Raw genomic sequence first — 52,984 nt, 5'->3', positions numbered from 1 at the left:
GGGGGGGGGGGGGGGGGGGGGGGGGAATGCTATTGGCATTTTAGTGGGTGGAGACTAGGAGTGCTGTTAAAACATCTTACAATGCACAAGACAGCCTCTACAACAAAGAATTAATTATCCAGCCCCAAACCTAAGGGCTATGGCTAAGAAACCCTGATCTAATGTCTAAGTGGGATTCAGTGCTCACCAATAGTCCTTTTCACATAGCTTCTCTTTCCTTGTATTCTTTACTGCTTTTCTTTATTAGCTGAATTTAACATCTAGTAGATTTTTTTTTTTTTTCTTCACAAGTGCTTATAATAACTGTGTTCCCTTGCTTAGTTGATAATGCCTGTCTACTGACTTTATATAGAGAATAACTTGGCTGGGTTTGAGTTTCTTATGTTAAATTTTCTTTCCCTGAGAAGATTGTGGACCTTGTTCCACTGTTATTTGGCATTAAATATTACTTTGGGTAAGGCCAAGGTCAACCAAGTTCTTTTCTCCTGGTATGTGTCTGTTGCATAATAAAAAACTTGACTGGGCTTTGTCCTTGGTTCCTGTCACTGGAGACTCTAAATCCTTAGAATTCCTGTGAAAAAGACTGCCTTTGTTATTCATGAAACCCCTTAAATGACACCGAGTTTATGCTAGCAAGGTGACTCAGGAGAGAGGGTCTGGTCACCAGAAAGGTCAACCATGTGATTACAGGGTTGGAACTTTGAATCTAGCCCCATATCTGGGGAGAGAAGGGGAACTGGAGATTGACTTCAGTCACTTGGCTAATGATTGTCTGATAAAAACTCGGTGAAGCTTCCTGTTTGGTGAACAACATCAGATATGCTGGGAGGGTGATATGCCCCGATTCCACAGGGAGGGGGCATGGAAGCTCTACGTTTGGGACCCTCCCAGACTTTGTGGTTTGTTTCTCTTCATTTGGCTGGTCCTGATAAAACTGTAATCCTAAGTATAGCTCTTCTTTGAGTTCTAGTGGCTTAAGGAACATGAAGGAGTTGTGGGACCCCCTGATTTTGTAGCCAGTTGGCCAGAGGTTTGGGTGGCCTGGGGACCCCCGAACTTGCAGTTAACATCTGAAGTAAGGAAAGTCTTGTGGGGACTGTGCCTTTAAACCTATGGGATCTGATGCTAATGTCAGTTCGTGTCAGAAATGGATTCAAACGTAGTATTATAGAGCCTCACTTACTCTGCCTGGGTGCTTATGTGATTTTTTCTTTATTCATAAATTAACTTCAGCCAGAGATGTTTTAATGTTGTTAGTCCTATATCAGGTCTTACCTGGAACAAAATGTGTTCTATTTTCTGCAGATTCTTTCTCTTTAGTGCTAGTTTATGGTCATTCTCAATTATTGGTCATTCTCCGTCATTCTTGTTGGTAATGTTACTGACTTGGGTCCTTGGGCACTCCAAGCACTACAAATTGACTGGGGCCAAATGGGAATTTCCAGGCAAGGCTCTTATTGGGGCTTATGCTTGAGCACAAGGGAGACACCACAAAGGAGAGGGTCTTCCATGCTGGCTCTCAGAACAAAGGCCAGGAAAGTTTTTAAAGAAGCTAAGGCAGGAAAGGAGTGACTTCTAAGTGATGAGGGAGCAGAAGGCAAGCTGAGGACAGAGCACAAGCTAACACCCCACAACCTCCACACACCCCCTCCCCCAGGTGGTATCTGTGTGACATTCCCCACGCACTCCTGGCTGCCCTAAAGCTAAGGGAAGGAAAAACAAATGGTTAACTAATAGAGATTACAGTCCTGCAAGACAAGAGTCTCCCTCAGTTTATAAATGTCTTAGTAATTTACAAGAAAAAAGCATTCTTATCAATAACCTAACTTTCAGAAGGAAAAGTAGATAAAATTAAATGTCCTTATGACCGGGAGCCCATTGACAAATACTTGAGGCGGGCAGAGTATAATGTTCCTCCAGGAAGCTCCCAACTGTCTTAATGTTAATGCCTTGCTAGAGGGAAAAACAATAGCAAGGCCTCCGGTCTCCTATGAGTCTTCTTTAGCAGATGAAAATCCTTCTCAAGCTTCCCTTACCTTTGCTTCCCCCAACTCCAAAGTATATATAATCAATTGCTCCTCACAACCCCAGTGCAGCTCTTTCTGCCCACAGGTCCTGTCCTTGTGCTTTAATAAAACCACCTTTTGGGGCGCCTGGGTGGTTCAGTAGGTTAAGCGTCTGCCTTCAGCTCAGGTCATGATCCCAGGGTCCTGGGATCAAGCTCCATGTGGGCTCCCTGCTCAGTGGGGCGCCTGCTTCTCCTTCTCCCTCTCCCTCTGCCCTCCACTTGTGCTTGTTCTCTCTAGTGCGCACTCTGTCAAACAAATAAATAAAATCTTAAAAAATAAATAAATAAAACCACCTTTTGCACGAAAGACACCTCAAGAATTCTTTCTTGGCTGTTGGCTCCAGACCTCACCTACATTCCCAACTACATAAGCATGTAGGGGTGGGGAGAGACACAGGAAGCTGGGCACACCTGGCACAGGGGACAGAACATGCTTCTTCATGCATCGTGTCTCATTAGCATGTTAAATCTCCACCCTGCTCATTTTTTAGTACTATAATGAGGGCGAAAGTCAGTGAAAGGTCAGCGCTGGGGTCCACCTTGCAGACTGGTTTGATTTGATCTTTGCCAGTCTTTGTAGTCAAGTCCCTCTTTGGTAAGCATCCTGCTTTCACATTCCTGCAAGAGTAGAGTTCTAGCAAGGATTGCTGGATTTTGTGGTGAGGATTGAGGGGACCTGAGTCCAGTCTCTGCTCTGTCTCAGTTAACTTCAGCCCTCATGTGAACAATCCATTTAATACCCTGGTCTTTCATTCCCTTGAGATCCTGTCTCCCAATGACCTCGATCCTACAGTGCCTTAGTCTCCCATTCTTGTGACTGTACCCTATACCTTTTTTTTTTTTAAAGATTTTATTTATTTGGCAGAGAGAGAGAGAGCACAAGCAGGGGGAGCAGCAGGCAGAGGGAGAGGGAGAAGCAGACTCTCCACTGAGCAAGGAGCCCGACGCAGGGCTCGATTCCAGGATCGAGCCTTGGGATCATGACCTAAACCATACCCTATACCTTCTTATTACCACCAATAGTACTACTTCCAAAATGTTTCAACATCCTCCCCCACTTTTTAGGAATTAGTTAATTCCTCCTGTCTTGCCAGTTTGTTTGCCTTTACTATTTTTATCATAGTAATTCCTCGACCCCACTAAAATCTTTAGTCCATTGACTCTGAACACTGTCTTCTTCATGCCCTCACTTACTCTTGCCCATCTTGGATTCTAGGTACTACTCAGCTCCTTTGCACTGCTCTCCCTCCCCATACTCATTTGGCAAAACCCAGCTCTCTGCAAAATTCCAGATTGCTATCTCCCTATTCTGAGACTGCCCATGAGCAGCTTAACATGGTTCTGGAGAAATGGTTCTGCGGAAACATGGTTCTGCACTTAGGATGTTGATGGTACTTGCTAGTAATCTTAAAAATCCAAGCAGGCCCTCCTCACTGCTTGATAACCCCATTACATATCTATAGTTGGAGATAACCATTTCACACCTTCAGTTTCTATAATTTCACCTCTCCTTTCCCCCTTATTTCACTGAGATTGATAAGTAGCCAGAAGAGAATGTCCTCAACCCCATAGCACCTCATCAACCTATACTCCTACAACTCTGCCCATACCCTCTGCGTTCCTTCCTGTGACAGTGAATATTGTCAAGTTCCTACCTTGGGCCACCCTCTCCACTGAGTCCTTGACATGTGCTCTCCCCTACTCAAGAACATCACTCCTCAGTTACCTCTCTCCTGTACCATCCATTTCTTCCTTTTGTTTGGACTAGGAATTGTAGTAAGAGACAGTCAGCGACAAACACATGGTAATATCTCCTTTATTACAGTATCTTGTCCTCTTCCAACTCTTTATTCCTCTTCTCCTTTTTATGGCAAAATTTCTGAAAATAGTTATCCAACTTACAGTCTTTACTTCTTTATTCTCTGTCTCTTTCTCCATCATTGTGGAAAAATTTCAACCATATATACTAATAGCTTAGAATAGTATAACGAATCCCTATGTATCCATCACTCTGCTCCAACAATTGTCAACACATGGCCAATTTTGTTTCATTTATACCCCCACCCACCCCTCCCTCTCCTTGCATTACTTGGAAACAAATCTAAAAATCGTATCATTTAATTCATTTTAGTAATTCAAACGTGTGGCTTAATTTAACCTATCTTTCTGTCCCTGTACTTTCTGTAAACTGATATATCTAGAGGCCAGATCAGTATTTAGCAAAAAGATTGTATAAATAGTATTGTGTAATTACTATTGCATGACATCTGGGGAACATAATGTCTAGTTGGCTCACCTTTTGTGATGTTAAGGTATTAGCCTGATCCATCCATGACAAGGTTCCATCAGCTTTTCACCTAATGCAGCTTTGGGCAATCATTTCCTATATCCATTATTTCATGGAGATCCCTATTTTCTCTGGAATGGAATCAGGTTTTCTTCTCTAGTACTCAACTGAAGTGTAATCCCCTTCAAAAATAAAAACATTTTCAAAAACTGCTCTACAGGAAAAAGGGCAGAGTGTTATAGAACTGTCTCAACTCTTTTGTCAACTATTTACAGACGGAAAAATTTTAATTCTATTTCATATACATTTTGTAAGGAGGGAGCAAGAGGCATTTCATGGTGTCCTGGCAAGAAAACAGAAGCCTGGCCACTGGTCCAGGATTTCCCTCTGAGTCTAAAAGAAAATAACAGAACTGGGCTTTCTAATCAGGTCTTTTTACTTCAAAACCCATATTCTCTTCACTTTGTTGTGAGCTGTCTTATTAATTTATCTGAAGGACAGTGTTCATCATCTCTATGGACAATGAGACTCAACAAGAAGAGTAAGGACATCCTGAACAAACTCTAGATTCCCAGTGTATTGTTCAAAGGGTGGCTAGTTATGCTGTAGAAACAAACTAACCCAAAGCTCAGAGGCTGAAGTCTAATGCAAAAGTTCTGGGTTGACGGGCTTTCCTGGCTAACTCGCCTCCTAAGGGCCCTGTGCTGGATCCTCAGAAATCAGCCAGCTGACAAACAGCACAGCAAGAGCCAGAACAAAGAGCTGAGAGAGACAGTTGTGGAGGATCTCATATGAATTTAGGCCTAGAAGCATGCATCACTTCTGCTCACATTTCAGTGGCTCCATCTTCACTTGCAGGGAGGTGAGAAATTAGCCTAGCTGTGAACCCAGGAGGAAGAGAAATACTTCGGTGAGCATCCACATCAAGAAAGCAACAGTTTAATATATGGATAAAAATAAAATATATAGCATGGATATGGATATGGATAAAAATAAAATATATAGCATATGGATATGGATATGGATAAAAATAAAATATATAGCATGATATAAGATAGAGAATAAAGTAGTTACCAAATGTGTTGCAAAACAAGGGTTGTGTGTAGGGAAGTGGGTGGAATATATATGTAACTAGTCTTTCAAATAAGTCTTAAATCAAAACTTAATTTTTTCTCCCAATTTCTGTTTTCCTCCTGCTGTATCCAATATCCCTTTTCTATCTCTTAGTGACTTCTTGGGATGATCCCACAATTCACAATCACTTTTAGTTATAAAAGTTTGTCCACTTAAAAATTTTAATCACAAACTCAATGTACATTGCACCTGTTCCCTTCTCCCCAACATAGGCTTGCTCTGTGCTTCTGGGGACCAGCAGTGGACAGGAGGACTGGCCACTCTTCTGCACTCCTCCCACTCTATCCCCTCAAATAGAGACAAGTGGCTTGTCTGTCTCCCAGACATCTTTCCCCTTCCCACTTCTAAGCTCTAGATACTCTGTTGTTGGGGGTTAGGAGAAAAGATTAGGGCAGGAGAGTTTACCATGCTGGCTGTGACTTTAATCCTCGGTGGGGTCTACCTGTGCAAGCCCAGGTACCTTCTGGGAGTCTACTTGACATACAAGATACTCACACATCTTTAGAACACCCCGTGTTGGGCTGCAGGCCTCTCCTCTGTTGTCTTTCCACCCTGTCTCACTCTCTGTGCCCTGCCATGTGTCTCATTTCCACACTTGGTCAGGCAGAAGGGGTCATCGTCCCAGGAATGTGATGCCAGGGTCTTCTTCCAGGCACCTCTAACCCTTATGAGGGAGTCCCTTAGTGTCCATCTCAGCAAAGGGTGTGAATGTACTCTCTGCTCTCCCGTCCCCAGGCTTCTGATGTAGGCCCCCAAGGCAGAGCCGTGTCAAAGTAGCAGGACCAGATGAGCCACCTTTTCACAAACCGGAGAGAGTTACCTAACTTAATCTTCTTTGACAGTTCTCTTTGGAATAGAAAGGGCAGTGACTTAATGCCTCTTAATCCTTAGCTTTGGGCTTTAGTTGAGAAATGTGAAGAAACACCTGGAGTCTTACTAAGCATCATTTCTATATACAGGTAGGATTAAAACATATATATGTTAGCATATATGTTATGCATATACTCACATATGTATGCGTGTGTGTATATACACATATAAATATATATACATATATATACACACATATATATTCCCTTTTAAAACATGAATTCGTTTATAATACACATACCTTACTTGTTTCCCCTTCATTTTCCAGTGATCTTTCCATATTAACACACTTACATAGAATAAGGCTTCTCTTGGGTACTGGAAATCAGTAAGGGGTGACACTTCAGAGCCAACTGACCAACACAAAAAGCCTGGGTCTTCACCTCAACTCTTGTTTGATTATAACTTAACCTCACCAAACCTCACAATTAGCAACAGTGACAACAAAACAGCAGTAGCTAACATTTATTGAATATTTCTATGTGTGATTAGTGTGATTATTTTATTCGGTACTCACAATGACCTCTAAGATATATATATTATAGCTATTCCCATTTTACAGATGAGGAATATGAGGTTAGAGCAGTTAATTTGCCCAAGGTCACAGAGCTAGAAAGTAGTAGAGTCAGTATATAAACACAAGACTGTCTGACTCTCTTGGGGCACCTGGGTGGCTCAGTCAGTTAAGCATCTGCCTTCGGCTCAGGTCATGATCCCAGGATCCTGGGATCTGCTTCTCCCTCTCCTCCGTTCTCTCTTGCTCTCTCAAATAAAAAAACAAAACAAAACCCAAAACAACTGTCTGACTCTCAATATATATTCTTAAAATCAGTTTGTCTCTTGTTCATCTGTACATTGAATGCTGTATTCTCATTGACTTCCCTCCAACTTTTAATTTAAATATAATGATTCAACCTGACTACTCATGTAGACTCTTATTTAGGTCTCATCTGTGCTGAATGATCCTCTAAACCTCAGTCACCCTGGACTCTTAAATGTGTACTGTACTTACTCTGAATTTTATATTTCTTGCATTAGTACTTTACCAGTGCTAGTGTTATGCCTTAGTGGAGTGTGCAGTTCATAGATGATTTCAGTTCCAAATGGATGTATTTCTTACGTGTTGAACTGTTTGAGATTCCACCATTAGGGATTCATTCTTAGGAGCACTGACTAAAGTGGAAAGAGGAGCAGGAGGAAAATCTAGAAGTGGTCAAAGAAGTGGAATTAAATAGTAAAACAATTAAATTTAAACATAGATTATTTAACCAAATCTCAGAGAAGTAGAAAGGAAGTACCCATGAATCCTCAGGAAAAGTTTTTAAGGAGAAAGACTCAATGCATGTGTAGAGTATAAAACTGGAGAAGAAAATTGGAGGGAAAGAGATTTATCGACTTTTGCCCTCAAGAACCTATGTCCATAAAATGCCAAGTTTGCCTTAGAGAAGCATACCTGTCAAAACTAGACTCCAGCAGTGGTGGGATGAAGCACACTGAGGGAGGCTGGGATCAGAAAGTCAGGACACCCAGCAGGGCTGAGCCAAGATGCAGGTAGGAACAAAGAGCCAGACCAAATGTGGCTTCCCCAGGTACAGACCCAAGTTCACATGGCTTCAAAGTCAGGCTCCAATCTGGGGCTCAGGCTGTTGGGCATGTTTCCTGTGCAACTTGTGGGAGTGAGGAAAGTGCATGTGTGGCACAAGTGCTGTGGGCACAGAGCCGGTGAAAGGCATAGGGTGTCGTTCAATCCAATGGGAGGCAGGAGTCAGTTGGCAGAGGTAAGGGCATGCAGGTGTTATGTGCTTTATCCTATTTTACTTCACATTGTATTATTTTTAAAATTTATTTCCCTTCTGGCCTCCTTCCTAGAAGGATTAAATTTCACTTTCAATAAGTGACACACTGAGATAAGAGATTGGGGGACAAATAATGCATTCAGGGGACTGGGTTGGAGAATGGATACTAATACCAAAAATACTAGACTTCAGTGAGTCACAACTGAGCCCCAAACCAGCTGTTTTTAAGTCCACACTGACTGAACTGTGACTATGAACTAAGCACTTGTCATGCCTGATCTTAATGAGTTCTCTCAGTAACCCAGAAAATGGATATTTTATTATTAAATCCATTTAAAAAATTTGGGAGGGCACCTGGGTGGCTCTATCAGTTGAGCATCTGACTCTTGGTTTCGGTTCAGGTCATGATCTCAGGCTTGTGAGACTGAGCCCCATGTTGGGCTCTGCAGTCAGCATGGAGTCTGCTGGAGAGTCTCTCCCTCTACCCTTTCTCTCTCTCTCGTAAATAAATAAATTTTTTTTTTTTTTAGCTAATGAGGAAATTTGACTTATAATTGCTTGGAGTCCCTCAGCCAGAACATGGCAGAACTGGGATTTGAACCTGGTTTGGCTTTAGAATTTGATCTCTTGATCATACACATAATACCAACTCTGAAGGTGGCAGGTGTAGAGAAATCAAGTCAGCAGGTGACCAGGGTTACAGGGTCAAGACATCTAACTCCTGAAAATGCTGGGTCACAAGAAAATGAGGTAGGAAATGCTGGATGGATAGTGCAGTCAGAACACGAACAAAATCTATGAGTGTCTGCTATCTGTGTTTGGGACCAGGATGGATTCTGTCCTCAACATACAAGTAGAAATTACATGGCAGTAACTTTTAAGGTTAGGAAGAGAAAGGGAAAGAAAATTTAGAATGTCTTAAACCATTCCTCCATTCCTTCCTTAAACCATCACAAGCCACATCACAGAGCCCTTGGTGCCCAATGATAGACACCAGACCACTGACCATGACTGGTAACCTAAGGAGGTGAAAGTTCACACAAATAGAAACTGTACACAAATGTGTTTCCAGCATTGCCAGGGAAATCTCTCTCTTAATTCCTAGCTTCTTTTCTAGCTCCTCTGGTGGGGCTTAATGGGATCTGGATTTGGTATACTTCCCTTAATAGCATGAGTCTTAACCTTTTTCCTTTATTAACATTTTTTTTGGGTTGAGTTCAAATGTTCAATAGCATTTTTTGAGTACTTACTATGAACTAGGCACTATGCTAGGCACTGAAGATGAAAAGAAAAATAAAAACGAGTTTCACTCGGCAATATGCCTCTAAATACCACCAGCAATGCCAGCATAATGAAGCTGTTCTTCATAATCAACTGAGGACCTCCAGAAATTGATGCTATGCAATCTCCATTCTGAAAAGTAAAGGCCGTGCTGATTATCTAGGTGGAAGCAAAAAACAAGATGATGACAAGATTTTTGGAAATAGTGGTAGGTCCGGGGTTAGAACCAAAGATTAGTGACTAGTATTTCAGTGCCCCTTGTGCAATATCAGATTACCTCTTTTAGGGTTTGTATGAGCTCAAATCTGGCAGCAACTCTGTGTCTGAGGAAGTATGGGAAGAACTCGCTGAAGCTGCTGAAGTTACGGATAAGAAGACCTCAGAGAAAGCAGCGTGAAACACAGAAGCCAACATTCTTGGTTGAAGGAATATTGCAACATATTCTGGCACACTTAGGCTGGAATTATAGGGAAGGCTGAAGGATGGCTGAGGGAGCTAGGAGGCTGGAACTAGATCAATGTTCTAGAAAGTCTGGCACTGCCACCACGTCTGGAGTGGCAGCAGAGCTGCTGATACTGGATTTGGGATGCCGCTGCAATGGGTGGGAGGAATTCTCAACACGCACCGCCTCTTTACACATTTGCTTCCAATTTCTCAGTCCCAGACAGAAGAATCCAACTGATGAAGCTGAGGTGAGGTGCTCACCTTACAGGGTGGGAAGAAGGGATACTTGATATTTCAAGCTTCCATGACACAAGGTGGGCCCTGCTTTCCACTCAGACTCATCCAATGATGGATTCCACCTCCTCCCCAAGGAAGGGGGTTCATTTATTGAGCAAACAAAAACAAAAAATGTCAGCCATAATGTAGACAAAAACTAAAGAGGAAGTAGTGATAGGTGGTCACTGTATGTGTTCTACGCCAGTCTTCTCATTATTTCTCTGCCTTCATGCCCTAGAATAATAGTATTAAATAAAGACATACTGGAAAACACTTCCTCAAGGATTCCATTTCTTATGAAATTGCTTCAATATTTGGCCAGATGGGGCACCCTGAAAGGGTAATGAATGTTTTCCATTTGTCCTACTCTGCAGTGTGGAATAGGGCAGTTAACACCTAGCACTAATCAGGAACACTAGTATTAATATTAGTAATTTAAGGAAAAGAACCTAAGGGAAGATAAGGTTATAGAAAGAATATATACACATATATATACATGTATGTATATATACAACTATACACATACATACACATACATATTTACATATACATATAGTGAAGAAAAAAACCCAGTTAACCATCAAGTTCAACATCAGGCTAATTACTTTTCCTCTTCTTAGTATTTTGTTGTTTCATACATAACAATTAAATCTCTGAATGTGAGATTGAAATATCTAGGTCAGTAAAATGCACAGTACTCCTGCATTTGCTCACAAAGCAATACACTGTCAAAGGTGGAACACCAACACAAGGGATTTATAAAGTTCAAATTGACTTTTAATTGCATGAAGTATAAGGAGTTGGATTCCCGACTTTAGGGTATGGGGAATATTATGATGTTAACTATGAAGGGATTGCTTACCTATCCAGACTAATGAATGCATTCTTAAATATTTTGGGGGACAGATATGAAGAAAAGAAAATAGCAAGATATATTTCATTGGAGAAAAGAAGATGAATACTTTCCCTTACTATTAGTAAAAATTATTTTATATGTGTATGAATTTCTAGACTATTATTTCATATCAGCAAAAGTTTGTCATGGGGGTCACAAGAATGTCAATCTGAGAGATACAGACCTTACAATAACTAAGAGGTTCTTTATTTCTGACTTTCTACTACCATCCACTCCACATTTTTGGGTCACTGGATTAGCTAATTCCTCCTAGGGCAACAAAGGACAAACCCTTTTGGCTCTTCATGATTTTGTTCAGAAGTAAGGATGTGATTTCCTGTCCAAACCAAGTGCACTTGGAACAATAACTCACCAAAATGTCACTTATGACATCAGCATCAAACAAAAGTGTGTGAAGAAATTGATACGGACAATATCTTGGGTATGAATATAAATATATTTTACAAGTTAAAATGTTCCCATAGTGACAATTTAATGCTAAGAAGTTTGTCCAGGTTTCCCTGTATTTTATATTTCTCATTCTGATAATCAAGTCTCTTGACTTAGGAGTTCCTTATACTTTGTGTCCTTTCTTTGTACTTCTGAGGCTCCTTCAACAGGAGTACTAAAGTCTATTGATTGCGCACATTTCACCAGGAGCAAAAAATAAGTAGGATGGTTTGGAAGGCCCCCAGTGACTTCTAAGAAACAGTGGCCTAGGACAAGATGTGTATGAGTGTGTCTTGCTTTGCCAACCTTAATACTTAGGTTCATAACTAGCACATACGTACTTAATAAATATTAGCGGAATCAATCAATGAATATGAATGGTAAATGAAACGGTTCTTTATAAGCACGATCTACATCCAGTTGGAAGCCAGCATGTAAGCTGACAGACCGGCTCCACCCGAAGGCCGCTTTCCCAGGAAGTCCGAACATGGGCTGGTGAGCAGCAGGAACGGCCGGTCAACCCTCGCGACAGGCGGGCCTCGCACCAGCTCTCCACAGCCTGCCACCCACCGGCTCTAGGACCCCGCGCAGCACCGACTGAAACTTGGAGGCGGGACTAGGGGAGGTCGTCGCGCGCACATGACGCAAGCCAGCTCGCGCCAGCAGAGGCGAGGAAGCCGGGAATAGTAGAGAAACACGTTTCTCGCTAGCCTCAGGTCTCACGCGCAATGGCGACCCCCGTCCAGCAGCCTCCTCAGTCTAGCGGCGGAAAGCGCAAAGGCAAAGCTCAATATGTGCAGGCCAAGCGGGCTCGGCGCTGCGACGGCGGCGGGCCCCGGCAGTTGGAACCCGGGCTACAGGGCATTCTCATTACCTGCAACATGAACGAACGCAAGTGCGTGGAGGAGGCCTACAGCCTGCTCAACGAATACGGCGACGACATGTATGGGCCGGAAAAGGTAGGGGCCGCGGAGAGTCCAAGCGGCCCTTCAGTGATGAGGGAATGCTGCAAGGCCGGCTTTTTCATCCGCGTGCGCACGTTTGTGGCCGAGCTGGCGAAGGGGCGTGGCTTCGCCTTATGTGGGTTGCAGACCCCTGCCGGGTCGTGTGCTTAAAAAACTTGCAGGTTTGGGTCCCCCACCCCATTAGTAATTATGGTGGCTCCTGTTTATAGATTGCTTCTGCGGTCCAGGTGTTGTGCTCTCAAAGCTGAAGCTCTCAAACGTTTACAATAGGCTTGTGAAGTAGTGTTCACGAGGATACTGAAGGTTAAGTAAACGGTCCAAGTTAATAAGGGAAACTTAATTTGTCCTCATAGTTTTTGTCATAGCTCACCACGACTTTTACACCATGGTTGTAATAATGTTTGCCCTAAGCAGTGTCTCTGAAATAGTGGGTCTAGTACTAGTGCTAGTTATTTTTCAAATGCGCGTGTAAATGCAATTTAAAAAGTAAAAACTTTCGTACTCACACCACCTAAAACCTAATTTTCCCATCACAGTTTGGAAATCATTATATTCTTGGCTTAGGATCTGGACTAATACATACACAAATACCTCAATGAATTAAAAGGGGGAGGACAATACAGGGGGGATTTGGATTCAAGTTCCATTATTTACTAGTTCTAGGGCTTGGGCATGGGTATATTATTTAATTTTGCTAAGCTAAATAAAAAAGAAAAATGATAGTGTACTTAATGTTGGCTGAAAAGTTGCTTATGTATATAAAATACATCCTGGCCTATAATAAAGGTTCCATAAATGTGTTTAATTATTATTAGTGCCTGTCTGGCAGACTAATAATGGTGGGGCAGAGAAATGGGCAACAAGTGAGTGTCCTGTCTACACTGGTACCTTGAGCAAATTCTTGACTGTTTCTGTTCCCTCTTCCTTGGTAGAATAGAAGCAAGGGGTTTTTTTATGCCATAACTGTTGAGTCTAATTGATGTAGTTTTTGAATGTAGGTGAGGTCCAGAGCTGACGGCCAAGAAAGAATTCTTGAGACATCTTTGGTGCAAAATGGTGTTTTATTAAAGCACGGGGACAGGACCGAGCTGCTGCACCGGGGCTGTGAGGGGTGACTGATTATATACTTGGAAGTTGGGGGAGGTAAAGGAGAAGGGAGGTTTTCAAAAGAACTTTTGTATGCTAAAGGGGATGACCCACAAGATAATAGAGACCTTGCGATTATCAAGTTAGGATTTTTTTTTTTCCCCTCTAGTAAAGCATTCAATAGTAAGAGTTGGGAGTTTCCTTCTGGACGTTAGGTTATTGATAAGAATGCTTTTTTTTTTTTTCCTGGTAAATCCCTAAAACATTTGTAAGCTGAGGGAAATTCCTGTCTTGCAGGACTGTGATCTCTATTAGTTAACCATTTGTTTTTCCTTCCCTTAGCTTTAGGGCAGCCAGGAGTGCCTGAGGAATATTACACATATCCCACCTGGGAGGGAGCTGGGGTTTGCGGGGTGTCAAGTTGGGCTTTTTCCTTTGCCTTCTGCTCCTTCATCATAATCTCACCAAAAGGAGACTGTCTTAGGCACAAAGATATCTAGTGATGGGATTAAGGCCTATCTTGAATTAATTCATCTGGTGAGCACATTACCCTGTGTCCCAGAATGTTAAGATGTTTTTGAAAGCATTTTCAAATTATATGTGCCCCAGTCTGAGGGAACTCCCTTTTTCCTCCACATTTTGTAGGGAGCGATGTGTCAGTTTCTTAATAAAAAGCTTTATTATCAGTATTGATCCATCTGCCACTGGAGATTTAACATAGGTAGTTAACTGTAGCTTTTCACATGAGCTGTTTTTGCGTTTCTGCTCATTTGTTTCATGCAGTTTACGGACAAAGAGCAGCAGCCCTCTGGAAGTGAGGGAGAAGATGATGACATGGAGGCTGCCTTGAAGAAAGAAGTTGGTGACATTAAAGCATCAACAGAGATGAAGCTAAGAAGATTCCAGTCAGTGGAGAGTGGAGCAAATAATGTAGTCTTCATCAGGACACTTGGAATAGGTGTGTCTGACTAATAAACCTTAAGATTATTGAGCCTATAATATCTGGACATCTCCTTGCCTCAGAACACTGCCTACAAAATGGCTTCATGGTTACAGCTCAGTTAATCATTTGATCTTTTCCTCACTGTTCTAGCACTAGGCATATGGAAAGGTAGAATGGGGTGGGGAACATCACATTGGCTTAGGAGTGGAAACCTGGCTTTGCCACTTTCTTTGTATGTAACTTTAGGTGAAACAAGAGTACGTATTCTGTTTAAGAGGAGAAGCTGCTCTTCAGCGCCAGCCAGTTTGGAATGGCTCCAGGCATCTGGAATGTAGTCCTGCAGGGCCAGATCTTCTGGTTTTTCAAAAGAAGTTGGAAATCTGGAGAAGTTCCTAGATTTTTCTTAATGCAGTTAACTAATTTAAAAGCGTTGAAAACACTCAGTAGCCCCAAACAGACTTGTAGGTAGTGAGGATGGCCTAAGGACCATATCATGATCTTGTGTAATTCATAGTTTGGGGGCTTCTCTGAGTTCTGAGATCTAGATTATTGTACAGAATTAACTAATGGATGAATTAAATCTTTTAAAGTGACTTGTAGATTTGTTTGTTTTGTAAAAAAGTGTACTATTTAATAATGTTATGTTTGTAGTTGCTATTGTTATAGGAAAACAGTAAAGTGTTGTTGGACAAATGAGACATCACAAAAATGTTAACTCCAATGTCTTCATGAACAATTGTTTTTAGTGAAAGCAGTAACAATGCTGAAGAGTTAACTTATTAGATATAGTAATAATCATTATAGGCAGTGAAGAAAGTTGGAAGAATGATTAGGCTTATTAACGTTCATTATGATAATTTCTTCTACTATACTGTTGACATACGTCATTGCCAATGAAAATTCATTTTATAGAGAGTTTGAAGAGGTTCTGAAATGTCCGAGAGTTTTTATTCTTTTTTTTTTTTTTTTTTTAAAGATTTTATTTATTTATTTGAGAGAGAGAGAGAATGAGAGAGAGCACATGAGAGGGGGGAGGGTCAGAGGGAGAAGCAGACTCCCTGCCGAGCAGGGAGCCCGATGCGGGACTCGATCCAGGGACTCCAGGATCATGACCTGAGCCGAAGGCAGTCGCTCAACCAACTGAGCCACCCAGGCGCCCCCCGAGAGTTTTTATTCTTAACTTACTTGTTTGCTTTGTGCTTTTTTCTTTTTTCCTTTAGAACCTGAGAAATTGGTACATCATATTCTCCAGGATATGTACAAAACCAAGAAGAAGAAGACTCGGGTTATTCTACGTATGTTACCCATTTCAGGCACATGCAAGGCTTTCTTAGAAGATATGAAAAAATATGCAGAAACATTTTTGGAACCCTGGTTTAAAGCTCCAAACAAAGGGACATTTCAGATTGTATATAAATCTCGAAATAACAGTCACATGAATAGAGAAGAAGTTATCAAAGAATTGGCAGGTATGTTTTTTCTTAGTGACTTTACATTAGTATGCAATACTAAATACTTTTCTTGATTTTGTGAATTTTTTTTTTTTTTTACAACCTAAGGCTTGTATTTTTGGGTATAAAAGAAGTATATTAAAATGTCCTTAGGGGCGCCTGGGTGGCTCAGTTGTTAAGCGTCTGCCTACTGCTCAGGTTGTGATCTCAGGGTCCTGGGATCGAGCCCTGCATAGGGCTCCCTGCTCAGTGGGGAGCCTGCTTCTCCCTCTCCCTCTGCCTGCCGCTCCCCCCTACTTGTGTGCTCTCTCTCTGTGTCAAATAAATAAATAAAATCTTTAAAAAAAAAATAAAATGTCCTTAAAATAGGGGTACCTGGCTGGCTTAGCCAGTAGAGCATGTGACTCTTGGTCCCAGGGTTGTGAGTTCAAGCCTCATGTGGGGGTAAAGATTATTAAAAAAAAAAAAATCCTTAAAATAATATCAAACCTAACAGATTTTGATATGTTGGATATGAGACTTTCTGGTAGGTAGATATGAAATCTTCCAAATCAAGATTGAATTTTCTTTGGAAAAAAAGTACTCTGATTAAATGTCTCAGGATTTCATTTGTATTTATTTATTGAAAGAGTTTACGGAATTTTTTTTTAAGATTTATTTATTAGAGAACATGAGAGAGCAGGAGCTGGGGGTGGGGGGGAGAGGGAGACAAGCAGACTCCCCACTGAGCAGAGAGCCCAATACGGGGCTCGATTCCAGGACCCTGAGATCATGACCTGAGCCACCCAGGGGCCCAGAGTTCAAAGAATTTGATTGAGGTCCATGTAGAAGAGTAGATTAGTATATATATTGGTATAACAAGTCCCAAACAGAAAGATGAAAGATTGTATCTGTCAAGCCTCATGGTATCCTTCTCCCTCTAAATGTTTCCCTCTTCTTTTTGTTACAGGAATAGTAGGCAGCCTCAATTCGGAAAATAAAGTGGATCTTACCAATCCACAGTACACGGTGGTAGTAGAAATAATTAAAGCTGTCTGTTGCCTGAGTGTTGTCAAAGATTATATGTTGTTCAGAAAGTATAATCTCCAGGAGGTGGTGAAGAGTGTTAAGGACCCATCACAACTTAACCCAAAGCAGCCAGTGCAAGCAGGAAATGGGAAAGAAGCTAAATTGGAATCTGGTGACAAATTAAATCGACATGACCCAGCAGAAGGAACAAATAACCAGCAGGGGGTACCAGAAAATAATGAGGGACTGGGGCAGGCAAAACCAAGATCTGAGACACAAGTGGTGAATGAGGGAGGAGCTAAACCTGAACTTGAAAGTCAAGTCACAGAAAGATCTGAGTCAAATGAAAATGATCTGTCATAAGGAGAAAAAATTCATTTGGTGTTGCAGGTGGGTTTCTCAGATGCCGTTGGTAAGATACTGCTAGGATTCCATATAAAATTGTGACTGAAAATATATTGTTTTTGACCTTTGTGCACTGCATAATGCTGAACTCATAATAGGGAACAGTGATTGAGCAGCCCCGTTAACAGTTCTGTTGGAGATCTTTTCAGCCCCCTATGCCAGGGTGCAGTTAGGCCTACATGCATTTGGTTGAGCTAGGAGAAGTATGGATAATGATGAACACTTTCGTGGAGGGGAGGGTGGAAGGAAGATAGTGTTGGCCTCTCCCTCCAGATTACCTTCGCCAGCCGCCCCTTCTGTGTTGCCATCTGACTTATGGGAGCAAACAAACTGTAAAAGAGAAAGTCATAGGGAAATTTCCATTCTAAGGAAGGAATTTTTATGTGTTGCAACTCAGCTGTCCCTTCCCACTTTGTTGTAAACATTGCAAAAACATGGGTCTTATAGGTTTAGAAGTGAATTGTTTTTGTGAAGTTTTTCTGTTTTTTTGTGATTCTGTTACTTAGTTGTTATGCCAGTTTTTACATTTTATTAACATTTGTTACAAATCTGATGGTCCAGTGCTGCAATTTTTGAAGGCATGGTGTGAGATAGAAGAGGACCATTCTAGGCAAAGAACTAGACATTTCTGATAAGGTTAGCGATGAAGAATTAGTGTTCTGAGTTTCTTTAGTATGCCAGTGCAACAAGAGACACAAATTCTTTTAGTGCTCATACTCCCAAGCCATGCGGGTTCCTGTAATTTGAAGTTTTTTCAAGGTTTCCTCCAGGGTAAAACCACTGAAAAGCCTGGAAGAGACGACACCAAAGAGGGCTGCATACTAAGTCCAGACTGAGAATAAATATTAAGAGGCTGTGAAATTCACTTTTGGAGATGGGTTTATTAAGTTTTAAAAAGTTCAGTAGTATTATAACTGTTGAGTCTTCCTGCACCAGTGTCTGTTTATTTAATGGCTAGGGAGTACGGGAATGTATTTTTATCCTCCTAAGCTAGGGGTCCAGACCAGAAGGATTTGGGAGGGGCAAAAGCTATATAGACTGGACCTTGGTAATGCAGATGAGGCTGGAACTTCCTTCTAGATCTTTAGATACTTAAGAGTGTTAACTCTTAATAGGTTGAGGTCATCTTGAAAGGATGATAAGAGCATTTTAAGTTTCATTTGCATGAACACGGAGGATAGGATTTTGGTGCCTTCACTGGACTTGCTCCAAGACAAAGATACTTTTATTTTGATAGTGCAAGACTCTGGGACTGTGGGAATAAAATTGGCCATATGCTTTTAGAACATCTAACTCTGCAGAGCTGGATTCCTTTTACTTTGTGAAAGCTGCTACTCTACAGAAAGATTTCGATTTAGTAGTTTGTTTTTAATCTTCCTGTATTTATTTGTATTTGGTAAGACCTGAGTGCGACAAAAGCTATTCTTCCCCAGCTGTAAAGCACTGTGTTCTGTTGGAATCTGAATTCCTTCATTGATGTTTTCAGGTTTCCCAACTTTATTGTCACTGACATTTGAGCATGTTGTTTTATAAATGATGAGATTCCAGGGTGGGAATTGAGTGGTTTCTTTTTTTTCTTTTAAATTTTTTTTTTTTTTAAGTTATGTCAGTTAAAAAAAACTCCAGTATTGTGGTTTAGTAAACTTGTTTTGCTCTGTGGAGGAAAGAGTGTTAAGCTTAGTATCTTGAAACCTGTTTAAGGTCACACATGATTTCTAAATGTTGTTTTTACTTGTATTTTGCTTTTGGTATGGCCAAATATTTAGCTTGTTTTTATAGTTCCTGATATTTTTCAGAAAAATCAAAATAAATTTGTTCCCTAAAGATTGGTGTTCTTTGCTTTTTCTTTCTTCCTGCCTCTTAGTAAATCTCTTGCTTTATAATAGATACTCATAAAAGGTGCTTGCATGTCAAATTATGTACCAAAAGTCATGTACATTGTCCTAAAAAAGTACAGATATAATACTTTTAGAATAATTGCTCTTGATTAATTACTCGTAAGTAATCCAAACATAAGATATTTTACAGTGAACTTGCTTCAAAAGGAGGTTAGGGGTGCCTGGGTGGCTCAGTCGGTTAAGCGTCCAACTCTTGATTTCAGCTTGGGTCTTGATATCAGGGTTGTGAAATCAAGCCCCATGTCGGGCTCTGCTCAGCAGGGAGTCTGCTTGGGATTCTCTCTCCCTCTGCCCCCCCCCCCGACTCTCTAAATAAATCTTCTAAAAAAAGGTATAGTAATACAGTACTTAATTAAATGCACTTACTGGCTTTTGAATTATTTATATTCCTTTTAATTCACTTTATTTTTTTTTAAGTAGGCTCCACACCTATCATAGAGCCCAACATGGGGCTTGAACCCATGACCCTGAGGTCAAGACCCGAGCAGAGATCAGGAGTCAGATGCTTAGCCAACTGAGCCACCCAGGCACCCCTTTAATTCACTTTAGAGAAGTAGTAATATAAGATGTTAAGCAGAAGAAATTCTGTCTTGAACATTTTTCTTAGAACAGTTCTAATCTTTATTTTGACTTAATCAGGCACAAGATAAATTCATTGTCCACTGTGTTTTTCTAAGTAATTATTTGCTATTTTAAACCCTGCAAGTCATTAAAATCATTGCCTTTGTCAGTTTGGTCATCATAACCGTTTTCTTCCCAAATATTTTTGGATATTCATTTATTTAATTTTTTGCTAAGTACAGAACAAAAAAATTGAGTTTTTCAACCAGGAAAAACCTTCAGCATTGTAAGAGAGTAATCACTAAATTATCAGGAAGCAAGGACTCAATGAAAGCAAGCCTGTAACTACTTAATGCCATAGTTTCTTATCAGGCTATGTTCGACCCCATTCATGGTCTCTCAGAACGTTGCGTTTGATTTTCCCAGTGATTGTCTTCGGGAGTTCTGGAACAAATTCCACCTAATTAACAGAGAAACATACTATGAGACATTTGATTCCATTTTGACAATTCCAGTTGTCAGTACAATAGGGAGAGCTTTCATGTAACTGGCGAGTTTGAGTCTGGGGGATGTCTTAGCCTAAGCTCATTGAAATTCTTGTGTTGATAGTCCATTTGACATTGGAGCTACATCATGAGTTTTTAGTGCAAAGGCTATATGCTTTGTCAGAAGAATATAATGATCCCTTTACTCCACTGCTTCCCTTTCCAGTTCAAACTAGACCTGGGCCTCTACTCCCCAAGGAAATAGAGGCCACACCTAAATGCACAGAGAAACAAGTTAATTCTTGGGTTTTGGGCTTTTAAGAGTTGGGTCCTGCAAATCCTTTCTAAGGAAGACTTTTGAGAGTTAATTTTGAGTACAAAAAATTTTCCCCTTATGCTCATGGTAAAATCCTCTCTGTTTCCCTCTCTCAAGATGTGACTATTTTAAAATATCTTAAACAACATTTCTGAAAATCAACTGGTGACTGATTTAGTAAATTTAATGGAGAAAATGTAGCTAATTCTTAAGCTGAAGTCAACTACCTTTTGGTTGAAATACCAATTGAAATAGAATTCTCATCTTAAGGATCAATATCAACCAACAGTACTCCAGGATGAGAAGGAAGGAAATTGCAATGCCATCTCTCTGTTTTTATATAGAATTATTCTTTTTTTTTTTTTTTTTTTAAAGATTTTATTGAAGAAGGTTTCAGGAAAGATTCCACAGTTTCTTTGGATAACATCTTTTTTTTCTGAGCCTTAAGTTTGGTCACTTGATACTTAAAGGCTTGTGCTTTGAAGAGCATTATGGCTCAAGAGTACTGATAGCTGAATCAGGTGCTGTCTTAAATTTTTTTCCACCATTTTTTTTTCTCATGGAATGGGACTGGTTAGTCTTATAAGGATCCTTAGTAATTATTCAGTATTTCAAAGTTGATCAAAACTAGTTTATCAAAATTTAAGTGTCCTAAAGAAATTTTTTAAAGCAAAATTATTAGGGCTAAACAAGTTGAAATAGGTGTCTTCTACTTATATAATGAGCTACCATAAAGTCAAAAGCTAATAAAATCTGTGTACTTAATAGCTTAGACCCTTGTTTGGTAACACACTCTTGGGCAAAAAATACTTGCCTTTCTTGGATAGCTGTAAGGTGCAGTTGATTTTTTCACATGATCCTGAAGTTCAAGAGTTAATTTCTCTGGGTTGGATGATTTAAAGGGTGCAGATAAGACAACAAAAGCTTTCACTACCTGCAGGAGAAAAGTCAATTTATATTGATGTTTGTTTTTCAGACACATAAGGAGTTTGGAACCAATGCTGAACACAGGTACTTACAATTATTTGTTAACAGCAGCTTAAGTGATGAATGCAAATCCAGAGATCACCTCTGGTGGAGCTTGGATACAAGTGGGGTTTTGAGATCTAATTCCAGATAAATGGTTTGTGAGTGTGAGGAGTGCGGTGTTTCAGTAAAGCTAAAAGTTGAGTTTTATTTACATGTCAGACATGTATTTAACATTTCAGTCAGACTAGTCCTATATATTATACAGGCAGTCCTTGATTTGCAGATGATCACTTACTCCAGACCTACACTGTTAGAAGCATGTAATAGGGAGACAAATGGAGGTTCCAGAGAATATGGTTTGAGAGGGATTTGGGGAGGCTTGGTGAAAGGATTTTGTATGCTGGGAGATGAACTCTTGGGAAGGATCTATCTAGGCAAAAAAATTCTTGCTTCTCTTTGGAATACTATTCAAAACCCACCAATTAGATAATTATTGAGGTTAGTTAATTTTAGTTTAAATTATTAATTATTCGTACATTGATTCCAGTCGGTATTTACTTCTAATGTTCAGATGAAACCAACTATATTGAGAGAATGAGAATATGGTGGCAGGAGAAAAGTACTTTGGAGAATAGAATCCCCTGGGCGTGGAGGTTGTACAGGTTTAAGTATGGAATCCATAGAGTCACTGCAGAGGGTTATTGGTATGTAAAAGGCATCAGAGAGGGCGCCTGGGTGGCTCAGTCAGTTAACCATCTGCCTTTAGCTTGGGTCATGATCCCAGGGTCCCGGGATCAAGCCATACACTGGGCTCCCTGCTCAGTGGGGAGCATGCTTCTCCCTCTCCTTCTGCCCCTCCCCCTGCTTGTGCTCTCCTCTCTGTCAAATAAGTAAATAAAACCTTTTTGGAAAAAAGGCGTCATAGAAAGAGATGTGGGAGGATGCTGATACACAAACTGTTTTTGAAATATGGCTATTTACTGAGTCTAAGAAACTTCCATGAGGAAAGGAAATGTCTCCCTTCCATACTACGTGGCTTCCTCCTAAAACTAAGGCTATTACTGTCATTCCCCAAGTTCCCTTTCATTAGGTCCTAAGTAGGCTTGTGGGACTTGTTTGGGAACCTGGCCACAGTCTCCTGTTTGCATTGTTTCTGTGAGGAAATGTATTCTGAGTTCCATGACAATCATACGTACAGTAAAATCTGCTTTTTCTTATGCAGCATCTGTTCCCCCCTTTTATTTATTTATTTATTTTAAAGATTTTATTTATTTGACAGAGCACAAGCAGAGGGGGAGAGAGGGAGAAGCAGGCTCCCTGTTGAGCAAGGAGCCCGATGTGGGACTCGATCCCAGGACCCTGGGATCACGACCCGGGCCGAAGGCAGCAGCCCAACCGACTGAGCCACCCAGGCGTCCCTTGTTCCCCCCTTTTAGTAATAGTACCCTGATTTTCCTACAGAGCATTACCCTAATTTCTCTCTTTGGTGGTGTTGGCACTAACTTCTACCTCCAGTGACCCACGTATGATCCAGGTCTGGCCGGTGAGCATATACCATTCCCTGGACCACATTGATTAGATATGTGATCTAAGATAGGCAAATGTTATTCTGGGAGTCACTTGGAACTGTTGGAAAAGGAGCCATCTCCTTTACTGGTTGTGAAGCTGTGTGCATTTGCAATCAGTTGCTACCAAGTAGGAAGAACCTGCCTGAATGGAGCCAACCTAAAGGACAACAGCCAGGAAATGAAGAGAGACAAAGTTTTGCTTACTTCACATGAACCCTTGGATGTAGCTGTACTTGAAGATGACCTCACTTATATATGATCCAATAAATTCCTTTTTTAAAAACTTAAGTCAGTTTGAGTTCAGTTTCTTTCACTTACCACTAAATGCCTCCTAATACATCCCCTTTGGGACACAACTCATTTGTAAAGTTGAGTAACCGGGTGATGGGTATTGAGGAGGGCACGTGTTGTGATGACCACTGGGTGTTATACGCAACTGATGAATCGTTGAGCACTGCAACAAAAACTAATGATGTGCTATATGACAGCTAACTGAACATAATGAAGAAAATGAAGAGGAAAAAAAAAGTTGAGTGCCTAGTATATATTTTTGGCACATGGGTGCTTCATCGTGAGAATTACATGACTACTCTTGATTCATTCTCCAGAGGGGTCAAATGGATAGAACTAGAAAATACGAAATTGCTACTTTAATGACGTTCACTCTACCTCTCCTCTGATTGGATCCGGACTACTGACAACAGCTGATTCAGCAACTGCTGGGTGTTCAATTAGCGCACTCTCCACTTCAAACGGCCCAATTCGGTACCTAGAAGAGGAAATGAAGCCCTTGATCACTACATCACCCAAGTAGGAGATCTCCCTGGCAATCTGTTAACTCTCTAATAAGAGTGGCAAATGTACAAACCCAGAGGATATGATGACATCATCAGCTCTGCCGACAAACCAGAAATACCCGTCACTGTCTATCACTCCTCTGTCTCCAGTGACATAAAAATCCCCTCTTACTGTGGCAGCAGTTTTCTCTGGATTGTCCTAGGAATCAAAGATGACTTTGGGGATTAATTTGGTCAGAATGGAAAAAGGGATATGACACCCATGAAGTGACTAGTACCTTGCACATTCTATTTCTAAAAGAAATAAAAAAAAAAAAGGTGGTTCCTACTGTAGAATACAAAAAGTTCAAGAATATAATGAAAAGGAAACCCCTCTTGCACCTCTTCTGCCCCGTATCGCCCCCTCCCTGCCCTCTGCAGCCTGCCTAGTTGTCTTTTCTGAAGACAAGCACGGCTACTGGTTTATTACACATAGAATTTAATCTTTACAAAACTCTTAGGAGATAGGTGATAATCTCCCCATTTTACAGTTGATGAAATAGACTTGGATTTTGTGACTTGCCCAAGTTTCACAGCAACACATGGTGGATATGAAATTTGGACCCAAGTCTGTATGACTCCCTATACCACCTTTCTATTAACTTGTGACTAGCACATTGTACGTTCTTGTACCACATACTCAGAGAAGAAACAGAAGGGCCGTGTAGACTTTAGTCTGAGGGCAATTTCCCCTTCTTTGCCAGGTGGTAGGATGTTGCCATTTTCATCTATAATCTAGAATGAAAAAATATTTAGGTTCCTAAAATTTTCTTTTTACAAAATGAAAACAGGTTATGAATAGTTGTACAGTGACTAGCAGAAAACTGTAAAACATTCTTCTTTACTGGCAGTCAGATATTACCCACCTGGACATCATAGGGTAGTACTGCTTTCCCCATAGAGCCCAATTTAATTTCTTGTCCTTTCTGATTAGCACAAATTATTCCCTATTGAGAGAACATGTTTTATGTAAGAATGTAAAAATTCATTTTCTGTAGCTATTTATATCATGACAATAAAACATAAGACTCAGTTTTGACTGGACTGATTTTCCCAGTATGCATGCTTGTCTTCTGGACACACACACACACACACACTGTTTTAGACCAGTGCTTCTCAAATGTGTGTGTCAGAATTATCTGGGACATTCATTGTCCAAGCACAGATTGCCAGGCCCCATCCCAGAGTTTCTGATTCAGGAGGCCTGGCTGGGGTGGGGTGGGGTGTCTGAGTATTTGTACTGCTACAAAATTCGCACATGCTGCTGCTGCTGCTGGTTTGGGGACCATACTTTGAAAACTACTTTAGACTAAGGGTCCCATTTAGTACACCTTGGGATAAATTACCCACTGGGGCTCTCTCGGGTCCTCAGTGCTGCTGAGAAGATGAGCCACTCGATTCTGACCCTCTCCAACCCCTAACACCTTTGAGACTTCTGCATGGGGAGAAGACAGGAAGACTGCAAGGAACAATCCTAATTCCCCGCTAGCCAAGCCAAATTGGGCAATTCAGAGGTCTTGGTAGTTACTGGGCAAGGTAAGGTATTCTGGGAAACTCTGTAAAAATTTAGAGCACCAAGGGGGCTCTTCAGGGGCTCAGCCTGGGGTTGAAAGGCTCCCAATATGCTAAACTTAAACTTTGCCCATTAAACATACCACTTCTGTCTGTCCGTAGCCTTCATACAGTTCCAGCCCAGTTTGTGCCTTCCACTGTTCTAGCACCTCCGGGTTGAGTGGCTCCCCTCCTGTCAAGCAGTGCCGTAGCTTCTTGAATTTATATCTGCAGACACAGAGTCTCATGGGGTCTTTGGGGAGAAAAAATCTGAATGGCTTTCATTAAAAAATTATTAGGATGTTCTAGCAACGAACAAACGAGCTAGGAAAGGCAAGTCTTTTTTTTTTTCAAGATTTTATTTATTCATGAGAGAGAGGCAGAGGGAGAAACAGGCTCCCAAGGAGCAGGGAGCCCGATGCTTGACTCGATCCCAGGACCCTGGGATCATGACCCAAGCCGAAGGCAGACGCCCAACCATCTGAGCCATCCAGGCACCCTAGGAAAGGCACGTCTTAGGAAGGTTCATTCAGCAAATATTTTTGAGCACCTACTAACTTATCAGACATGGTTGTAGGTTGTGTGGGGCATGTTAGTGATTAAAGTAAAAATTCCCTGACAGAGCTTGCATTTTAGCAGGCTATTAAAGGAGGGGAGAACTAGGAGAAAATGCTGATAATGATCTTCAGCACTTATTATGAACCAAGTGATAAAACAACTAACATTAATTGAGCATTTACTGTGCTGTAAGGGCATTAGGAGCATTCTCATAATCTTCATGCCCTATTTTACAGACGAGGAAATTGAGGCTGGGAGAACTTAAAGTTGCCCAAGGCCTCAAGAAGGGCTGAGTTGACTACTCTGCCCCCAGCATTTGTCCGGTGTCTGACCAAGTAGGCCACTTACATTGAATTCTCACCACAAACCCACGAGGCAACTCTTAATCCCCTCTTGTGGATGGAATTAAGGGAGGCTTACTTAGCAAGGTCATCTGGAGTGTCTGAGGTCTCACTAGTAGTATACAGCAGAGCCCCACTTGTTTGACTTTGGAGATCAAGCTTTTCACCACTGGCCTTACTACTCTGCTGCCCACTTTCTCAAGTGAGAAAGTCTGGAACAGCCCGGCTCTGATGCATTGAGGTCTCCAATGGGCAGGACAAGAATTGGGCCTATTCAAAATAACCCTTGAAAGCCCTTGAACTACTCTTGAGATGTGAGCAAGATGCTCACATTTTGAGGGCTGCCTGGGTGGCGCAGTCAGTTGAGCTTCCGACTCTTGGTTTTGGCTCAGGTCGTGACCTTGGGGTTGTGATCTCAGGATTTCGGGGTCGTGAGATCGAGCCCCATGTCGGGCTCCATGCTCTGTGCAGAGTCTGCTTGAGTTTCTCTCTCCCTCTGCCCCTTCCCACCATGTGTTCCCTCCCTCTCTCTCTCTCTCTCTCAAATAAATAAATCTTAAAAAAAAAAGATGCTCACATATTGAGGGCCACAAGGGAGTTGACCCTGACTAAGATAAGAGAAGGTTCAGATCTGCTTTATTTTGTTTCATACCACTCTCCCTCCTGGGCATCCACATTTGGGGGGGACAGAGGATGGGTGGGCCTGCACTACTTAAACTGTCACTACTTACATTGTTCCTCTCTTCCTTTCTCTCTCTCCTCATGTATTCAATTCATATTGGTTAAGTAAATATACATTGCAAGTCCACTAGGGGTTCGGGTGATTTGGATAAATTGATTGTAATCTTCAAGTCATAAGACTTCATTAGCTTTTCTTCAAGGCAATATAAATGCAGTTGTATTTTGGGGTGGAGGGGGGTTAGTTCTTGGATTGTAGGGTTCTGGTTGTCCCTGAGAAAACGTGGAGTGGCCCCTAGAGGCTATCCTTAGGAGCAACTGGGAGGCGATTTAGGCAATATCTGGAGACATTTTTGATGGTCACCAGGGAGGTTCTACTGGCATCTAGTAGGTGGAGGCTGGGTAGAATGCTGCTCAACATCCTACGGTGCACAGGACAGCCCCCGACAACACAGAATTGTTCAGTCCAAAATGTCAATAGTGGCAAGACTGAGGAAACCTGCACTGAAATGGGGAGATCTATGATGCTAGACTGCAGCTTTTGTTTGTGCTTCAAATGGGGATTTCCACCCAAGTACCTTTTCAGATCTTTCTGCACGAGCATCCGGTACACAGTGGGAGCGCTGCACAGGGTCGTGATGGGATAAGTGGTGAGCGTCTGGATGATGGAGAAAGACAGTTGTCAGAAGTGGTTAATTAGAGGCCACAACTAGAGCTGATGTCTGCAACCCCTCATCCTCTTTCATTGACAGGTTTCCATCATATGATCACTACTAGGAATAAGAAAGCAAGTATTTATTAGTTGTCACTAGTGACTGTATGTCTGTTGGGAATTTCCAGTTATTGGAAAGAACACGTGTATGTTACAGTAATAGACATACACAATCAACTTCAACAGAAAGTAAATTGTTGAATTTGAGACCAGTCCCAAAGTGTGAACTGGTTTATTCTACCTCAGGGCTGCAAATTACCTTTTATGGTGGAATTTTGAAATCTCCTGCCCATATATTCCTACACAGTACTCACCCTGGATGTAAACCAACCTACCAAAACCTTCCAACACTTTTTCTATAAAAGACATCAGTCCTGGGGCGCCTGGGTAGCTCAGTCGGTTAAGCCGCCGACTCTTGGTTTCCACTCAGGTCACGATCTCAGGGTCGCGAGACTGAGCCCTGCATAGGCTCCGCACTTAGCGCAGAGTCTGCTTGGGATTCTTTCCTCCTTCCTCTCCCTTTCCCTCTGCTCCTCCTCCTGCTTGCATTCTCTCTCTCTCTCTCAAATTAAAAAAAAAAAAAAAGACACTCCTTTTGAGTGGATTGATTAAATGCATTAGTAAGGGCATTTTTCAGTCCTTTCCTTAACTGTTTAAGATTTGCCAGGCTCATTTTACCTCCAGCTCCTTAAAGAAAAATCTAGAGAAATACTCATGTTTTAGATGTCCTATTTCTAGAGAGATTCTACTATGTCACATAATGAATTGGCAGTTTGTATTAAGTTTAAACATTTGAGAGAATATTTTCAAGATGTATTTCTAGGCTATCTGGATTGTCAAAGATCAAGAAAAACTTTTGATCTGTAAGTGAGCATTTCTACTGTCTCTACTTGCTCCCTTGATTCGAACTATTCTTAATAAGCATAAATGCATGTAACTAAGAATAGTGTAAAGTTTTTAGAGCACTTAAAATACACACACTATCTTTGTAAAATAAGAGTATTCTTATTTTAATAGACTTAATATAAATACCACATATTATCACATCATTAATATCTTATTTAATATAATATTAAAGAAGACTATTAAAATAATATATTCTTTTACTTAAATATATAATATTTAATATTTTATAAAAATATTCTTATTTTTAAAAATACAGGTTTTAGAACTGCAAATTTAGTTTATCTACTCAGGTCACTTTGTAAACCTGATGTAGAGATCCCAGTTCTTATGTCACCCACCATTTCTGTTAAGACCTTCAAGCCATCTCGTCAGACCAGTTAGCAAAATAACAGGGTGAGTATAGCTTTTATTCACACACAGGTGTGGTGTTTAATAATATGTATTTCATAAACATAGTGGGTTTTTCATGGCTGAAAAATAATTGGCCTGAATCACATCTTTCTAAAGGCTAAAGAAATCAGAGCAATCTGATACCGCAGTCTAGCTGTGCCTGGCTGAGAAGGAGGAACTTGCTTGGTTTTAAGACAAATACTGGGTTCTGAGAATTAACAAAGTGAAAAGCACAGGGTGAGGGGAGAATGGAAGGAGCTGCTCTGGGAGAAAGGTGACCCCTCCTTCAATCTTCTCTACATAGTGTTTTGGATTTATTGCCTATTGTTTTGTTTCACTGAATCAGAAACCAAAGATTTGTTTAGGCTTGAGACTTGTAATCTGTTATTTAGAACCTCTCAGGTGGGATGTGAGCAAATCCTGAATATTTTGAAGCATGAGAGTGTTGTGGGTGTTCCTTCTCTGTTAAATACATTCAAAAGCCAAATCCCCAGAGACTTAATTTCTTAAAAAGGAATGATTTCCACAAGTCCAGGAAAATATATTCTGAAGAATCATTCTTTTGTGGTTTTGGCAGCGGTTTGGGGGTGGGGGAGGGAGACAAGGGAAAGATGTAGCAAGAAACCATGACTTACATCTAGGAAGGTATCGGTGTCAAACTGCGCCATCCGATGTACAAAGACACAGGCTCCCTGAAGCCAGGATGAAAACACACTGCCAACGGCAGCCTTGATCCAGCCAGTGTCAGACATATTCCATATGATATCTGAGGACTTCAGGTCTAGCCAATACCTAAATGATGTGAAGAAGCAACAAGACAGACCAAAAAGCCCCAAAACAAAACAAAACAAAACAGAAAAGCAAACAAACTGGAATCTTCGAGAACTGGCCAGAATCTCAATGGCTACAGAGAAGGGTCAAAAGAAGCCCAAAGGCAGGATGAGTGATTCTATCTCCCACTTTTGTTAGAGGACTTTCTCAGAATCCTAGGTAATCTGAAAGTAGAGAGGAAGGCTGGGTTTGACATGATATTCTGAGTCTGTTCATGGATGCAACAAATATTTATTGTGCAAATATATGCTAGGCACTGTTCTCCCTAGCACAGTGAGTGAGATAGACCAGATATCTGCTCTTACTTTAGCAAGACAGACAGCAGATAAGCACACAATAAAATGAGTAAGAATATAAATCAGTATCATAATTTCAAATAGTAATACATGCTCTGATGAAAATAAAACAGGGTGAAGTGATAGTTTTAGGGTACCTGGGAAGGCCTTTCTGGGTGGGTGAATTTACTTGGCAATGAGAAGGAACCAGGCATGCTGTTGTGGAGATGGGGTCAAAGTTTGTTCCTGTATGTCACCCTGCACTCACCGCACAAGTGCATTCCTTAATCCCCATCACCTATCTAACCCATAAATTCTTGCTTGATCAGTTGGTGAGATGTTGCCATTTACTGAGCTGAGGCTGGGCAGGGGCATCGTGGATTCTGTTTTGTAGATGTTACACTGGAGAAATCTAATAGTCATCCAAGTGGAGGTGTCAGCTAGCCAGTTGGATATACGTGCTGGCATCTCAGGGGAGAGTTTAGCAAAAATGGCCTTCTTCCCTACCTTCCACAGAGGGTGTAGCCAATTCCGAGGCTGCTCTGAGAGTGCTGGGCCATCTTGGGAGAGCCTGTGGTCCCACTGGTGAAATAAATGGCCATTGGTTCTTGACTTCCTGTCTCCACACAGCTGTGCTCTGCAGAGGTGGATCTGTAAAATATGGGTCCCAACCCAACATGGTGGCTGAAGATGGCACACCAGTTTAACTCTGAGATTATATATATGTATACACATATGTATATATATATATATGTTTTTTTTTTCTCTGCTACTTGTGCCCTCTGGATACCAGAAAACAGTTAATAGAACAAAACCTAATCCAAAGCCTCCTTGAGAGGAATTTCTCAATAAATCTTAAAGGGATTTTGCAGATCAGTGCTAAGCTTTAACAACTCATTTCTCTCTCTTTTTAAGCACCACCTCTGCACAGGCCACATTGATAGCCAAGATGACTTTCAATATCAATGACAAAAGGATGTGTATTTTATTTACTTAAACATTTTTTTCTAAGTGCTTTTTTTTTAATCTGTAATTTTTAAAAAAATCAGTCATGAGTCTTTGTGAACTGTTTATTAACATTTCAGTAGTTTTTACGGTTTAAAGGAAGATCTTTTGGCATTTGAATCAAACTTTTTCATACTTTTTATTCAACATCTGCATCACTGGCAGACACAGTTAGGTGCTTACCATATAGCATCCAATTGCACTTCCTTGCACTAATAAAACTCTGATTTTGTTCTGGTATCAGGCAGTTATATGCTTCAGGGGAGACTGTTCCTTATATAGTTCCAGGGGGTGAATCTTGATAATCCTAAGCCAATTGTGGTAATTCTCATGCCAGAGACTGATTTAGGAATGGGCACACATACAGTTACAGTCAATGAGATTTAAAGGCTTTCTGGAAAATGTTTCCTTAATACAAATCAAAACCACAATGAGATACCACCTCACACCTGTCAGAATGGCTACAGAGGAATCTGTGCCCTGGTGAATGGGGTGGAGGGAAGGAGGCAAAGTAAAGAACTAGCAGGACTTGGAGATTGATTGGACTTGGAGGATGAAGGAAGGAGGCAAGGCTGATCTGCTTTTTAACATGGGCGACTGGGAGAATCACATGCTTTATCAACTGAGCCAGACAGGCACCCCTCAATAATTATTTTTAAAGATATGCTATAATTCAGCAGTCAATAAAGAGCATCAAATTATGTTCAAGGGATGTGTGTGTGTGCGTGTGTGTGTGTGTGTATGTGTTTGTATATATGTATATATGATGAAGTTGGTGTGTGGGGGCTGGAGAAAGAGGGATTTCTTCACAATATCTAATACTGTGGGGAAAAAAACCACTATTATTTTCAATGCTTCTCAATCCAGTGTGGAAACCTTTAATGTAAGACTTTAAATTTCTTTTTTCTTTTACCAAAAGAGGACACATTATAATCTGTGGGTGATAAGGAGATTTTCAATTAATGATGTCATGGTCTGACTGACTTTCTTTGGACACCTGAGGTTTATATTTCTGGATTTTTCAGAACTGATTATATGTTGATGACTTCCAGATTTGTATCTTAAGTCCTTGAGTCTGAGACTCATGTATCTACCACCTGCTAGACATTTGGATGTTCACAGACCCCTCAATCTTAATATGTCCAACTTTAAATTCTTTCTCCAGCTGATACTACCCACCCATTCAGTCACCCATGTTAAAAAGCAGATCAACCTTGACTCCCTCCTTCATCCTCCAAGTCAAATCTTCTATTAGGTGATTCTTTTATGGGAAGGAGTCTGGATCAACAGACAGTATTGCTAAGTCCTTGGAGGCAAGGAGACTCTGAGATATAGTTGCAATTGATGTTATCGCTGGTACTGCAGATGAGGCAGGAGAAAACACTCACTGAAATAATTCCTGGAAGCTGAGCCACCCATTCTGGCTGCATGGAGACACCAGGAGTTTGGTCTTCAAGTCGGGACATTCTGACACAATGGACTCCACTGCCGGGACCACCTCCTCACTGGCCACAATACACTTGGCCTTGGATGCTCGCAGCCGATAGAGAATGTCTTTTGCTCTCAGCTGGGTTGTTCCTGGCATGAAGACCAGCCCTGGGAAAGAGAGAAAGCCCTGAGCTGAAACAGAACTCTTTTTTTTTTTTTTAAGATTTTTATTTATTTATTTGACAGAGAGAGAGACAGCGAGAGAGGGAACACAAGCAGGGGGAGTGGGAGAGGGAGAAGCAGGCTTCCCGCCGAGCAGGGAGCCCGATGCGGGGCTCGATCCCAGGATCCTGGGATCATGACCTGAGCCGAAGGCAGATGCTTAACAACTGAGCCACCCAGGCACCCCTGAAACAGAACTCCTGTCCCTTAGGTGAGATTATGGACTATGGAAACAGGCTTTGTGCTTGGGTGGGGAATACAGCCTTTGGCTACTCCTGTCTTGGTCCCCAGGGACATCCCACAGGACCCTGGTCACTGGGAGATCCTTAGAGCAGTGGCTTCAGTGTGATAGTCCTTGGGTCTAATTCTGTCCTTGTGACTTATTAGCTTTTGACCTTGAGCATGTTACTTGATCTCTCTGTGCCTTCCTTTCCTTATCTGTAAAATGGGGAAAATAATAGTAAGTGTCTGGCATATAGTAGGCATTATAATGGTGGGCTATTATTATGTAACATTTTTGTGGGACATTTGAATCATCATTATGTAGTACTTAAATAACACTTTACAGCTCATTAGAAATTTTCAGGAACATTATCTTACTCAATCTTCTGAACCAATGGTCTCCAAAGTGAGTTCTGCAAGGTAATCCACTGAAGATGAGAAGAAAAATTAGAATTTAAAAAAATTTTGAGATAATAGTATTCTTTATGTTTTAATCTCATTTTATGTATATTTTATAATATGCATGCTCTATTGTACCGAAGAACAATAAAAATAATTATATCCAGATGGGAGGATGTGTATCCCAAATAACTTTATTGATAGATTATGTGATCAGAAGAGCCTGGAGGCCACTGTCCTAAGCAGCCATGTAGGTCCATGCTGTTGGAATATGAGATTGAGTCATAGCCAGTGAGTGGCAGAGTCAGCCCTCAAACCTGGGTCTTCCCAGTGGTTTGGAATCGTCAAAGTTTGCCTACACTCCTTTGGAGATGCTTAGTTTATCCCACTTTTCACTCCATTCTAAACACTGGCCTGAGATGGGTCTGATTTTAAAATACCAGTTCCTTATGAGAAGAGCATATATGGGAGAATTAGATGAAAGACAGAGGGAAGGTGGTTTGCTCTTTCTAAAGTGAATCAGTGAAGGAAAGAGAACTGTATGTAAGGCATCACAAATAGTCACTACCATTTATCGAGCACTTATTATGTGTCTGCTATCTCACTCAAAATCAGCCCCAGTATATAGATGACAACGAGCCCAAGGGTCACAAAGTCAGTAAGGGGCAGAACCAGGATTCAAAGATACATTTCCTAGACTCCCAAGACCCGTGCTCATTTCTTGGTGAGTTTCTAGTCAGTGAAATGGGGAGATGTGGATTTGAATTCCTAGAAAGGAGACTATACTCATTGTGTATATCTTAAAACCTCTCACATGTCATCACCTCTTGGTAAAATGAATATATATATATGTATATATGACATTAAGGAAGTTAATTAAGAAAATACCTAACTGGATCTCAGATAGTACACTCTATATAAAAATATTTATTTTGCAAACACTTGCTTTTTTTTTTTTTTTTAAGATTATTACTTTATTTGTTAGAGAGAGAGAGAGAGCACAAGTAGGGGGAGCGGTAGGCAAGAGGGAGAAGCAGGCTTGAGCAGCGGATGCGGGATTCGATCCCAGGCCCCTGGGATCATGACCTGAGCCGAAGGCACACGCTTAACGACTGAGCCACCCAGGAGCCCAAATAAATCTTTTTTTTAAAAGGAAATGTTAAATATTGGCACTGACCTGTTCGCATACAAGCCACATTTATAAGCCACCACTCTGGGATACGGGGCAGGATCACGGCCACTCGGTCTCCTCTCTTTAGGCCGCAGGGCTTGGTGAGTACATTGGCAGCCTTTCGGGACAAGAAGCCCAGTTCTTCAAAGCTCCATTTCACTTCGTCCCCTTTGCCATTCACCCACCACAGGGCTGGGTTGGCTGGTCTCTCTCCTGTCTGGCCATGGGCACATGGGAAAGAAAGAAAGCTTACATGACTGGTCTACCAAATAGATGGGACACATCTGCCATTACTTCCCCTCAGCACCCATGCTGGTGGACTCTGGTAATAGCACCCCAGTTTGTCTTTGGTGGAACTACTCCTCTCCTATCGAATACAGCCTAGGTGAGACAACCCATCAGGGTAATTGTCCACCCAGCAGTGGGTGGCATGTGACCCACGTTGGGCGAGTCAGACCTTCTCTCTCGGACTTTGAGTTTTCTGAGAAGAACCAAAAGATAGAATATGGTTGAAAAAAACCTGTGTATGGGCCTTTGGTGCTTACATATCCCCAGGAAGCTGTCCTGGTTCCCTGGTCTTGCTGAGACTGACTGTCCAGTTTGCAACCCAGTTTTGTGAGCACTCCCATGTCCAATAAATTTTTTTTCTTGATTAAGTTAGATTCTGTTCCATCCAAATAACCCCAATTTTTGTATTAAGGTTGATTAGGAACTTAACTTTTTTTTTTTTTTTTTTTTTTCACCCCAAAAGGTGGAGTATGGGTTTCATAGGTAACAAAGAACAAGATGGTGGGGCCTTTGGGGGAGGTTCATCAAGGGATTGATTTCGGAGGAAACCTCATATGATTCTACAGAGTACACTGTCTATACTGCAAAACCTCTTTGCTTTATGTGTTACCTGGGAAAAAAATTTACTCCTCCTTTCTTCCCCTATCTGGAATATCTGGAATGCTCCTTTTACCTTTCCTGGTTGGAAACTATTTCAAAACTCAATTTCCATTTTACTTCCTCTGTGAAGGTTTCCTCAGGCTCCTCTTTTTCTCCTCTCTGACTTCTCTGTGTTTCTGCAGCAGTGTGCTCAAATGCCAGATGACTCCATTACACTGTATCATAGGCCCTGCCCCTATGGGTATAAGCCCCCTAAGATCAGGGGCTGTTTCCTGTACCCTTGGGACTGGTGACCTTGGATAAGGAGCTTAACTTCTCTGAGGTTAATTTCCTTATCTGCAACCCCCCAGGTTGGTGATGGGGATTTGATGAAATAATATAGGTCAGTATTCCTCAATCTTTAGTCATTGGAGTATCACTATTTTTGCCAGATCTGTCTATACCTGTGCTATTGTTCTTTTTTTTTTTTGTGGGTTTAACTTTTTTTTTTTTTTTTAAGATTTTATTTATTTGTGAAGAGAGAATGAGAGACAGAGAGCATGAGAGGGAGGAGGGTCAGAGGGAGAAGCAGACTCCCCGCTGAGCAGGGAGCCCGATGTGGGACTCGATCCCGGGACTCCAGGATCATGACCTGAGCCGAAGGCAGTCGCTTAACCAACTGAGCCACCCAGGCGCCCCTTAACTTTTTTATTTTAACTGCCAAACTGTTTTCTAAAGTGGCTGTATCATTTTACATTTGCACCAACAGTGAAATAGTTACAGTTGCTAACACTTGACATGGTCACCCTTTTTAGCATTTTAATAAGTATGCAGTAGTATAATTGTGACTTTAATTTGCATTTCCCTAATGACCGCTGATGTTAAGCATCTTTACATGTGCTCTAATGAAGTGGTGATTCAACTCTTTTGCTCATGTATTGGTTTATTTTCTTATTAATGAATTTTGAGACTTAAGGATATAGTCAGTCTGGATACAAGTCCCTTATCTGATATCTGTTCTACAAATATGGTTTCCAAGTCTGTGGCTTATCTTTTCATTCTTTCTTTCTTTCTTTTTATTTTATTTTATTTTATTATGTTATGTTGGGCACCATACATCATTAGGTTTTGATACAGTGTTCCATGATTCATTGTTAGCGTATAACACCCAGTGCTCCATTCAATACGTGCCCTCCTTAATACCCATCGCTGGGCTAACCCATCCCCCCACCCCCTCCCCACACCTGTGTTATTGTTCTTTGTATTTTTCTTTACATTCACTCACTTTTCTTGTACACATTTACTTAAGAAGGAAAATGTATTTACTCGTCACCATAATTGGAGAACCAGTACCGTTTGTTAAAAATAGGTTACTGAAGGGGCGCCTGGGTGGCTCAGTTGGTTAAGCGACTGCCTTCAGCTCAGGTCATGATCCTGGAGTCCTGGGATCGAGTCCCACATCGGGCTCCCTGCTCAGCAGGGGGTCTGCTTCTCCCTCTGCCCTCTTCCTTCTCGTGCTCTCTGTCTCTCATTCTCTCTCTCAAATAAATAAATAAAATCTTTAAAAAAAAAAAAAATAGGTTACTGAAAAATAAATATATTAAAAACAAAATACGCCCAGAGATTTTCAACTTCTACCTGCTCTTTTGTTCAAAAGAGAATTTAGCAAGTATAAGAGAGCTGTTAAAGATGTAAATGGATTTAAAGGAAGACTGTCCTCTCAGTTTAATAGGAAAGATTGATTCAACATTATTTGAAACCCTATATATCTTCTGAGGCACAGGTCCTTGCAGTGAATTTTGGTAAGCACTGATAGGTAAGTATCTAGCTCAGTGCGCGGCATGGGGTGGGGTCAGTAAGCAGGGATTTGACCTGAGGCTACACTGCAAACACTCAAGGCTTTTTGCTTTATTCTTTTCAATGTTGGATTCTCTCCTAATCACGCCAGTGATGACTATTATTTTAAAATAGTAGCAATGTCCACAATAGCCAAACTGTGGAAGGAGCAGAGATGCCTTTCAACAGATGAATGGATAAACAAGATGTGATACATATATACAATGGAATATTATTAAGCCATCAGAAAGGATGAATCCCCACCATTTGCATTGACATGGATGGAACTGGAGGGGATTATGCTAAGTGAAGTAAGTCAAGCAGAGAAAGACAATTATCATATCATTTCACTCATATGTGAAACATAAACGATGGCACGGAGGACCATAGGGGAAGGGAGGGAAATCTGAAGGGGGAGAAATCAGAGAGGGAGACAAACCATGAGAGACTATGGATCCCAGGAAACAAACTGAGGGTTTCGGAGGGGAGGAGGGTGCAGGGATGGGGTAACAGGGTGACGGGTATTAAGGAGAGCACATGTTGTGATGAGCACTGGGTGTTAGACTCAACTAATGAATCATTGAACACTACATCAAAAACTAATGATGTACTATATAGTGGCTAACTGAACATAATAAAAAAATTAAAAAATGAATAAATTAAAAAAAAAAAAGCTCAAATTACTGCTTTTTGGATAAGCCTGTGACCAGCCCAAACCGATGAATGGAGAGCAAAGAGCTGCTGCATGGGACTTGGAGAAAATGAAGGAAAAGAGGCAGGACTCTCTAAGTAATCACCATAAGGGGGACTGAGGAGGATCCAGAGAAAGACAGCATGTGGAGTTGTGGATTAAAGATCTTGCCTGGGGAGAGCGGAGGGCAAGGTAACCAAGAAGGATGAAAGAACTGAATTAAGAGTGGCAAATGGACCACGGAACAAGGAAATGGAAGCCTGAGATATACATGGATGCCAAGCATCTAATAGAAGCCTGTCATGTCATACCTTCTCCTTTTGGGACCACTGGTCCAGCACATCCCCAGCAAAGTTAAAGTTCTTAGGCAGTGACTTCTCACAGCGATTTATGGCTTCAAAGTCAGCAAGAGTCAGAGGCGCCCAAAGCTGATGATCTTTGTGAAGGTACCGGCCAGCTGGCTTGGCAAGCCAGATGAATCTGAATGTCTGGTATCGGAAAAAAATCATCATGATTCCCAAAGGGCTTTGTCAACTGATATGGATGTGGAAGTTCTGCAGCCTGTGGGGAGAGATGAGTGGAGAGCGTTAGTTTCTTTGGATGCTCTGTGGTGAGATTGGGAAGTGGATTGTGGCTGTGTGCCCCCCCCCCCCCAGGAAGTTGGGGAACACCTGGAAAAGACCCATTCTTCTTTGGAGCTGCGGCAGTCAGCCCTCACCAGTCTCCCTGCCACTGGCCTCTTCCTCTTCATTCTGTCTATGATCAGATTATTCTTAAAAACAAAACAAAACAAAACTAACAACTATAGAACTGTCAAGCTCCCATCTTCTGTCCCTACCCTCTCCCCCAACCAAACAATAGACAAACAGAATATTTGCTGCCACAATGGACATTCAAGCCCTGCTTCTGTCTGCTGCATACTCGATTCTACTATATTTTCTAACTCCTCTCCTTGAATTTGCTCTTCCAGTAAAAGCAGTCCACTCACTTTTCTTGAATGTCCATTTCTAGCTCTAGGATTTAGTCTGTCATTCCCCTTCCTTCTGGCTTCCCTGCCTTCCTTTCCCCTCAGTTCTTCATTATAATTGGTTAGGAACCTTAAGTCCTGGCTCAGCAACTTTAAGTGATTAAGAAATCACTTACCCTTCATGCACCTCAATTTTCTCATCTGTAAAATGGGGGAGGAATATAATATCTGTCTCCTAGGGTTATTATGAGGATTTAATAAGATAATGTGTGTAAAATGCCCAGCATGTAGACAGTACCTTCAAAGTGTTAACTAATGCTTTTGTTAAGATTATTTTCATTAGTACCCTGGTGGCATAGGTTCATGAAATAGTTTTACTTCATGAATCAGGAGACCTGGACTTTACTCTGGACTCTTTCAAAACTAGCTTTGTGACATTGGTAAAGTCACCTTCCTACTGCCATCTGTAATTTAACATTTTTTTTTTAATAGTACTGTTATTTCTTCCTCTGAATTTCCATAATATGCACCAGTATTCCTCACGTGACAGTTTTCTACCTTATATTATTAATTGTTTTCAATATATGTGCCTTGTCTCCCTAACCTACCTAGATGGTGTGGGTAGAGCCTGTGTATTTCATTCTTATTACTTAACATGACTTACAGAGCTGTCTTCAATAACAGAAGCCAGTGTTTTTTAGTGCTTGCTGTAGACCAGGCATTCTGCATTCCTGATATCATTTAGCATTCATGACAAGCTTGTGAGGTTGGTGCCATTATTATCTCTATTTTCCAGATGGGAAAACTGAGACCTCTGTACACTTAAGCAACTTGACCAAGGTCATCCATCTCATAGTGGCAGAGGCCAGGTTTCCCCCTGTATGGCCTGACCTCAGAGCTTGCGTACTCAACCTCTCTGCTATTCAGCCTCCTTTGTGTTGCCTTCTTCAATAAGGGTCTCTTGCTGAAGATGAATACCCTTATCTTTTTGCCTTCCAGTCCTACTTAGTTGCCTTGTATGGGATGGAAAACTCCGCAGGTGCAAAGGGTGCCTGAGTCTGCCGCATGGTGATAACATAAACAGCAGAACAAAGGGTGCAGGGTGTACCATCCCCTCATTGTTGTTGTCAAGCCTTCTTTACTGCTCAGAGTGACGTCTGGAGAAGCAAGAGGCCCATTTGGTGCAAATGCAATTTACCGTAGCCCAGGAAGAGCTATTTCTGGCCATACCATTGGTTTTAAATTCTCCATTATGTCAAGGAAGAAAGAAGAGGGACCACCTGGGCAAGTATGGTGGAGGTAGCAAGAGGAGAGAAGGGTGGGGAGAGGGAAAGTAGTGGGGGCCATGCTTATGATTTAGCATTTTGCTGAAAGTGAGACCCAACTTCTCTCCTAAACACACACACATACACCCACCCACCCACTCACACACACACACACACACACACGTGTGCACGTGTGTGTATGCACATATGCAACACACATACTTGCATCCACACTTGCCTCTCTGGATGCCCTTTGCCAAGTTGCTTAGTATCTCCAAGTTCCATTTCATCTGTGCAATGAGAGTAATGGTAGTATCTTCTTCATTGGTTAATTGTGGGGTTTAAGTGAGCACCTTAGCACAGTGCCTGGTGGGTAGCTAGGACTCAGTAAACGTTGCACGTTAAAAATCAAACTTCACAACTGTTTATGGCAGAAGGCTTTCACTGTTTGATATCCAAAGAAACTAGAAAAGCTATTGGATTGGAGCCACTAATATTTTGGTGGCTTATTTTTGCCTCTTTTAATGCCCTGTCACTGTGCTCCTGGCTCTTGGGGTTGAACTCAGCCCCCATCAGTCTGAAGCATTCTAGTCTTCACTTCCATCATTTTGACCTTTCTTGGTCCCAGTTTAATGATCAATTGGAAAGATTATCAAAACATGGGACACCTGGAACATTCTTGCTTCCTAAGGAGAATAGCGCAGATAATAGAGCAAATAGTTTTTAATGCAAATCTCCTTCCTCTTCTCCTCCAAACTGAAAAATGATTTTTTCATGAGTTGTTCTGATTTCCCATACCTCCATAGATAAATTTGCCATATCATCAAATTAACATGCCAATAAATCTAAAACTAAATATCATAAAATAGATCTAATCTGAATATACACTTCAGCATTATCTGCATTATGTGCATAATCAGTGAATAGGTCTTACATATGCAAACACAATCATTACTAATAAAATACTAATCAAGATATCACAGAGTAGGATTTTTCAATTAAACTGTAAAATTTTTTTGCCAGTAACATTTCTTCTTTCTATCTCTTTGGTCTACTATTGATTTTCTGGGTAAATTTGTACAGATAGGCCTTTAGGGAGACCATGGAACTCTGAAGATCCACCATTTTGCATTGAACACAGCCATTTCCTGACTTTGGATCTTGTGGGAAGTTCATATGATTCCAGGGTCAAATCTGAGAATCACTGACTTTTAGGTCAAGACATTATCTAAGTAGAAATTTATACATACACATGTTTAACAAAATATTTCCCAAAGATTTCTGTAAAAGTGAGAGAATTTAAGTAGGTGATTTCTAAAGTCTTAGTGATTTCCAGTGTGTTTAGGGAAACTTTACCAGTGGAAAGATGTTTGAGCAATTGGTGTGCACTCAGCACTGTGTTTTTTATGCAGTATCTTGTTTCATTATCTCAACACCCTTCGGAGGCAGGCATTTGGTTTTAAATTTTTTTAGAGAGAGAGAGAGCAAAAGAAAGCATGAGTGGAGTGGGATGGGGGGGCAGAGGGAGGAGAGAGAGAATCCTAAGCGGGCCCTAGGCTAGGCTGACAAGCCTGATGTGGGGCTTGATCTCACAATCCTGAGATCATAACCCTGAGATCGTGACCTGAGCCAAAATCAAAAGTCCAGGCACTTAACAGAGTGAGCCACCCAGGCACCCCCAGGCATTTTGTTTTACCTATAAAGTGACTGAGGCGGTGAGAGGAAATAAATAACAAAAGCCGTTCATGGAGCATGCAGCACAAATTCCAGCCTGCATTTGTTGTCTCCAAAGCCAATGCAAGGAAATGCTATCACAGATTTTTGCTATATTTCTATCAACCTTTGTAAAGTAGAACAGTCCATTTTCCTGTCAAAGGGACATTTATCCAGGGTTGAATCAGCAGTTATCCAATTATGGCAAGACGATGGGACTCTTAGTGCTCTGTTCTCTACATTTAAACACACTCTTACAACTTCTCATTTACTAGAATCACTTCCATGTTACCACATGCATTTTTTCCTTACCAGAAAATGTTATTATTGATCCAGAAAGGCCTTCAGCTTCTTCACAAAGACTCAGTTCCGTATCTGCCAAAAAATTGGTTCCTTCCTTCTTTTCTTTTGGTGGCATCTATGCCATTATAGTCCCGAGTCTCTGGTGCACAGTTGGGAGGATCATAATCCTGTGGGAGGAGAGTTGATGTTTCTCTGGACAACCTGTGGTTAAAGCAACAGCAATTTATAAGACACAGCTGGGAGGGGAGAGAGGAAATGCAGGAGCAACTTCCTCTTACGGTTCAGTGCTAAGCCTCAGCACATTAGCGGATTATTCTTGTCCATGGAGCTGATGATATCAAGATCCATACCGCTCAATGGCCTATTATCAGAGTCTCTCATGATTTTCAAGTAGCCTGGAATATTGGCATGCTTGACTCTTGTGGCGTAGCTGGATATAGCCTGGCATCCTGGCAAAAGACAGCCAAGGGAATCATATCTGAAGTCTCAACTCATTGATTAGATTATGAGAAATCCTTCAAACTCCTGGCTTTTATTGAGCATTGACTATACGCTAGCCACTACAAGGTGTCTGTCCTGACATGATCTCATTTGGAAATAATTTTGAGACAGTGTTGCTGACTGGTTTGAACATAAACTTTGCCTGCTTGTACCTTTGTGAATGTCAGTTGATGGCAACAGGAATTGGGTTTAGTGAAGTCTCTGCCTAAATGTTGCTTGTTGATGACAGTGATCAGACATAGACATTTTTCACCTTCAGAGTTCATTGGTACCCCATATGATATCCAGAAGAGAGTATCTCTCATGGGCTCAGACATCAACAGGGCTCCTTGATCCTTTAATGAATGAAGTCCCAAGGCTAAGCCCAGTGTGGTAGACAGAATAAAGGCTCTCCAAAAAATTATCCCTCCCAGGGAAGCCCTCTTGAACTACACAGTGACCAGAAAACCCACTCTACCGTGCAGGGACCTCACCCCATTTGTGATGTTCGGCCAGTTTTACAACACTTTGATTGTACATTACTAACCCCTATCTTCACAGATGGTCCAATACAATAATGGCAATACTGGGGACTCAATGAGCTAAATGTGCAAAGATCTGCCAACTACCTGGGCCAAAGGCATTGCCGTTACTCCTTCTAAATCTCAAGCCCACCCCCTTTGGAACTCAGACTCTCACCCTTGGAGACAGTCACTGGACATCCATGCATTCGACCACTGCCCCTTTTGACCTACAGGTGGGAAAAGGGGATATATTTCAATAATGCAAAGATCTAGTTGCTTCTATTAAAACTAACCATGTTGTAGCAGAGCAGTCTTTTCACAGTCTACTCCCAGGGGACACTTACCTTGACCATCACACCTTGCAACCTGGAGAGTCTCTCTATCGGAAAAGACACCTCCACAGAGATTCTCTTCAACCTCCCTTGAGAGGCCCTTAGCACATACTGCTAACCAAACCTTGTGCTGCCAAATCCCAGGGAATGGACTCTTGGGTCCACGGGACATATTTAAAGAAGGCACCAAACCCTGACTGGACCAGTACACCATCTGGTGACAAGAAGGTAAATACTTCCCCAATTGAAATAGAAAACATCTGGGGAGACAGCTTTCCCCACATGTCCAGACCAGGCCTGCATTCCTTTTCTCACTGTTGCTCTTTCTACCTCTTTTGTGCAAAGAACATGCCATTTTCTGCATATCCCAGTTTCTTGCAAAAGGAGGAGACCTTTTTGGATTATAACCTTTTCAGAAATAGCCTCATTTTGGACACGTTCTGCATGGAGCAGTGGGTGTTATATGCAAACAATGAATCATGGAACACTACATCAAAAACTAATGATGTAATGTATGGTGATTAACATAACATAATAAAAAAAATAGCCTCATTTTGATCTTGTGAGCATTTCTAGAGGTTTAGAAGGTTCAGAATTCAAGTCTTTCTTTTACCTAAACTATTAACTGAATCCTGATTCTAATCCAAATGCATGGTTTCTGAATTTACAACATAACAGATCACTACTGATAACCCATATAGTTCTAAACAGTTTCTTTTGAAAAACAATAGTTTTGAAATGTCCCGGAAGTATTCCTATTCTTGCAACAAGTTCTCTAACTATTGCTTCATGTTCTTCAGTGTACTCTATGTTCCCAAATGTGCTCAGTGATTTCATTCAGTGCATTCCCGCAGTATTTGATATTTTGCTCCTAGCCACTGGGGGAGGACACTTCCAGAAGGCATACAGGACTCCGGGTTTGCCTTCATAGGGAGAACCCTTTTCTTCCTTCAGTCCAACAAGTGCCAATGGAGATTTCAGCTGGCTACTTAAAGACCTAGGGTCCTGGTTTAGAACCGATATATGGGTTGGAATTGTCCTGTGGCTTTGGTTCTGTACTTGCTGTCGCTCAATCCTTTGTACAAACACTGTCCCCAGTGAGGTGATGCTGGCTCACTGGTCTCAATCTTGAGCAGACACAGACGTCACACAGGAAGTATGTGAGAGTTTCTCTCTTCTAACTCTCCCTTTGCCTCAAGTGTCACTTAAGTCGTTTACAACTGTGATGCACGTTCCCTCCGAGAGGAGCCATGCGAACCAGAAAAAGGCCTTTTGCTGGCACTGAAACGCAAAACCGCTAAATCCAAAGAACTTGGCTGTTGGTCAGAAATTCCTCCAAGGAAACTTCTTTAAGTTTTTATTTAAATTACAATTAGTTAATATACAGTGTTATATTCATTTCAGGTGTACAATCTAGTGACTCAACACTTCCAGGCAAACCTGGCGTTCGTCACAACTGCATGACTTAATCCCCACCACCTACTGAACCCATCCCCCCAACCACCTCCCCTCTGAAAACCATCGGTTTCTTTTCTATAGTTAAGAGTCTGTTTCTTGGTTAGCCTCTTTTTTCTTCTCTTTGCTCATATGTTTTATTTCATAAATTCCACAAATGACGGAAATCATATAGTATTTGTCCCTCTCTGACTGACTTACTTTGCTCATCAAGGCAAATCTTGCTCAGAAGGGGGAAATGTGGTAAGTCATAATGGGAAATGTCACAAAACAGAGGCAGGAGGTTTGGGCAGGGGGAGCTCTCACACACTACCACTCCAAATAAACTGGGGACCCAACAGGAAGACATGGACTTGACCTGACACATGGATACTCCATTATTTCGCTAGCAGAACTCTATTCTCATCTCTCCATCCCCCCCCCCCCCCACCCCCTGCCCACCTCCTCCAACAGGACTCACGCATGAGAAGCCACAACACTTTGAACTCCCCAGATGCCTCCAATGGACTTTTAGTTCTTAACAGCCTTCTAAATTGCCCCCTTTCCTCCTGAAAACACTGAGCCTCTCCGATGCTCCCCAATGTGCCTAAGGTTTAATCACAGCTTCTCTGTCCTACATTCAATTCTCTTTCCTTCCAAAGAAACCCGACAGTGGCTGATAATTCCCTGAGAGTTTCTCCCTTTAAGGTTACAAACTGGAGGGCAGTTTGTGTTTTTACCTGGGGCTCTGGTTCCAGCAGAACCTGGGAAGTGGGATCCCAGCTCCTCCTTCTAGAAGGTCCTGAGAGTCAGCAGTGCCTGTATTCCTGTCCCAACTGAATGCGGCTCCCCTTCCTCTGAATTTGGGTCAGGATTTCTCCCCAGAAACAAGCCTGCATGTGTAACAAACCACCACAGCCTTTCTGATGTGGCATCGTGGGACCCCTCAATCCAAGGACCCCTGGGTAAAATAGGTCTTGTTCAAATACCCTCAGGGAAAAGGAGGAATGAACCAGGGGAACAGCTCAGAAAATGCAAGCGACTGTGCTGCTCACCTACCAGCAGGTCCTGGGAAGCCGCCCAGAGCCCCCTCCTCAGCACTCAGCTAACAAGGCTGCTTCTCCGTCGCTCCTCAGGAGGCACCAAGTTGCTGCAAAGGCCCCAGGTTCTCCCCGGGGCGGCTGCAGAACTTACTGGCAACGCAGCCCTGGCTCTCGGAGGGGCGTTGGGTCCTCAGGGGGCGGCAGAAGCCTTTCCTGCCCTGAGGCACCCTGGCTCAGACAATGCCTTGGCCAGGGCGCGCCCTCTGCCCTCTGGCCTTTGCTGGGCACGCAGGGAAACCGCCCCCTCCCGGGGGTGATGCGCGCGCGCCCCCTGCTGGCCGCACTGGGAATCCCTACAATGCTCAAAGCCAGGGCCCCTCAGCTGCAGGCACTGAGGGTGCTGGGTCCCGCCAAGCCTCTTCTCCAGACTGGGACAGGTCTTTGTGACGGTGCCTCAGACACAAAGAAATCTTTTCCTTCTCCTTTCTGTGTCACTGAAGAATGAAACCGATTTTGTCAATGTCATTAAGTAATTTGTAGTGCTTGCACCACTCCCCTCCAAAATACAGACTGCAAATCGACATAATGCAAAGTAACATAATTGTGTTTACCCACCAAAATGTTCGTAGTAAATAAAAAACTGACACCCATTACACTATTTTTTCTTTCCTTCTTCCTCTGAAGAAAAGAATAATTTCTGGTCAGGTCAGGATATATGAAATTCTATTTATGTAAGACATCATCTAGCACCATGATCTTGATCGTGACAGCGTATTTTCGACTTTGCCAATCAAGTGTTTGGGGACACATAGGTGACAGGGTCCAAATGCAAACCTAGAGGGAGCTACACATGCGTTCTGAATGACTGCATGTCTCCTGAGAGAATGTTTTCAATGAAAAGTGATTTAGACATGGAAGATGGATGCAATCGTTTCCATCAGTCTGGTAAGGAACCAATTTTACCTACAAATACTAATTGCCATCTGCTCACAACTAGAAGCTTGGTGAAGTATGACGTTTCTGCTTGGATGTAAGAGAATGCTTGGGTTTTGTTTGTTTGGTTTTTGTTTGTTTTAAGATTTTTTTTGACACAGAGAGAGAGACAGCGAGAGGGGGAACACAGGCAGGAGGAGTGGGAGAGGGAGAAGCAGGCTTCCCACTGAGCAGGGAGCCCGATGCGGGGTTTGATCCCAGCACCCTGGGATCATGACCAGAGCCAAAGGCAGATGCTTAAAGACTGAGCGACCCAGGTGCCCCGAATGCTTGGGGTTGGAAACCATCCACCTACCCTCTTGCATCAGGATCCATAGTGGACATGAGGATAGCAACCCCCCATCCTGCTGTGCATTGCTAGCTCCAGAGGGAGAATACAGACCTTATTCTCGAATACTTTGGGTCGAGATCAGCAATGCATCTGTGCCAGTTCTAGGCTGCAGGACCTGGGGCCTGGTTTTGGAACTTGAGCAAGCCCCCCCGGTACAGGAGGTCCTCCTTGGCCCATGGTTCCCCCTCCACACACATGGACCACCTCCCCCTTTCCTCCTTGCAATTCCTCTTTGTCCTTCTTCTCTCTAGCCCTATCTCCCTCTGATTCTTCCTCACCCTCTCTCAGGTTCCTGGTGGTGCCACACTCCCTGGGTGTTGTCCAGGAGTCCCTTGAGAGAGAAGCTTATGAACTTTATGAATTAAAATCGGCTATTAAATGGTCTTCCAGGTCACTGATTCGTTCTTCTACCTCGCTTACCCTAGCTGTTAGATTATCTAGATTAGATTGGATCTCATTGATAGCATTTTTAAATTCTGCCAATTCAGCTTTCATTTCTGCCCTTAGAGACTCTATGTTGCCATTAATTGATTTCTCCATTCTAGTCTTCATAATTGCTAGCCTGAATTCCATCTTCCACATCTTGGTTATATCTGAATCCATTTGTATATCGGTGGCATCCTAAGTCATAATCTCTGAGTCTTTCCTATTTTGGGGGTTCCTCCTACTAGTCATTCTGTTGACAGGTGGTTGAGGGAATGTGTAGAGTCCAAATTATTGACCACAACCCAAGCAAGATGCACCTGTTTTCTAGGGACTTAGGGTTGCTGGCCTCTTGTTTTCCCGGCCTGTCTTCTGGGCGAGGGGTCTCCCACCCTGTTACTCAGGCAGCCCTGTTTGGGCAGAGTTGCCCTGCCCACCTGTGGCGGGGGATGGGCTCAGTGAAAACCGTTTTCTGGGGGCTTTTGTTCACTGGCGGCTTTCTGCGTCTCTTCTGAGAGAGCAGAAGAGCCCATTTCCAACCCTCTGCCTCAGAGCAGAGAGATCACAGCCTGTTCTTCAGTGAGCTCTCCAGGCCACACCGTCTCCGTTTCCGTCTGTGCTGCTATAAACTGCAGTCCTGGGTTGTGCGCCCCTCAGCAGCATTCCCAGTCCTCGCCTCCAGGTCGGGGCATACCTCTGCCCTTTGTGCTTCTAAAACCACCAGCCGCCCCCAGTTTGCACACGCGGCCCCGCCACTCTGGGTTTCCATCCGGGGGCTGCCCTCAAGTCCTTTCTCTGCCGCTACTGGTCTGCGAGTCTGTGCCCCGTCCCCGGTGCGCGAGGCTATTGCTCACCTGCGGTGTAGGATCCCCACGGGCAGATGCCCTCCCCCTTCCGTTTATCTGTTTATTTGCCCACGGAATCATGGTTCCCCGCTTCGTACCTCGAAACCTGGTTTCCCGCTTCTTACCTCTAAATGAACCTCCTGTGATATTCTGTTTCTAGAGATCCAGATCTATCTGCTTACATCTCAGGCTGATTTCGTGGGTGTTCAGAGTGGTCTGGTAGGTATCCAGCTCAATTCTCAGGACCAGTCGGAATAGGGTCCCCTACTCCTCCGCCATCTTCCTCCCCACTGCCACCCCCACCACCCCCACTGCCCCGCAGGGAGCATGAAGTTGGACAGGGTCTGGCAAGGCTGTTGAGAAGACTTAATGAAAGACCTCATTGTGAGACAGGAATCCATCAAAATCCTAGAGGAGAACATAGGCAGTAACCACTTCGACATCGGCCACAGCAACTTCTTTCAAGATACATCTCCAGAGGCTAGTGAAACAAAAGCAAAAATGAACCTTTGGGACTTCATCAAGATAAAAAGCTTCTGGACAGCAAAGGAAACAGTCAACAAAACAGAGAGGCAACCCACAGAATGGGAGAAGATATTTGCAAATGACACTACAGATAAAGGGCTGGTATCCAAGATTTATAAAGAACTTCTCAAACTCAACACCCAAAAAACAAATAATAAGTCAAAAAATGGGCAGAAGACATGAACAGACACTTCTCTGAAGAAGACATACAAATGGCTAACAGACACATGAAAAAATGTTGATCATCATTAGCCACCAGGGAAATTCAAATCAAAACCACATTGAGATACCACCTTACACCAGTTAGAATGGCAAACATTGACAAGGCAAGAAATAACAAATGTTGGAGAGGTTGTGGAGAAAGGGGAACCCTCTTACACTGTTGGTGGGCATGCAAGTTGGTACAGTCACTTTGTAAAACAGTGTGGAGGTGCCTCAAAAAGTTAAAAATAGAGCTATCCTATGACCCAGCAATTGCACTCCTGGGTATTTGCCCCAAAGACACAGAAGTAGCGAAAAGAAGGGCCATATGCACCCCAATGTTCATAGCAGCAATGTCCACGAAAGTCAAACTCTGGAAAGAGCTGAGATGCCCTTCAACAGATGAATGGATAAAGAAGATGTGGTCCATATATACAATGGAATATTACTCAGCCATCAGAAAGGATGAATACCCAACTTTTACATCAACATGGATGGGACTGGAGGAGATTATGCTAAGTGAAATAAGTCAAGCAGAGAAAGTCAATTATCATATGGTTTCACTTTGTTGTGGAACATAAGGAATAGCATGGAGGACATTAGGAGAAGGAAGGGAAAAATGAAGGGGGGAAATTGGAGGGAGAGATGAACCATGAGAGACTATGGGCTCCGGGAAACAAACTGAGGGTTTCAGAGGGGTGGGGTTGGGGGTATGGGTTAGCCCAGTGATGGGTATTAAGGAGAGCACATACTGCATGGAGCACTGGGTGTTATACGAAAACAATGAATCGTGGATCACTACATCAAAAACTAATGATGTATAGTATGGTGACTAACATAATAAAATAAAATTTAAAAAATTAATAAAATTAATAAGCATCATGGAGATCCCACACAGATCAAGCATGAGATTCAGCTTGGCATTATTCCATTTATGTGCATAATTTAAACCCCATACTGACACCTAGTGAGGTGACAGAGATAAGTGGCATTTCTAGAGATGTTTAAGGTGTAACACCTTCTCCGTTAATATGGGATGATTTGAACACCATAAATCTTTCTTTTTTTTTTTCTTTTTTTTTATAAGGAATTAGAATTTTTTTTTTTAATTTTATTTATTTATTTGAGAGAGAGAATGAGAGAGAGCACATGAGAGGGGGGAGGGTCAGAGGGAGAAGCAGACTCCCCGCCGAGCAGGGAGCCCGATGCGGGACTCGATCCAGGGACTCCAGGATCATGACCTGAGCCGAAGGCAGTCGCTTAACCAACTGAGCCACCCAGGCGCCCACACCATAAATCTTTCTATCCAAAGGCAAATTCCTAGGACAGAAAGAGGTCTATTTTAATGCCATATATTCAGTATCATTTTCATTCAGTTCACACTGATTTTTCCTTTGAGATTTCCTTTTATACTTTTGTTCAAAAGGCTATTCAATTACCAAACATATGTGGAAATGTTAGTGATCCCCCATTTGTTCAATGATCTAGCACATTTGCAATTATGATCAAAGAACATCCTTTGTGGGTTTCACTCTTCTGAAATATATTGAGACTTGCTTTATGTCCAATTCGTGGTTAAATTCTATAAACATATGATATGTCCTTAAAAATAATGACTTTCCTCTATCTGTTCGGTAAAATAACCTATAGATTTCTGTGTATAAATGTATGTAATAATATATATACATATTTCTGTAGCTCTATGTTCATTTTACATAAGTGGAGAATATATTAGTTTTATTTTTTAACATATCTAATATCTAAATGTATAATTATACATACATTTTATGTATTTATTTTGTATCTCCTTCTATATGATAGGTACTTTATACAATTATGTATCTATTTCTACATTCAGATGGTTTAACTGTCCAAATTTCCTGCATCCTTACTGATTTGGGGGCTGCTTATTATCAGCTGCTGAGAGAGGGATGTGAAAATTTGCCACTGGAGGATTTTATTTTTCTTGCAGGTTTTTTTTGAAGATTTATTTATTTATTTGAAAGAGAGAGCAGAGAGAGAGAAAAAGCATGAGTGGGAGGAGGGGAAGAGGGAGAGGGAGAAGCCCACTCCCTGCTAAGCAAGGAGCCTGATGTGGGGCTCAATCCCAGGTCCCTGGGGTCATGACCTGAGCTGAAGGCAGATGCTTAACTGACTGAGCCACCCAGGCGCCGCAAAAGTTTACACTTGTTGGTCAGTTGGCTGGTTTAGAAAGTTGTGGATTTTTATCTGGATCTTTTTGTCCATTCGCATTCAATGGGACTGTTTTCTCTTTGGCTTTACATTTACCATCTCATGATGTGCGTTCTATTTGTTCAGACTTCTCTATTTTTTTCTTTTTTTAAAAATCTGTTACTATCTGATATTATGCCCTTCACTTTGATCCTGCCTCATGAGCCACATGGAAACAGTCTAGTTTCACAATGAGCACGTTGTGTTAAGTTCACTGTGGTTCCCACAGTCCATATCTTGTGCCCCAACATTATTTCACCCAAAGACCGTAGTTAGCATCTACTGATAACTGGTGGCTGAATTGTTACAATGATGTTTTTTTTTTTAAACGTGATTTCTTCTTTCCACTGTCTACTTCTATCTTTATTTCTGAGCGAACTTTTGTAGAGATCTTTCCCTTCTCTCCAATCCCGATTTTTAAAGCTTTTCTTAAGTAGAACTCTAGACTCATGGATTATCATTCAGTATTAGGAAACTATTCCTGCCATGATTCATTTTGATCTGCAGGTTGTCTTGATTTGGACAGTGGTGACCCTTTCAAGCTGGTTCCTGCCTCCTTTTCACATGAAGAGGTCCTCATTCTCGGTCCTCAGAAGTTCAGGCACAGAAACCCGGACCCTGAGAAAGGATTCACATCTGCTTGATAAAAAAATCTCTCGGTCTACACCAGAGTCCAGTAAGTTTGGGGAACAACCTGATGGGTCTGATAAAGGTTCTGGTTGATAAGTAACCTCATCAGAGGTGGAGTAAGAAGCCACTGGCCTGAGGACAATGCTGAGTCTTCCCCCAAGACAGGCCCTCTGAATCTACTCTTTCCTGGGTGGGCCTGCTTTTATTCTGTTTTCTCTTCTCCATGCAAATATTTTGAGTTCTATTAGGATTTATTTATTTTTATTTTTTTAAATTTTATTATATTAGTCACCATACAATACATCATTAGTTTTTGATGTGGTGATCCATTCTTTTCGTATAACACCCAGTGCTCTATTAGGATTTAAATACCCCTTTGCTCCCTTCACCAGAAAGAATCAAGTGGCATGGAGCTCTATAAAAGCTCATAGAGTCTTGGGGAGAAGGGAAGGCTCTCCATTGGTTGGAATCTTAGCTCCCTCACTCACTAGCTGTGTGCCTTTCTCTGAGCCTCAGCATGCTCATCTCCAAAATGGGGATGACAATGAGATTTTTGTACTGTGGGGCACTGTCGCCTGAGAGCAGAATGATTATTGAAGCACACCTGACATAAAGCACTCAATAAGCATGACATCCTATTACTTACCTTTCCTTTCCTCGCATTTTTT

The 52,984-nt window shown here is 41.9% G+C and overlaps 2 protein-coding genes across 2 annotated transcripts; one reads left to right on the top strand and one right to left on the bottom strand.

Moving 5' to 3' along the window:
- Positions 1-12,145: 12,145 nt before the first annotated feature.
- Positions 12,146-19,176, top strand: THUMPD1 (THUMP domain containing 1). The gene is made up of 4 exons (XM_032396303.1): positions 12,146-12,460; positions 14,336-14,510; positions 15,716-15,964; positions 16,896-19,176. The coding sequence occupies exons 1-4, from the start codon at positions 12,230-12,232 to the stop codon at positions 17,315-17,317; spliced, it is 1,077 nt and encodes a 358-aa protein (XP_032252194.1). The 5' UTR covers positions 12,146-12,229; the 3' UTR covers positions 17,318-19,176.
- Positions 19,177-19,902: 726 nt separating this feature from the next.
- On the bottom strand, positions 19,903-46,371 carry ACSM4 (acyl-CoA synthetase medium chain family member 4). The gene is made up of 15 exons (XM_032396287.1): positions 46,149-46,371; positions 42,333-42,524; positions 38,387-38,636; positions 34,688-34,898; positions 32,628-32,835; positions 30,742-30,885; positions 29,764-29,920; positions 27,699-27,778; positions 25,648-25,771; positions 24,859-24,939; positions 24,626-24,727; positions 24,025-24,152; positions 23,826-23,925; positions 21,434-21,553; positions 19,903-20,278 (listed from the first exon to the last, which is right to left on the bottom strand). Exons 3-15 carry the CDS (start codon positions 38,585-38,587, stop codon positions 20,192-20,194), a joined length of 1,743 nt encoding a protein of 580 aa, XP_032252178.1. The 5' UTR covers positions 38,588-38,636; positions 42,333-42,524; positions 46,149-46,371; the 3' UTR covers positions 19,903-20,191.
- Positions 46,372-52,984: the final 6,613 nt, after the last annotated feature.

Source organism: Phoca vitulina, unplaced genomic scaffold (genome assembly GCF_004348235.1).
Source record: "Phoca vitulina isolate PV1807 unplaced genomic scaffold, GSC_HSeal_1.0 scaffold90, whole genome shotgun sequence".
Classification (NCBI taxonomy): Eukaryota; Metazoa; Chordata; class Mammalia; order Carnivora; family Phocidae; genus Phoca; species Phoca vitulina.
This window is presented reverse-complemented; position numbering and strand designations above follow the sequence as displayed.

What these genes read in the sequence shown, in the direction of transcription:
- THUMPD1 (XM_032396303.1), top strand. Translation starts at nt 12,230, where the DNA reads ATGGCGACCCCCGTCCAGCAGCCTCCTCAGTCTAGCGGCGGAAAGCGC. An exon ending in ACATGTATGGGCCGGAAAAG is followed by an intron (nt 12,461 to 14,335) that starts GTAGGGGCCGCG and finishes TGTTTCATGCAG; the next exon opens with TTTACGGACAAAGAGCAGCA. An exon ending in AGTTATCAAAGAATTGGCAG is followed by an intron (nt 15,965 to 16,895) that starts GTATGTTTTTTC and finishes TTTTTGTTACAG; the next exon opens with GAATAGTAGGCAGCCTCAAT.
- ACSM4 (XM_032396287.1), bottom strand. Translation starts at nt 38,587, where the DNA reads ATGATGATTTTTTTCCGATACCAGACATTCAGATTCATCTGGCTTGCC. An exon ending in AGTGGTCCCAAAAGGAGAAG is followed by an intron (nt 34,899 to 38,386) that starts GTATGACATGAC and finishes GCCCATGGCCAG; the next exon opens with ACAGGAGAGAGACCAGCCAA. An exon ending in GCTACGGACAGACAGAAGTG is followed by an intron (nt 24,940 to 25,647) that starts GTATGTTTAATG and finishes TTCTCTCAATAG; the next exon opens with GGAATAATTTGTGCTAATCA.